Source organism: Lotus japonicus, chromosome 2 (genome assembly GCF_012489685.1).
Source record: "Lotus japonicus ecotype B-129 chromosome 2, LjGifu_v1.2".
In the NCBI taxonomy this organism is placed as follows: Eukaryota; Viridiplantae; Streptophyta; class Magnoliopsida; order Fabales; family Fabaceae; genus Lotus; species Lotus japonicus.
In genome coordinates this window covers 4,950,400-5,022,488 of record NC_080042.1, presented here as the reverse complement: position 1 = coordinate 5,022,488, position 72,089 = coordinate 4,950,400, and the positions used below count along the sequence as shown (strand labels likewise).

Sequence of the window (72,089 nt, the reverse complement as noted above, 5' to 3'; positions counted from 1 at the left end):
TATTACCACGGTTCCGCTTATAACAGTGGCAATTGAGCTTTTGCTACGGTTCCGCCTATAACCGTGACAATTGAGGCGTGGCAAAATGTCATTTCTGTAGTAGTGAGTTAGAAGGAAGTGTGTACGTGAAATATTATAATAGGGTGTATCAAACTTGAAATGAATCATTCATGATATAATATAAATATACTAAGATCTAGGGTTTTGGTCTTTAAAAGCTTCCTTGTGTTGCTTACCAACTTTTGTTGGTTAGGTTATTATACTCAAGTTGAAAGTTGAAAGGGGTTGTTTCTCAACAAGTTATATTTATATATATCTACTATTCCCCTTAAAAAAATAAATATACTAAGATATATATGATAGAGAACGTATATCTAAAAGAATAACAAATCCTTTATGCAATTACGAGATATCACTTTAATTTAAAATATTTATCCTCACTTGCGCAAGACGTTGTTGTTAATATTGAACAAAAGTGCATTGGACCCATCATTTTATTTCGTAAAAAAAAAAATATAACTGGCAATTCATGGTGGGCAGGGAAATGAGGATATAGAGCAACTTGTGTGTGCATGTTGGCAATAAGATATGAAACAAGAGAAGGAGAGATAAGGAGACTGTAAGGCCTACGGGGTCGGTGGCCCCGAACTATCACCCTGCTAAGGACACAGTAGCCTGTGCTGTGCAAGAGCTGCACAATAGTGACACAAATTACCTTCTATTAATTTGTTACTTCACCACACCAAATTATTTTCCATTACAAATTACACAACAAGGATGAGGGAATAAATGCATACAAGTAAAGGAAGTAGCTAAGAGAAACAGACAAAAAAGGGAGAGAAAGGGATATGGGTATGCGTATGGGTGGACAAGTATGCCTAGTATTATTTATGTATAGAAGACATCAAATGATTGAGGAATAAAAGAAGAGGGTGAAGCAAAGTTTTATGCATAAGAAAACAATAGCTATAGCTTGAGAGAAGATGAGTAGGTCTACAGAGTGATTGTTTTCTTCTCTTTTATCTCAGGATTGTTGGTGTCTCCTAATTAGATAAACTCTCCTTGGTGTTTTCTAGATTTAATCAGAAAAGCTTTCAAAGGGACAAGAAAAAGCAGGTAAAATGAAACATATATAGATTTCAGGTCTTTTTATTTCCTTCTTTTTTCTTATGCCTTTTTGTTTCCCTTTTTTATTTTATGGTGTCCAAGAGACAAGAAAGCATGGAATTTAGTTTTTCTATTTGCTAAGGAATTTGATAACATTCTATATAACAGGTTTCAAATTTAAGAAATCCCAGGGTTGCATCTCAAGTTTGCAAAACAACAACATGGCTGCTTCTTCCTCACCATTCTTGGAAATCAGACAAGAAAATCAAAGTCAGAATACACAACAACACCAGTCCTCTTCATCAACTGCTGCTCCACCTGTAGTTCCTCAGAAGAAGAGGAGGAATCATCAACCTGGAACACCATGCAAGTAGCTCTATGCATTCTTCATTATTTGATTACTTAAAAGCATTTATATGTACTTGAAAAATACCCCTCTTGAAATTGTTTGCTGGATTTCTTCTCCAGAAACATACTTGACAAGAAAACCCTATTATTGCTGGATTTCCTCTATGTTTATCTACTGTACTAATAAATTTTTTGTCATTGTTTTTTTTTTTAAATCCTTAATATTTATTAACTCCTCAATGCTCATTGAAGCATAGAATTGTCCAAAATTTTGCTTTAATTAGTGACATATTTTTATTTTTCTTTCAATGGTGACAACAGATCCAGATTCTGAGGTGATAGCACTATCTCCCAAGACACTAATGGCAACAAACAGGTTCATATGTGAGGTATGCAACAAAGGGTTCCAAAGGGAGCAAAATTTACAGCTCCACAGAAGAGGACACAACTTGCCTTGGAAACTAAAGCAGAAGAATACAAAAGAGCAGGCAAAGAGAAAGGTTTATCTCTGTCCTGAACCCACTTGTGTCCACCATGACCCTTCACGGGCTCTTGGAGACCTCACTGGGATCAAGAAGCACTTCTCTCGGAAGCACGGTGAGAAGAAGTGGAAGTGTGAAAAGTGCTCTAAGAAGTATGCTGTTCAATCAGATTGGAAAGCACATTCTAAGACTTGTGGTACAAGAGAGTATAGATGTGACTGTGGCACTCTCTTCTCCAGGTACCAAAATCTATGTCCAACTTAGTTGAGTTTAGTTTTGTTGAATGTTTGGTGTACTTACATGAGTACGTTTTAAGAAAAATTATTTGAGCTTATCTTAAGAATGCTTAATAGCTTATGACATAATTATAAGCTGATTTGATCAGCTTATTTTGATAAACTATTTAACTTAAAAATAAGACCTTATACCTACAAATACGATATTTTGGGTTTATTTCATTAAATTTTTTAAATGAACTTATGAATAACTTTTTATAAAATAAGTTTTAACTTTCATATACACTTAATTATGGTTTTTACTCAAACACACCATAAGAATAAGGCACCGGCAGCTACAGCAAATTTAAAAGTTAAAATGCATTGTAATAATAATGAAAAGGCATTGAGTGCCTGTTTGAAAAACCTACGCCAAAATCAATTACTGGGAAAATCTTCTTTAAATAGTTCTCGTGTGTCATAATTGATTATAAAAAAAGATAAATGAACCAACATTCTATGAAGATTTCATTGAAGTTATTTTAAACATTTAGTTAGTTGAACTAATTAACTATTGTAAGAACTTCTCTGGTGTAACTTAATTATTTATCATATAAAAGTTTCTGAACTAAAAGCACTCGATAGACAGCATTTTGTACCCTTCACCTAACTTAACTAGTGTGAACTAAGACTAGTAGATAGTTGAGTAAGTTTTAAAATGAAAAGAAAAGAATGTTAGCATGGATGGTAGCTGAAGAAAATGCTTCTAACAAAAGATAAACTGGAGCCAAAGCCGTTCTACCTTTTTCTTTTCTTTTGTTCGTTTATGTTTGGGTGTTACTGTGAGACTGTTCTCGCACGTGAGTGAACACACTAACAAATTGAAATGTTTTGAGAAGAAAAAAACAAGCAACTTCAACTTTGTTCTCGGGAACAACGTTCTCTATCGTTATTCCCATTCACGTGTAGTTTTAGCAACAATGTAATGGCCACAGTGATTTTTTATTTCTGGGGTTGTTGTCACATGATGATAAGTTGGTCATATATTTATACGTGGTTCAAATCAAATATGGTACATTCTTGTTCATTAATGTCAGTGGCTCTCTTTCTTATATTTGTTCATTAATTTGGATATCTATAGTTCTTGTTTTCCCACAAGATTTGCCGAGAATTTAGTAACCCTTTGGTTGTACGATCGTTTTCACTAGAATTCACATGGTTCAAAATGGACATGCCTTGCATTTATTGAGGCTGGTCCCATGTTGCGGTATTGATTTTAACTTTCATCAATTTTGTCAATAATTCTTTCGTTTTGGGTGATCAAATAAAGCCCTCAAAGTGGTAGTTAGATAGGGAGTTGTTGGTGTGTTTCGGATTTTGGTATCATAATTTTTGTTTTGGATAGAGGTTTAATTCTAGTTTTCATTTAAGTAGAGGTGGATTTTATTTTTCTATTCTGAAATACCGAAATAGTATATCGAATTTCAACGAAAATATATCTCAAAATTATTGAATGTTTTATCTTGACTTTTTAAATTAGGATAAAACTTATCTACTATTTTTTGGGTGTTGTTTGTGTGTGGTTGAATAATAAAAAATTCAGTTATTCACTAATTTATTTGTCATTATTTCCTGAAAACTTATTTTAATCGTGTATCATACTCTAATTGGTTAATAGTAAAAATTGCACATATAAAATATAAAATTGTAACTAAGTGTAAATTGTGTGACTAGAATTGTACCTAATGCTTTCTATAACATCTTATGCAAATTAATTAATTTGCTAGTAAAATTATTGTTCATGATTTGAAAGTACAGAGGGCTATATATGAGGGTGCGATTTAATTCAGACAAATTCCAACACTCTTATTTATAAAGTATAAACTATTATTATCATTTCATATTATCTAACGTGGGACTATATATCAGTTTAAACACATACAATAGTTAAGCTCATATCTTATACTTGGATGAATTATGTGACTAGAATTGTATTGATAATCCTATCTATACTACCATACTTATCCAAATTAATTAATTCTCTTTGTTGCAGGCGTGACAGTTTTATTACTCATAGAGCCTTTTGTGATGCGTTAGCACATGAGAGTGCAAGGCACCCTTCCAACCTGAACCCTCTGGGAACTCATCTCTATGGCACCAACCACATGAGCTTATTCAAGAAGGGGTCTATATGGTGGAGGGATTTGGGGAAGGTTAGTGAGGGGGGAGGTAATGGGGGATGGTTTGTGAGTGGGGTAAGAAGGAAGATTGGGATGGGTCATGACATAAAATTCTGGAAAGAGTGAAGTAAACACTAATTTCATTCCCCAAGCTTATCAAAATCTTTCATAAAAATAAGGGTTTACTCTTTATTCAAGTGAATAATATGTTTGTTTGATTAGAGAGGAAGAGATTGATTGATTACCTTTTGAATGAGATGGGTAGAACCCTTGCCAACTTGGATCGGAACGGTGTCGTTTAAGACCACACAAGTTTCTCTCTGGCTCAGTTCTCCACACGTTCCACATTTCACCTAAAGAATTCGCAACAGAAAATCAAAACAACACCACCAGATGCAAAAACGAAAGAGAGATTGGAAGGGTTGAAGAGAAGAGAAAGAGAACCTTTCTTCCTGTGCGGCTCGCTCCGTCTCAGAATTCTCCGCACTAAATTCGCTGGTGGGAGAGAGGGATAGGTCGATGAAGAGTGGGAGGGAAGGACAGGGAAACGAGAGAGGGACGGGAACAGATCGGAGCTTCGTCGGCAGGTCGATGGTTTGCGAAGAGTAGGATAGAGCGTGGGAGGGAGAGGGATTGCACAGCTTTAGGGTTTTCTTCTAAACAAAATTGGAGAAAATTTCTATTGTCACGGTCCCTCAAAAAAAAATAATAAAATATTATCTCATATTACCACGGTTCCGCTTATAACAGTGGCAATTGAGCTTTTGCTACGGTTCCGCCTATAACCGTGACAATTGAGGCGTGGCAAAATGTCATTTCTGTAGTAGTGAGTTAGAAGGAAGTGTGTACGTGAAATATTATAATAGGGTGTATCAAACTTGAAATGAATCATTCATGATATAATATAAATATACTAAGATCTAGGGTTTTGGTCTTTAAAAGCTTCCTTGTGTTGCTTACCAACTTTTGTTGGTTAGGTTATTATACTCAAGTTGAAAGTTGAAAGGGGTTGTTTCTCAACAAGTTATATTTATATATATCTACTATTCCCCTTAAAAAAATAAATATACTAAGATATATATGATAGAGAACGTATATCTAAAAGAATAACAAATCCTTTATGCAATTACGAGATATCACTTTAATTTAAAATATTTATCCTCACTTGCGCAAGACGTTGTTGTTAATATTGAACAAAAGTGCATTGGACCCATCATTTTATTTCGTAAAAAAAAAAATATAACTGGCAATTCATGGTGGGCAGGGAAATGAGGATATAGAGCAACTTGTGTGTGCATGTTGGCAATAAGATATGAAACAAGAGAAGGAGAGATAAGGAGACTGTAAGGCCTACGGGGTCGGTGGCCCCGAACTATCACCCTGCTAAGGACACAGTAGCCTGTGCTGTGCAAGAGCTGCACAATAGTGACACAAATTACCTTCTATTAATTTGTTACTTCACCACACCAAATTATTTTCCATTACAAATTACACAACAAGGATGAGGGAATAAATGCATACAAGTAAAGGAAGTAGCTAAGAGAAACAGACAAAAAAGGGAGAGAAAGGGATATGGGTATGCGTATGGGTGGACAAGTATGCCTAGTATTATTTATGTATAGAAGACATCAAATGATTGAGGAATAAAAGAAGAGGGTGAAGCAAAGTTTTATGCATAAGAAAACAATAGCTATAGCTTGAGAGAAGATGAGTAGGTCTACAGAGTGATTGTTTTCTTCTCTTTTATCTCAGGATTGTTGGTGTCTCCTAATTAGATAAACTCTCCTTGGTGTTTTCTAGATTTAATCAGAAAAGCTTTCAAAGGGACAAGAAAAAGCAGGTAAAATGAAACATATATAGATTTCAGGTCTTTTTATTTCCTTCTTTTTTCTTATGCCTTTTTGTTTCCCTTTTTTATTTTATGGTGTCCAAGAGACAAGAAAGCATGGAATTTAGTTTTTCTATTTGCTAAGGAATTTGATAACATTCTATATAACAGGTTTCAAATTTAAGAAATCCCAGGGTTGCATCTCAAGTTTGCAAAACAACAACATGGCTGCTTCTTCCTCACCATTCTTGGAAATCAGACAAGAAAATCAAAGTCAGAATACACAACAACACCAGTCCTCTTCATCAACTGCTGCTCCACCTGTAGTTCCTCAGAAGAAGAGGAGGAATCATCAACCTGGAACACCATGCAAGTAGCTCTATGCATTCTTCATTATTTGATTACTTAAAAGCATTTATATGTACTTGAAAAATACCCCTCTTGAAATTGTTTGCTGGATTTCTTCTCCAGAAACATACTTGACAAGAAAACCCTATTATTGCTGGATTTCCTCTATGTTTATCTACTGTACTAATAAATTTTTTGTCATTGTTTTTTTTTTTAAATCCTTAATATTTATTAACTCCTCAATGCTCATTGAAGCATAGAATTGTCCAAAATTTTGCTTTAATTAGTGACATATTTTTATTTTTCTTTCAATGGTGACAACAGATCCAGATTCTGAGGTGATAGCACTATCTCCCAAGACACTAATGGCAACAAACAGGTTCATATGTGAGGTATGCAACAAAGGGTTCCAAAGGGAGCAAAATTTACAGCTCCACAGAAGAGGACACAACTTGCCTTGGAAACTAAAGCAGAAGAATACAAAAGAGCAGGCAAAGAGAAAGGTTTATCTCTGTCCTGAACCCACTTGTGTCCACCATGACCCTTCACGGGCTCTTGGAGACCTCACTGGGATCAAGAAGCACTTCTCTCGGAAGCACGGTGAGAAGAAGTGGAAGTGTGAAAAGTGCTCTAAGAAGTATGCTGTTCAATCAGATTGGAAAGCACATTCTAAGACTTGTGGTACAAGAGAGTATAGATGTGACTGTGGCACTCTCTTCTCCAGGTACCAAAATCTATGTCCAACTTAGTTGAGTTTAGTTTTGTTGAATGTTTGGTGTACTTACATGAGTACGTTTTAAGAAAAATTATTTGAGCTTATCTTAAGAATGCTTAATAGCTTATGACATAATTATAAGCTGATTTGATCAGCTTATTTTGATAAACTATTTAACTTAAAAATAAGACCTTATACCTACAAATACGATATTTTGGGTTTATTTCATTAAATTTTTTAAATGAACTTATGAATAACTTTTTATAAAATAAGTTTTAACTTTCATATACACTTAATTATGGTTTTTACTCAAACACACCATAAGAATAAGGCACCGGCAGCTACAGCAAATTTAAAAGTTAAAATGCATTGTAATAATAATGAAAAGGCATTGAGTGCCTGTTTGAAAAACCTACGCCAAAATCAATTACTGGGAAAATCTTCTTTAAATAGTTCTCGTGTGTCATAATTGATTATAAAAAAAGATAAATGAACCAACATTCTATGAAGATTTCATTGAAGTTATTTTAAACATTTAGTTAGTTGAACTAATTAACTATTGTAAGAACTTCTCTGGTGTAACTTAATTATTTATCATATAAAAGTTTCTGAACTAAAAGCACTCGATAGACAGCATTTTGTACCCTTCACCTAACTTAACTAGTGTGAACTAAGACTAGTAGATAGTTGAGTAAGTTTTAAAATGAAAAGAAAAGAATGTTAGCATGGATGGTAGCTGAAGAAAATGCTTCTAACAAAAGATAAACTGGAGCCAAAGCCGTTCTACCTTTTTCTTTTCTTTTGTTCGTTTATGTTTGGGTGTTACTGTGAGACTGTTCTCGCACGTGAGTGAACACACTAACAAATTGAAATGTTTTGAGAAGAAAAAAACAAGCAACTTCAACTTTGTTCTCGGGAACAACGTTCTCTATCGTTATTCCCATTCACGTGTAGTTTTAGCAACAATGTAATGGCCACAGTGATTTTTTATTTCTGGGGTTGTTGTCACATGATGATAAGTTGGTCATATATTTATACGTGGTTCAAATCAAATATGGTACATTCTTGTTCATTAATGTCAGTGGCTCTCTTTCTTATATTTGTTCATTAATTTGGATATCTATAGTTCTTGTTTTCCCACAAGATTTGCCGAGAATTTAGTAACCCTTTGGTTGTACGATCGTTTTCACTAGAATTCACATGGTTCAAAATGGACATGCCTTGCATTTATTGAGGCTGGTCCCATGTTGCGGTATTGATTTTAACTTTCATCAATTTTGTCAATAATTCTTTCGTTTTGGGTGATCAAATAAAGCCCTCAAAGTGGTAGTTAGATAGGGAGTTGTTGGTGTGTTTCGGATTTTGGTATCATAATTTTTGTTTTGGATAGAGGTTTAATTCTAGTTTTCATTTAAGTAGAGGTGGATTTTATTTTTCTATTCTGAAATACCGAAATAGTATATCGAATTTCAACGAAAATATATCTCAAAATTATTGAATGTTTTATCTTGACTTTTTAAATTAGGATAAAACTTATCTACTATTTTTTGGGTGTTGTTTGTGTGTGGTTGAATAATAAAAAATTCAGTTATTCACTAATTTATTTGTCATTATTTCCTGAAAACTTATTTTAATCGTGTATCATACTCTAATTGGTTAATAGTAAAAATTGCACATATAAAATATAAAATTGTAACTAAGTGTAAATTGTGTGACTAGAATTGTACCTAATGCTTTCTATAACATCTTATGCAAATTAATTAATTTGCTAGTAAAATTATTGTTCATGATTTGAAAGTACAGAGGGCTATATATGAGGGTGCGATTTAATTCAGACAAATTCCAACACTCTTATTTATAAAGTATAAACTATTATTATCATTTCATATTATCTAACGTGGGACTATATATCAGTTTAAACACATACAATAGTTAAGCTCATATCTTATACTTGGATGAATTATGTGACTAGAATTGTATTGATAATCCTATCTATACTACCATACTTATCCAAATTAATTAATTCTCTTTGTTGCAGGCGTGACAGTTTTATTACTCATAGAGCCTTTTGTGATGCGTTAGCACATGAGAGTGCAAGGCACCCTTCCAACCTGAACCCTCTGGGAACTCATCTCTATGGCACCAACCACATGAGCTTAGGCCTATCCCAAGTGGGTACCCAACTTCAGAACCAAAACAGTATCTTAACCCTAGGCAATGCTGCTGCAGGTGCACCAAAATTTGAGCACTTGATCTCACCTTTCCAACAGTCATCATTTGCGCACTCATCATCACCACAGTCATTGTCTTCCTCATCACCTTTCTTCATGGCTGACCCAAATCAAGGGATTCAAGACCTTCAATCTCATCATCACCAAGGACAATTCTCGAACAAGCAGCTGCATGGTCTTATGCAGCTCCCTGATTTTCAAGGTCCCACCACCAACAACACCAGTACTTCTGCACCATCATCAGTTTCTGCTAATTCAGCTGCAAACTTTTTCAACCTCAGCTTCTTCCCAAATAGTAATAGCAACGACAGCACCATCCCTGATCAGTTCAACAGTATAACTGCAGGTAACTGAAGAACTGTAAAAAAAAAAGAAAAGATGAAGATTATAGAAAATGAGAAAATTAAATGTTATTATATATATTTGCTAGATTGCTACATGATGAGTTGGTCTATTATTTATATTTCTGCAGTAACAAGTACATTTCTAATCAATTTAAGTAATAATTAAGGGTGTTTTTCCGAGTTATATTTTGGAGGAGAGAGTAGGGGAGGCCAGGAGAGGGAAGGGAAGGGAAGGGAAAGACTTTCAAGAAGTCCTCCCATTGTTTGTGACTTTTTAAGAAGGGAGGAAGGCTTTAGGGTATTCAAAGAAACCCTCTAACACCACCCAAACCCTCTCTTAGTTATATTTTTAGTTCACCAAAATGAGGGATTTTGGAGTAGCAAATTCAAGAGCAGAGCTTACCCCCTCTTGCTCTCTCCTTCTCGGTCTTCAAAGTCATCCCTGCTCCTCCTCTATGTTTGTGAGTTTTTAGGGGAGGACAAGGGATACTTCGAAGGGAAGACAAATTGAGAAGGAAATGGGTAAGTCTTTCCCTTGTTTACAAGTTCAGAATTGCACTAAACCCCTCAGTTTGGAGTGACACTATAAAACAACTAAATCTTGTGGGTTTTGAAGGGTTTTAAAAAATTCTCCAAACCTTTCCCCCATCTTAAAAGCTCAAAAATAAGGGGAGGACTTCTTGAAAGTCTTTCCCTTCCCTCAGCTCTCCTCCCGTTCAAAACTCAAATCGCAAACACACTCGAACTTTGTTATTACCACTAACTTTTAGTACATATTATTTGCAGCACAGTCTTTATATATTAACACTAATTTGTAGAAAATTTCTTTTATCTTTTGAACTTGTTTTTCTTGATTCACGGTAAGACAGTACTAAAACTTTATTTTAAACAGGAACAACACTCTACACAAATAGCCCTGGCAGTAGCAATCATCACCAAGTTGGTTCAGCTTTGTCTTCAATCTTTGGCAATTCATCACTGCAACAAGAGAACAACATGCCCCCGCACATGTCTGCAACTGCATTGCTTCAGAAAGCTTCACAAATGGGCTTATCCACAACAACCATTAATAATGGTTCCTCTCTACTAAGACGAATGGAGAGCTCCTCCACCAATGGTTCAGAATCTGAACTCAACAATTTTGCTGCCACTTTTGGAAGTGATCATAGTAAGGGAGAAGGTATAAGATCAAGCATGGAAAATGACCACCAACATCATCTACATGGGATAATGAACTCTCTTGCGAACCGAAACAACAATTCGATGTTTGGCCATGTGAAAGGGAATGAAAACAATAATGTTTCTCATTTTCACATCATGGAGGAGGCTAAAAGATTGTCATCACAAAATCTGGGTGGTGTGTGCTTTGGAGGATCTGATAAGTTGACTTTGGACTTTCTTGGTGTTAATGGAGGAATTGTGAGGAACATGAGCGGTGGGTTTTCACAAAGAGAGCAACTAGACTCCATTTTGGATCCTAAACTTGAATCAACACAAGCAAATCAACAATTTGGAAGCTCATCATTGCAATAATAATTACCTATGTTTGTTTATACATTCAACAACATGGCCACACATTCCAAATCATATATCAAAATATATATATGAAGGGAAGAAATTGTTCTTATTCCTTTTGATTGTGGCTAGACGTTAAATCAAACATACACTTAGCTGGGTAAATTTATCAAGTAGAGATAAACGTTTTTTACCTCTATGTGTTAGTTCTAAACTATAGTTTTCCTTTTCTTTTACAAATTTCCAATTGATATATAGGATATCAATTCTAAAATGGCGAGTTCAATTCTATAGTGGATATTGTTGACATCATCCCCTTTAATCAGGTTTTTACCGCTAACATTTAGTACATTTTCTTTATAATATGCTCTGTAAATTTTTGTTGTTGATAAATCAAGTCAATACATTCAAATATAACATAAGGGTGCTAACCCGAATACAAGAGATCGATGATAGAAAATTGAAACACACATAGAACAACAATAAAAGGATTACAGAAATTCAGAAAAGGGAACTAGCTAGAAAAGGAAAAAGGGGAGCATAGAGCAAGCAACCCAGTCCTAGAATTCCATGAAAAAACTGAGAGGACCAGACCCAATTAATCGTTCATGTAATAAACAGCACATAGAGGCTCCATCATTAACAACCTTCCCGCAGTAGAATCAAAGAAATAGTGCAGTCCCACAGCAATAACACATAGCCCGCACCTACTAGAAAATTCCAAGACAAGCTGACGGGTTGTTCACCCATTCAAACAGAGAAAACTGAAAATCCTTATTCTCTGTGCGTGCTAAATTAATTTGCAGAAAATTCATTCTAACTTGCGAACCATATTTATTTTTAATTTACACAGTAGACATAGCCTTCTAAAATGTGCAATAATATTAATCCATGTCTTTTTCTTGAACATATTAATCAAGGGTAAGGATTTAATCCTTACCCTTTTCCCCCTCCACTCCTTTTTTTGGGAGTGATCGACAAGTAATAAATTTACTGTTGCATTGAATTTCATGTCCCTGAGGTAAACTTACAAACAGTGAAAGCACACATGGAAAAGCCAGGTTCTGTACAATGCCCTCCAAACGAGGAAGCTGGCTCTCACTTTCTGAGAATCATCACATGTTGGCTATATTACAAAGGATGCGACAAAATCTGATTTGAGTGCAGTTTCATGATATTCTTCCTTCATGATATAATATTGACTAAATTAAAGATTTTTATGGCGTATTTGAATTTACAATAATTGCGCAATTTAAAGTATGGTGACTGTAGAATTTGATACTAAGATCTTGAATATTAGAAACTACAACGTGAAAGAACCTGTCCATGAATTAACAATATTGAAAATGATTCTAGTAGAGTATATCGTTTCAGACTTTCTGTGACAATCTTGTGACACGTGCAATTTGTGCTGTTTTCTTTGCGACTCAAATTGTAGAGTATTAAAATGGGCACGTTTAACCTGGACCAGTTTCTTCTGGTTCATGGTTGCACCATTCTCCTTTTTTTAATTGTGAGCACCACTCTCCTTTTGACCTGCTATTACAGATTTCCCGGTTTAAAAAAATAAAATAAAAACACATATTTATTAATCACAATAATTAATTTGTGATAATTTTAATTGAGTTAATTAAAACCTAATTCCCCATAATCTCTCCTCTCTCATCTCTCCTCTTCATCTTCTACCTCCCAATATCAATATCTTAAAAAAAAACAATCTTCATCCAGCTTCTTCTCATCTTCTTCATGTCCAACAAGAAATAAAAATGCAGCAGGGGCACAACGAAACACATGTTTGATTCATTTGAGAAGGTTGAAGATGAAGTAATCCGAAAAAAACCCAGAAAATCCTTCACCGCTCACATCCTCCTCCAACAACACCCCACAAATCCAACAACAAAACCCAGATAGTCACAGAAAAATCGAGAAAAAGAAAAGCTCAAATCACAGTACCCAGAAAATCCGAGATCCAAAATCCCACTGTAAGGAGAAGAAGGACCAGCAGCGCCCCTCACCGTCCTTTATTCATGCTCGAGCTAGCGGGGCGGCGATGGCCTACTCATGGCTCTCATTGCCGATCAAACCCCAGATCCAAACCACCACCCAAAACCCACTCCCAACCCACCACTACCTAGAACCCACTCCCAATCCACGCCACCACCAACCCAAAAACCGCCCACAAACCCCAGATCCAAAATCGAAGGAAAAGAAGGGAAGAAGAAGGTGGGTCGTGATTGAAGTCTCAACCCAGAAATCAGACGCCGCGATAAGCGGAGGTGGCTGGCGCTGGACGAGGAGATGCAGTCGGATCTGGAGAAAATTTTAGAGGCACCAAATCTTGTGGTATCCCTCTACTTGTCTCAACTTTTTTTTGAAATTTTCCGATTTCAACTTCACCCAACCACCTTAGAGAAGATTGACGACCCAAAGCTTTTCTCTTTCGATTTTATGGTGGTGGTGGGGTTTAGGGTTGTGGTGGCGGCGGTCCTGGTTTAGGGTTGTGGGTGGCAGTGGTTGTTGGGTGGGACGAAGAAAAGAAGAAGGTGAACTAACACATGACTATTTAATTTGACCTAATTCAATTAACCTAATAATTAATTAAAGATTAATAAAAATATGTTTTTTGATTTAAAAAAAAAAACTTATTATTGTGGGTCGAAAGGGAGTGGTGCAACTTTGCACCACAAAAAAGTGGTCCATAATAAATTTTGGGCTTAACTGCAATTTTGGTCCCCAACTTATACCAATTGTGCGATTTTGGTCCTTAACAAAAAAAATTAGCAATTTTCGTCCTCCACGTTAACTGTCGTTTGCATTTTTGGTTTTCCGTTATCTTTCTGTTAGAAATCTAACGGTTTTTAGGAAAAAAAAGTTAAAAAATTAAAAGCCCAGAACTATCAAGGGCGATTCTCACGGTTTTAACGGCCACAAATTATAAACTATATTTTATCATCTATTTGTTTTGTCACTGTCTATTTTAATATTATGTAATTTGTGTCGGTTATAAACTACAATAAATCACAATTAGGTGTTGCACTTAATTTCTCACTTTGTTAAAGTGTTTACTATCTCTTTCTTCTCTTAAAGTGTTTACTATCTCTTTCTTCTCTCTAAATTTGTTGCTTACTTTGCATGATAACATGCGCTTCCTTAGATGTTAGGGTTATGTATCACGTAGCATCTCCAATGCAAAGGTAAAGGACTTAAGCAACCCGTGTGGAATTCGCTCGAATCACAGTTGCTTATTTTACTTTTTGTTGGGTCCCATTATACTTCATATACTTATATTATTTCAATGCCATGATATTATTCAAACTGATAAATAAATGAAAAAATATAATTTTTTAAGAAAAAAGCATTTAGAAAGAGAATAAACAACCGTTTCTTAAATAAACAATATTGCTAAAATTTAAGCAATAGAAAGTGTCATGTACTCATGTTGCACCAAAATAAACAATGTTACTTAAATACTCCAACTGGATTAAGCAGTTATTCAACTTCTGTATGATTTTTTGGAAGTTAATGAGGATGCTCTCGTGTTGAGTGTCTTGAAAAAAAAAATAGTATCTGTAATGTTCGTTAAAGTAATTATAGGTAAACCTTATGTCACACATGTGGTACCATGCATCTGTTTCCACATATGAGAATCATTAAGTCTGTGACCACTGAAAGTGAATAGTGCTACATCATGCATGTTTATGGTGTACTTGATTTTCGTGGTCTTTTTGCTGGTTATTGGATAAAGTATATAGTGTTTGGATATACCGATTAGTATTGTTGAAATAAGAAGTCTCACTTGGGGTAGGTTGAACCCTACGTGAGAAAACACTTACATGCATTTTGGACTATACCACACCCACATTCATAACTCGTCACTCTCCTACCTTCGACATCATTTTTGGCCATCGCGCAACTAGCCTAATAAGTGGTATTAGAGTTGAAATGGTTCAATGACGCACAGTAGAAAAAGAAAAAGTAGCCTGAAAGAAAAAGAACAATAAATGAGAATATTTGATCTTAGTAAAAGTCGTAACCGAGGACATAAGAGTTGAGAGGAATGAAAGGTGAAAGGGCCAGGGTTCTGATGACCCTCCGTTTGTCCTAGTTTTTCGGGTCATTTCTTTGTTTCTTTTTGTAAGGCCCTATTTTAGTTTGTTTTGTTTTTGAGAAAGATTGAATAAAATGAGGGTTTTGTTCAAGTTTGGAAATTGGCAGATTACAACTGTCAACTTGTGTGAAATTTTAGAGGGTCTTAACGACCTCATGTGGGAAAACTTCCTTCATGAGGGTTGTAGCCCTTTAAGAGTAGAAAACTCTCGAAGTGGAATCAGGTCATTCCGACCCCTGTAGCTTGAGATATTCGATTTTGACCGAGTGTGGTTCTGGCAGTAAAGGGCCAGCGAATTAATTTGTGCATTTTTATTTTAATTTCGAATTTGGTTAGGTTATTTAATTAAAAAGAGTAAGTTTTTAATTAAATAAGACCTGGTTAGGGTTTTTAATTAATTGGGTCAGAGGTGATGAGATTTGAGCTTGAAAAGGGAAAACCAAACCCTAGCCCACTTGTGGTTTGCATGGGGTTTTAGCCAAGGGGGGAAACCCTATTCTTTCACAATCAGAAAACAGAGATACACTACAGCACCTTCACGTGAAAAACAAAGAGAGAGCAGAAGAGAGAAAAGAGAGAACGTGTGAGAGAAGAGAAGGGAGACGCCGCCCAAGCCACCACCATCGTCGCCGGTCACGCGCGCGAGCAAGGGAGAGAGCGCGAAGAGAGAGGGATTCGCGAGGGAGAGGAAAGATAGAACAGGGGCAGCAGCTTTTGAACCTTCTTTTCATCTCCAAACTTCTGTTTTTCCATCACCAAACAAGGTAAGGGCTGGTCCTAGGTTTGGGTAGTATATTAGGGTCTTGCTATGGAAATTTCATGAAAAAAAGATGTGATCATGAATGTTTTTTTCATGAGTTCTATGAACATGTTTATTGCTGGACTTCCATGCTTGAAATACCATGTCTAATAATCCTTATTGGATGATGTTGATTTGGATCTATGATTTTATGTGAAAATCTTATAAATACATGCTATGTTTGGCTTGTACTTCACATGTTACATCGTGAATGGTGTGGGATGTTGAATCTGAAATTTTTGAGTGATTGTATGGTTGTTTGGGGGCTGGACTAAGGCCTATGAGGTTGAAAAGGAGGGAAGGAAATTGTTTTCAAAACCCTAGAGCCCCATTGAGGTCCGGTCGAACCCTATTTCCAAGGGTTCGGGGCACTTTTTCCTTTCTTTTCATGCATGGGTCGTTAGTCAAGTTTTTTTTAAAGAATTTGTCATGCTATGTCATGCATGATTTTCCATCTTTGCTAATGCAAACTTACTTATAATGACTTGAAATCCTTATGTGATGAGTTCTGAAATTTTGGGATGATCAATGTGTTGTTTGGGGCCGTACAAGGGCTTGGGTGACCAAAGAGAAAGAAAAGAAAAAATTTTGGAAACCCTAAGGGCCTTTTGAGGCTCGGCCGAACCCTACTTTTGGGGGTTCGGTGAATTCTTTTCTTTCGTTTTAATATGCAAGCCTTAGGATACCTTACTTGATAATTTTATCATGATATATTATGCATGAGAGTATGTTTATGCCATACCTCAAGGGAATTGTATTGTTATTGGGGAATTGTTCAAGGGTCGCTCATCCAGCTGTAATTCCCTTGGGCGCTTGGATTGTTGTTTTATTTCTGAGACATGAAATTAAGACTCTAGGTCTGACTTTAGAGCCTTAAGAACAAATAGAAAGAGAATTAATAATGTTGTGACTCGCTTGCAAGTGAAATTAATTAGCAGACATAGGTAAGGTAGACTATGATCCATGAGAACGATGGGCTTGCACGCGAGTGTGTTTTTGTGGATGAGCCGGTTAGGTCTCCACGTGATAACCAGGATTTAGTCATGGGATAGGGATTGATTGTGTGGGTCTTTCTGAGTGATTTGTGGATGAGCCGGTTAGGTCTCCACGTGATTGAGGGTTGTACTGCGATCCCCTCCGAGAATTGTTCATCTGCGGATGATCGAGATTGGTCAAGGAGTTTTGGTGGGTTGTGCGATGTGAGGATCCGTTAGTACTGACTATCTGACTGTATATCCATAAACGACATATAACGTTTATATTGTGATACTGTTGTACTTGTGATTGTTATTTTTCTGTTGGACCTGACCCTGTTTTGTGTTTACTTGTTTATTTGGGGGGGTGGGTAGATGCCGCTCTCGATGGATATGGAGGATATCACGAGGGTGGAGATTGTTCTGGATAGTCCAAATGAAGACCGACTATGGGAGGCCGACAATTCCGGAGTGCGGAGAATTTATGTCGGCGGTGCAGTATTCTAGGCAAGGATTAGGTTTGGGTCGCTAATTGCAAGTCAGGTTCTCAGGGACGGATCAGTCATGTTTCCGCATCCTCCAGCTGGGTTTCAGGAGGCCGAGGAAGAAGATACTTCGGAGGATACAGAAGAAGACCCTTTGGAGGACGCGATAGTAGAGTCACGCTTACAAGAGGAGGAGGCAGTGGAGTCTCCACCACCTGAAGTCAAGCCGGAAGTCCGGGCGCAGCGCATTCCTGGTCGTCCCAAGTGCTTTAGTGTGGGACCTCGAAAAAGTGTGATCATGCTGGAACGGGCCCAGAAGAGGGCGCGTGAAGCCGAAGCTGATATTCCGAAGCAGGATCATGACTAGGAGTTCTTTGCAGTGGGACTGATAGTTTCGCACCGGACTATTATTTATTTTATTTTACTGTCGAGATTTTTTTTTATGTAGGGCTCTAGCCCAAGAATTTATTATTTCACTCTTGGAGTTATGGTTTACTTTCATTAAGAAGTTATTTCTATTTCAGAAGTATATGTTTTAATTATTCCGCATTGAATTTTTCGTAAGGGTTAAGTTTCGCAATTATTGAATCTTTTATCATTAATTAAAGGTTAATTAATTAATCGGCGAAAATTCTTTGTGAAAATACACGTGATTAGTTACTGTGTGACACTCGAGAAATCGGGGCGTTACATTGTGGTATCCGAGCTCCGGTTGAGAAACCAGAGCACTAGGGCTTACGAGTTTCCGAACTCGTTGTGTTTTGTTTTTGAGAAAGGTGTTTTTGAAACTCCGCGGTGAGGATTGGGTAGACTTGTTTGCTAAGATGTTTGCTTGACAGTGGGATTGTCTGAAGTTAGTATCATTGCCGTGATACTTGATATTAGTTATTTATTGCATACTTAGTTATTTCTTTTAATTGTGGGCACTGACATTGGGTTGTGGTTCTATTTCTAAGCGGGATGCCTCCGAGACAGGACCCAACCAATGCTCAGCTTGCTCAAGCAATGGCTCAGCTGGCTCAGGTGATGACCCAGCATGCTGCCACTATTGCTGCCCAAGCCGCAGCACAGCTTCAGCGGGAAGCTGAATAGAACACCAGGAGAGCTGAGGAAGATGCCAGAAGGGCACAACGGGCTGCAAGGGAGCTGGCTCAGGACCAGATCCGTATGAGAACTGACTTCAACCTCCAAGGACCACCCAAGTTCCAAGGCGAGGTTGAACCCGAGAAAGCTGATCTGTGGATTCAGGAAATGGAGAAAATCTTTGAGGCTCTCAACAGTCCTGATGCAGAGAAGGTGAACTTGGCGACCTTTATGCTGAAGGGTGACGCTGAGTACTGCTGGCGGAGCGCCAAACAATTGATGACTGCTAACCATGTGGCCATAACTTGGGAGTCTTTCAAAAGGGCTTTCATGGAGAAGTACTTCCCGGAGACTGCCAGGGAAGACATGGAGAATCAATTCCTCAACCTGAGACAGGGGTTGATGACCGTAAGGGAATATGCTGCAAGACTGGAGACCCTTTCCAAACACTTTCGCTTTTTCCAAGTGCAAGTGGATGAAGCGTACCTAGGCAACCGATTCATGAGGGGTTTGAGGAATGACATTGAGGAGTCTGTGAGGCCATTGGGAATTAGAGTTTTCCAACAACTGGTGGAGAAAGCTCGTGAAGTGGAGTCAATGAAGAATCGCCAGAGGGGCAAGTCTGATGGAGGAGGTCTGATTCGTTCTGGACAAAGGCCGAACGGAAGGTTTGATGGACAGAGACAAGCTGGTAGGTTTGACAGGGGCAAGGCTCCGATGAAGAAGCCTTACCAACGCCCTGCTGACAGGGTACCTTTTGCTGGAAGAGGCGAAGCCCGTGTTCCTCAGGATGATGTCGTCTGCTTCAAGTGCAACCAGAAGGGGCCCTATGCTAATGAGTGTGGGAAGGAGATTATATGCTGGAAGTTCCAGAAGCAAGGGCACATTGAGAGGGATTGTCCTAATGATGCTAAGACCGAGCCAGTACTGAATGCTACTAGGGGAAAGGGACCTTCTGCTCCAGGTCGTGTGTTTGGGATGTCTGGCGAACAAGCTGTTGTGACCGATGATCTTATCCAGGGTACGTGTGTTATCGCTGGAACTTCTTTAATGGTGTTATTTGATTCTGGTGCTACACACTCATTCATAGTTGAGGAATGTGTGGAAAAGTTAGGATTGCTAACTGCTGATTTACCATTCGATTTGGTGGCGACGACCCGTGCCGCCGATCGATTAGTTACGCGCACGGCATGCTTGCAATGTCCGTTGATTTATGAGGATCAGATGTTTCTTGCGAACCTCGTCTGTTTGGGGCTTAAAGAGCTCGATGTGTTCCCGGGAATGGATTGGTTGGCGCAGTATCACGTTCTCTTGGACTGTGCTAACAAGGTCGTAGTCTTCTCGGATCCTGGCATTACGGATTACTTGAATTCGTGCAATTTGGGGAAGGGTTCACCAGCATTCGTGAACTCTATCGTGGCTGAGGCGAAGAACGACGGCGACGTACGCAACATTTTGGTGGTGCTAGACTTTGTGGATGTATTTCCAGATGATGTGCCTGGATTACCGCCAGTAAGAGAAACGGAGTTCTCCATTGACATTATGCCCGGTACAGGACCGATATCAATGGCGCCATATCGGATGGCACTGGCAGAGTTGACGGAGTTAGCAAAGCAGTTGGAGGATCTCTCTTCCAAGGGATTCATCCGACCGAGTGTGTCGCCTTGGGGAGATCCAGTGTTGTTGGTAAAGAAGAAGGACGGAAGATCCAAACTATGCCTGGACTACCGACAGCTCAACAAGGTGACAGTGAAGAATCGTTAACCGATGCCTCGGATAGATGATTTGATGGATCAACTTCGGGGTGCTACTGTGTTCTCGAAGATAAATCTGAAGTCAGGATATCATCAGATCTGTGTCAAGGAGACTGACATCCAGAAGACCGCATTCAGAACTCGATATGGGCATTATGTGTACCTCGTGATGCCGTTTGGAGTTACCAATGCACCCGCAGTATTTATGGACTACATGAACCGTGTGTTCAGACCATTTCTGGACAAGTTCGTGGTGGTGTTCATTGACGATATTCTGATTTACTAGAAGAGTAAAGAAGAACACGAAGAGCATTTGCGTCAAGTGCTAGGAGTATTGCGGGGGAATGAGCTATATGCTAATGGCTCGAAGTGTGAGTTCTGGATGGAAGAGGTGAAGTTCCTAGGTCATGTCATATCAAGTCAGGGTGTGGCTGTTGACCCCAGCAAAATTGAATCGATTATGTCATGGGAACAACCTAAGACAGCAAGCGACATCAGAAGTTTTGTCGGACTCGCTGGCTACTATAGACGCTTCGTGAAGGATTATGCAAAGTTGACTTCACCGTTGACTCAGTTGACAAAGAAGAATCAACCTTTTGCATGGACAGAGAAATGTGAAGAGAGTTTCCAGGAGATGAAGAAGCGACTGACTACTGCATCGATACTAGCCTTACCCAAGGAAGGAGAACCATACGACGTTTATTGTGACGCTTCACATGATGGGTTGGGTTGTGTAATGATGCAGGAGAAGAAAGTGATTGCTTATGCTTCGCGACAACTGAAGATTCACGAGAAGAACTATCCTACGCATGATTTGGAATTGGCTGCTATAGTGTATGCTCTCAAGATTTGGAGGCATTACCTGTATGGCAGCACATTCACGATCTACAGTGATCACAAGAGTCTGAAGTATTTGTTCGATCAGAAGGATCTGAACATGAGGCAACGAAGGTGGATGGAATTCCTGCAGGACTACGAGTTTGACCTACAGTATCATCCGGGGAAAACCAATGTTGTAGCTGACGCTCTTAGTCGAAAGGCTATGCATGTATCCTCGTTGATGGTCAAGGAGTTAGAACTGCTGGAGGCGTTCCGAGATCTGAGTTTGGATGTGAAGATAGCTCAAGGGAAGCTTAGTTTCGGGATGGTGACGGTGTCGAGTGGGCTCTTGGATGAGATCAAATCGAAGCAAGAGACTAATGAAGGATTACTTGAGTGGCACAAACTAGTTACTCAAGGGAAGACGCCAGAATTTTCTGTCGGAAGCGATAACATCCTGCGTTGTAAAGGGCGAGTTTGTGTACCCAATGACGCAACTATGAGAAGGTTGATCTTGGATGAAGGTCACAAGAGCAGGTTGAGCATTCATCCGGGAATGAACAAGATGTATCAAGACCTGAAACTTCATTTCTGGTGGCCTGGGATGAAGAAACAAGTAGCTGAGTATGTGTCGACATGCTTGACTTGTCAGAAGGCTAAGGTGGAACATCAGAAGCCAGCAGGAAAACTACAGTCGTTGGATGTTCCGGAGTGGAAATGGGATAGCATCTCTATGGACTTCGTGACGGCGTTACCCTTAACACGAAGAAGATTTGATGCAATTTGGGTAGTGGTTGATCGATTGACGAAGACTGCTCACTTCGTGTCGATCAGTCTGAATTACAAGGTGGAGAAACTTGAAGAGATCTACATTGCAGAGATTGTTCATCTGCATGGGGTACCATCTAGCATTGTGTCGGACAGAGACCTGAGGTTTACCTCACATTTCTGGGGAGCTTTGAAACAAGCTTTGGGAACCAAGCTAAGATTGAGTTTCGCTTATCATCCACAGACGAATAGGTAAACCGAAAGGACTATTCAATCCTTGGAGGATTTGCTAAGAGCTTGTGTGCTAGATCATAAAGGAAGCCGGGATGAGTTGTTGCCGCTGATTGAGTTCACCTACAACAACAGCTTTCATGCGAGCATCGGGATGGCACCTTATGAAGCTTTGTATGGTCGGAGGTGTCGGACGCCTTTGTGCTGGCATCAAGATGGGGAGAACTTAGTGATTGGACCCGAGCTGGTTCAGCAAACCACCGAAGAAGTAAAGCGAATTCAAGAAAAGATGAGGATCTCGCAGAGTCGTCAGAAGAGTTACGCTGACAATCGAAGGAAAGAGCTGGAATTTCAAGCTGGAGATCATGTCTTCTTAAGGGTTACCCCGATGACAGGTGTTGGGAGGGCGATCAAGTCTAAGAAGCTTACTCCAAAGTTCATTGGACCGTACCAGATTACGGAGCGAGTTGGGCCAGTGGCATATAGGATTGCGTTGCCGCCTTTCCTATCCAATATCCATGATGTGCTTCATGTGTCGCAATTGCGAAAGTATATGGCTGATGATTCTTATGTTCTTGAACCATATGACATTCAGCTAAAGGATGATCTGACGATGGTGATGCCACCCATCAAGATCGTCGACAGGAGCACGAAGCGCTTGAGAAACAAGGAAGTATCCTTAGTGAAGGTTGTATGGAATCAACCTACGGGCGAGGCGACTTGGGTGACCAAAGAGAAAGAAAAGAAATTTTTTTGGAAACCCTAAGGGCCTTTTGAGGCTCGGCCGAACCCTACTTTTGGGGGTTCGGTGAATTCTTTTCTTTCGTTTTAATATGAAAGCCTTAGGATACCTTACTTGATAATTTTATCATGATATATTATGCATGAGAGTATGTTTATGCCATACCTCAAGGGAATTGTATTGTTATTGGAGAATTGTTCAAGGGTCGCTCATCCAGCTGTAATTCCCTTGGGCGCTTAGATTGTTGTTTTATTTCTGCGACATGAAATTAAGACTCTAGGTTTGACTTTAGAGCCTTAAGAACAAAGAGAAAGAGAATTAATAATGTTGTGACTCGCTTGCAAGTGAAATTAATTAGCAGACATAGGTCAGGTAGACTATGGTCCATGAGAACAATGGGCTTGCACGCGAGGGTGTTTTTGTGGATGAGCCGGTTAGGTCTCCACGTGATAACCATGATTTAGTCGTGGGATAGGGACTGATTGTGTGGGTCTCCCTGAGTGATTTCTGGATGAGCCGGTTAGGTCTCCACGTGATTGAGGGTTGTACTGCGGTCCCCTCCGAGAATTGTTCATCTGCGGATGATCGAGATTGGCCAAGGAGTTTTGGTGGGTTGTGCGATGTGAGGATCCGTTAGTACTGACTAACTGACTGTATATCCATAAACGACATATAACGTTTATATTGTGATACTGTTGTACTTGTGATTGTTATTTTTCTGTTGGACCTGACCCTGTTTTGTGTTTACTTGTTTATTTGGGGGGGTGGGTAGATGCCGCTCTCGATGGATATGGAGGATATCACGAGGGTGGAGATTGTTCTGGATAGTGCAAATGAAGACCGACTATGGGAGGCCGACAATTCCGGAGTGCGGAGAATTTATGTCGGCGGTGCAGTATTCTAGGCAAGGATTAGGGTTGGGTCGCTCATTGCAAGTTAGGTTCTCAGGGACGGATCAGTCATGTTTCCGCATCCTCCAGCTAGGTTTCAGGAGGCTGAGGAAGAAGATACTTCGGAGGAAAAGAAGAAGACCCTTCGGAGGACACGACAGTAGAGTCACACTTACAAGAGGAGGAAGCAGTGGAATCTCCGCCACCTGAAGTCAAGCCGGAAGTCCGGGCTGCGCGTTCCTGGTCGTCCCAAGTGCTTCAGGGTGGGACCTCGAAAAAGTGTGATCATGCTGGAACGGGCCAAGAAGAGGGCGCGTGAAGCAGAAGCTGATATTCCGAAGCAGGATCTGGACTAGGAGTTCTTTGTAGTGGGACTGAGAGTTTTGCACCGGACTATTATTTATTTTATTTTACTGTCGAGGTTTTTTTTGATGTAGGGCTCTAGCCCAAGAATTTATTGTTGCACTCTTGGAGTTATGGTTTACTTTCATTAAGAAGTTATTTCTATTTCAGAAGTATATGTTTTAATTATTCTGCATTGAATTTTTTGTAAAGGTTAAGTTTCGCATTAATTGAATCTTTTATCATTAATTAAAGGTTAATTAATTAATCGGCGAAAATTCTTTGTGAAATTCACGTGATTAGTTACTGTGTGACACTCGAGAAATCGGGGCGTTACACTTTCGAGTGTCTTTTTCTTTGTCTCATGTAGTGTTTGATACTTTTCATGCATTTTTCCTTTTATTTGTGCATTTTCATTAGTTTAGTAATTTTGTTGTTTTATAGGGACTTTTGTTGCATTTTTGTAAAGTTTATGGGTCTTAGGGAATTTCCACTTATTTTGGGACCTCTATGTGATTAAACCTTTGAGTTTCCTGATATTTTCTTAAGCTTGTTGACTAAGCAATCAGGTCTGAAATTGATAAAGAGGGAAGACCAAAGAGCTTGGAGGTTTGAGTTTGCATTGAAGAGGAATAAAGTGGAATTTTCAAAGGCTTTCTAGCGTGCAATTGGCGCCTGAGCGCCACCTTCAACAGTGGATGAAGTCTGGCGCCCAAGCGCCAGGTGGGGCAATAGGTTGGATATCGAGGAGCTGGCGATCGAGCATGGCACCTGGGTGCTGGAGCGCCCAGGCTTGCCAGTTTTGTCTATAAATAAGATTTTGTTGTTTTCTTTCAAGGGACCTTTTGCCATTTTATATTTTGCCTATGTTTAGAAGTTGAGGAGCATTCTTAGGGCTTGTGAGAGGTCTCCACCTTTGTAATCTCAGGTTTCTTTACATTTTTGAATGGACTCTCTAGCCATGCTTGACTTGTTTTCTTTTTGCTTTTGGTTTAAGTGATACTATGAAGTTTTAGTTTTAATTCTTATCTCTATGTAAATGTCTTTGGGTCAATCTTTGAATCTCATTTTTGTATTTATCTTTAAGCTTGAGTGCACGCTTGCTTTATGCTAATCTATAATCAAAACGGAAGTTGTATTGTAGTTTAGGGACTTGTTTTGGGATTACCCCTTCTATACTTGCTGCTAGGAATAGAGGAAGGATTTGGTTTTTTGGCTTGAACATTGTACGCTTTATGCTTCAAACAATTGTTTAAGAACGCAAGGAATTGAACTTATATTTTAGTTTGAAAGAATTATCTTTGCGAGGCATCGATAGGTAGTTGCTTAGGCTATAACATCAAGGAGAAACTCATGAATACATATGCATAGGATAGGTTTACTAAAATAAATTAGTTGAATGAAAACCCAAAACGATTTAATCATTGTTATTTCTCGCGTTTTTAACATTGCTACTTCGACATTGCTTTGTCACCAAACAACCAAATCAAAATTGAGTTTTATTCGCTTTTTAAACTTTCAAACTTTAGGCTTAAACCAAGGTGTATCGCTCACAATTTCTATGGATTCGATAATTAAAACCGGGTGAACTATGTGCACTTGCAGATTATCCATCAAGTTTTTGACACTGTTGCCGAGGATTGTTTGTGATTTTTGGTTTAAAATTAAAAGTTGGTATTGTGTTGAAAATTACATTGAATTGGTATTACTAACCTTTTCTTTATTTTTGTGTTTGTAGTTTATGCAAGGTGGGTTCAACTCGGAGTCATTACTATTTGATCTGGAGCCCGAGCGTACCCTTCGTCGTCGGGCAAGAGGTGGGCTCGTCTTAACTCACAAAGGCTTGCTGAGATTGCCTCCATGGCTGCAATAATGACAGAGGAAGAAATGCAAGACCACATTGATGCTAGAGTGCAAGAGGGCATTTCCCAAAGAATTCAGGAGCAAGAAGCTGAGAATGCTAATTGATTTCTTCGGGACCGTACCTCGGCTGCCATGAGCTATGAATATCCCGGTAGCATAGTTTCTCCCGACGTCGTGGGGAACTTGGAGCTGAGACCGACATAAAGGTATAAAAAACGATAGAAAGGGGGTGGGGGGGGGGGGCAGGTTTGAATAATGTTTTCAATCTAAAACTTTTGTAAGATCAAGTTTTGATCTAGTAGTACAACTCTATGTTTTGATGATTACAAGTTAACCTTTTGATATGAACAATTATGGTACTCTAACGTGTTTTCTGAGTGTGCTCTTAGCAGGTTCTGACCTAGTCACAATTTCACACAAATCAGATGCACTGTGCTTAAAGAGTGACCCTAGCAACGTTTTCGCAATCACTATGTTTGTAACACCCCGATTTCGGTGGCGTCACTTTAGTAACCAAAAATAAACTTAATGCGGAAAAACGTGAATATTTTTTTTTTCGATAATAACTAAGACAAGACTGAATTAAGTAAAACCCAAAAGCGTAAACAACAGAACTAATATACAATATATATAACAGCCCCCGCTGTAAGTAGCAACCTCGTCACGAGTGAACCTCCAGTGACGGGTAAGAAAGTGTAACGCCCGCAGGCAATATATACAAACCAAATATATAAAGGTAAGTGTCCGCAACACTATCCCTCAAAACTGAGAATAAGCTGACCCAATGGCCTGAAAATAAGACCTCCTAAGTCCAACCAACTCTCTGTGATTCCCATAAGGAAAACACACAAAAAGCCTACCAACCCTATCCGTCCTCCCCTCGCAACCGCAGTACGCTCCGATGCTGGACTCACGGGCTTAGGGCCCGAATCCTGATCATCAATGATCGCAACGCTGGGTGTGCTGGACTCTGATGAATGCACTCCCACAGGCTCCTCCTCGGAGGGGTCCTCCTCATACGAAGACGAAGGTGGCGGCGGTGCTCCTCCAAATCCTGGTCCACAGTGAACGCCCGGTGGCAAGTTGAAGCTGACAGAGCATCTCCGTAGCACTCCTGACGTCAAGAGTCCTTCACTATCTACATGGTCCTCCATGATCCTCCCGGAGTACGTCGCGCGGTGGCTAGCGGGGTCTACCACCCACGAACCGGGGTCATCCTGGTCAATCATCTCATATCTGATCCCCCCCGAAGGGTGGACCATTGTGAACCAGTCCGCAATGGACATCTGACAAAAGGCGTTGTCCGCCAAAACACACACAGAAGACGCGAGGGTCAACTCCAAAGAACTATGTAGATAATAAACCCAATAGGTACATATGATAGATAGCCACTTAGGCTTATAGCTAGAGATAACATCCTAGGGTTACATATTCCATAATGAACATAACAGCAATAATAACAATTAACATGTTCCAAATAGGATTAACAAATAACAATCACATTCGACAACTAAATTAGTTATGCATGTTGCATGATATGCAATGCAAGTTAACCCAGTCAACCAATATGCAATCCGGAACGGATGGACATCAACGGATCAGCCCTAGCACCAGCCACGGTGGGACCATTTCGGCCCGCGTGCCTCTTACACCACACAAAGGTAGTCAGATCAGCCGTAACCCGTAGGTCTGCCATTTCGGTCTGCTACAAGAGACGTCTACAAACGCTCTTACACGGCATTCCGGGTCTTATGACCATTTTGGAAACCGACGAGGTCCAGAGTACGTCCTGTGTTAATACCTCATTAATGTTGCATGAATGCAGGATGATTAGTCAAACAACGTCTCCGAATCTCACTCGACACGTCGCCACGTGTTCTAGCTAAATTAAAGTCTCTAAAAGCTTACCCTAAGGTAACAGTCGATTCTGCGACAAAAGACACATCCTCACAACAAACACATAACTCATGATGATCTCCAAATCATCCGACTCATCTCAATCCGATGGTCAAAACTGCTCAACGAGCAAGAGTATCAACATACTCGGAAACTATCAATTTCCCGGACTTATCCCCAGGATAGCCCAACAACATAGCTGCTCCAACAGCACAACAACAACAGCTGCTCCAACAGCACAATAACGACAGCTGCTCCAACTGCACAACAACATCTACATACTCAAGCCTCTCAACTTTCTCAACACTGGGATCCGACGACACTTCTCGTTTTCCAAAACTAAGATTTGCATCCGAAGCTTCCTTTCGAGTTTATTATCATTAATTGAAGATTTAGAGGTTGTTTAATGTCTTATGAGTTTTCTTTTCAAAATAATATCCTTTTAGTCTTATCGCAAATCTTATAAGTTCTCGGGATCTCTTAATCCCCAAATGATACCAGAGAATGTCTCGATCCATGAAACACCATAACAAGGTCCGAATCTCATTCGTCCTATCAAACTTTCTCGAAACTCTCAAAATAAAATCGGCATGACCTGCCCGCTATTCTCACTTTTCAGAAACTCAGATTTCGTTGCAAAAGCATAATTACATCATCACAGTCAATCAACATGTCATATATCAACATATTAAGCAATAACCACATAGCACTTAACATATAAGGCATGCACCACACATCCTAGATTACCCACATAGCACATAGCATGTAAGTCAATCTCAAAAACAGTCAGTAGATGAACCATCTACATTGTCAGCCGAAGCCTCAGAAAACATTTTTCCAATCAAACACAACCAAGTGCATAAACAGTAAACAATGTCGAAAGCATCGACCCTAAGCATTAACTAGAGATTCAGTGAGTAGCCCTCACCTGAAGATTCTCCAGGATTATCTTCTTTCACTCCTTCACAATCAAAGCCTTGCTCCTCTGGGAATTCCTCAAAATCACCTTTAGAGCAAAACCACAGAAATACTATCAGAATCTATCGGAAACTAAGCTATCCATATTCACTAAGGCTACACGAAGTAATACATACTCTGAGGTACGATAATCTAGCGCGAAAGGACAAGTTTTCGAAAAAGGAATTTTCCTCCTCCTCCCCTATAGGGCTCGGCCACTTTTTACAATTGTGGGATTCGATTTTTCTTCGATCAAACTTGGTTCCTATGCTATCATTAGCCGTAACTAAGGGTATTCTAAACTCGGAAAAATTATCGGATCAAAAACTGCCGCAGGGGTATTTTGGTCATGATTTTTAACTTAGAATTTCAAAACTGAAATCCCAAAAAGCAAATTCGACAGGGACGTTACTAACGACGTTTATGACGACTAATCCTACTAGCACTAAGCTAAGGCGATAGTTTTCAGCCTAAAGGTTGAAGCTTTACCCCAAAAATGGGTATTTAAGGCTAAAATTGATTCCGGCGGAAATCCGGCGGCATAACGGAAAATCTAATCCGGCAGAAGTGATCTTGGGCACATAAGGAAGAGGTTTAGAATCAGAAATGATATATTCAGGATAGTTTTGCAAAAACCTCAAAACTATCAGCTCAGAAAAGTCTACAGAAAAGCTATGGAAAAAGCGATCAGAGGTAAGGATTAGCGACTAATCCTCGAAACCTTGAAGCAGCAACTGATTAATCAACGATCAAGCAAGGATTGAACAAAAACTCTTCTTCCTTCCTCCTTGGATGAACTCGCGGGTTTGTGGAGAGAAAATGGTGGAAATTTTGTGTTTTTCTTCCTTTCTTGGCTATATATAGAGGTTGGCAAAACGCGGTAAAATGAAAGTTTCGCGAATATGATTTTTCCGGCTTCATTCTCCATGAATTCTAAGATAGGTTTTGGCGAAAGAATTCCAAAACTAAAATGAGGTCTCCTTGTATTTTTGGCGACTAATGCATAATCGCTATAAAACTATTTTACCCGATAAGTTGCTTTTTGCATCGGATGTCGGAATAGAAAACTTCCTTCTGAAGAAAGATTGAAATCATCAAGAGAAATGGGTGTACGCGTGTAGAATCTTCATTTGAAGCTCTGAATAGAAAAAGTCTTCATTGTCGAGTGATTCTAGTGTTTTGAAATACCAGGATTTCAGTTTCGGCAAACTTCCGATGATTGGAATCGGACGTTCGTAGATTCTATAGTTTCGCCTCGAAACGATTGTGATATATGAAAAAAGAGGAATTCTAACATTTCTCTGAAGATTTTTGGAATTAACTTCCATCGTGCCTATAAGTGAAAACTAGCTATATTCTAGGGTTTTTGACCTAGGTTTAAGCGTATAACGATCGTGCTATAACTTTTATCGACTTCAATACGATCCTCAGACTTTTCCTGAACTTTCTCCTTCATAATTTATTTCATTTGGTAAACTCTAGTTCAGGTTTCCCTTCACGATACATCAACCCTAATCGTGAATAGGATTCTATTTACTTGGCATAAGTTTAAAAACTTGGGCCTTACAATGTTCAGTCTGAACAGTAGAAAAGCTTTAGAAGATCTGAAGTATATTAAGCTCTGATAAGGACTCAGCTCACTTGAAGCTCTGATGATCCAGACGTTCTGACAACCCAGAAGATCTGAAGGCTCAGAAACTCTGATGGTGTAGAAGACTCTGAAGATCCAGAAGCTGAAGAGTGAAGACTCTGAAGTCCAGAAGCAACTAGCTCTGAAGACCATGTACTGATCCTCTGAAGTGAAGATCAGAAGGTACAGCGATCAGAGGATCCAAGCTTCCCTCTGACTCTGATCAATCAGCTTCACAAGTTCCAATGCGAAGCGCTCCTCTGATCAGAAGTCTAACGAGGTTAAAGGTCAAGTCACTATCCAAAGTACAAAAGCAAAGTGTACTATCCTGACGACCTAACCTACATTCTCAGCCACAACAGAAGCTGGAATTTCCAGAACTGCCCTCCAACGGTAGCATTTCCATGCAACGTTCAACCCTAATCCTTGGAGTATAAATAGAGGCTGAAGATTGAAAGAAGCGGCTAGAAGAATCTCACACGCGCAAGCTATATTCAAACCTTCTAAGCTTTCTTTCATCTTGAATTTCATTGTGTTTAATATAAGCTTTTGAGAAGCAATTTCTATGTAAACAAGAACTTCATATACAGTTGTATAGTTTCCCTTTAGGAGATCAAGGTTGATCGGATCCTAAAGTAGACTAAGAGAGTGAATCTTAGTGTGAGCTAAGTCAGTGTATTGTTAGTCACTTGTAGGTTTCAAGTGCAGTTGTAACACATACCTGATTAGTGGATTGCCTTCATTCTAAGAAGGAAGAAATCACCTTAACGGGTGGACTGGATTAGCTTGAGTGATTTATCAAGTGAACCAGGATAAAATCCTTGTGTGCTTTTCTATCTCTTATCTTAAGCACCTTTGAGTTTCGAAAAGATTTGTTAAAATCTTGAGGTGGAAGTTTTATCTTGAAAACGTTATTCAAACCCCCCCCCTTTCTACCGTTTTTCATACCTTCAATTGGTATCAGAGCGCAAGTTCTGATTACCACACCTAACAGTGTTCAGTGATCCGGGCCGGTGTGAAAAACAATGGCTACCACCAGTGAAACACAGAAAGATGGATACAATGCAAAGCCTCCCATGTTCGACGGTCAAAGGTTTGAATACTGGAAAGATAGACTTGAAAGTTTCTTTCTGGGTTTCGATGCAAATCTCTGGGATACTATTATGGATGGCTATGAGTGTCCCGTTGATGCAGATGGCAAAAAGATCCCAAGGTCAGAGATGACTGCAGATCAAAAGAAGCTGTACTCACAACATCACAAGGCAAGAGCAATTCTTCTAAGTTCTATTTCTTATGAAGAGTACCAGAAGATTACAGATCGTGAGTTTGCAAAAGGCATTTTTGAATCCCTGAAGATGTCTCATGAAGGAAACAAGAAAGTCAAAGAATCAAAGGAATTGTCTTTGATCCAAAAGTATGAATCCTTCATCATGGAGCCAAACGAGTCCATTAAAGAAATGTTCTCCAGATTTCAGTTGCTTGTAGCTGGAATACGACCTCTCAACAAGAGCTACACAACAAAAGATCATGTCATAAGGGTCATCAAGAGTCTTCCTGAAAGCTGGATGCCCTTAGTGACATCAATAGAGCTCACGAGAGATGTTGAGCGTATGAGTTTATAAGAACTCATCAGCATACTGAAGTGTCATGAGCTGAAGCGATCTGAGATGCAAGATCTGAGGAAAAAGTCTATAGCCTTGAAATCCAAATCTGAGAAGGCTAAGTCTGAGAAATCAAAGGCTCTCCAAGCTGAAGCAGAAGAATCTGAAGAAGCATCAGAAGATTCTGATGAAGATGAGCTGACTCTGATCTCTAAAAGACTCAACCGCATCTGGAAGCACAAACAGAGCAAGTACAGAGGCTCTGGAAAGGCCAAAGGAAAGTATGAATCCTCAGGCCAGAAGAAGTCTTCAATCAAGGAAGTCACATGTTTCGAGTGCAAGGAATCAGGGCACTACAAAAGTGACTGTCCAAAGTTGAAGAAGGACAAGAGGCCAAAGAAGCACTTCAAGACGAAGAAAAGTCTGATGGTGACTTTTGATGAATCAGAGTCAGAGGATGTTGACTCTGATGGTGAAGTCCAAGGACTCATGGCGATTGTCAAAGACAAAGGAGCAGAGTCAAAGGATGTTGTTGACTCTGACTCAGAATTAGAAGGAGATCCTAACTCAGACGATGAAAATGAGGTATTCGCTTCTTTCTCAACCTCTGAACTGAAACATGCTTTGTCTGATATCATGGATAAGTATAACTCTTTATTGTCTAAGCATAAAAAGTTGAAAAAGGACTCATCTGCTGCTTCTAAGACTCCTTCTGAACATGAGAAAATTATTTCTGAGTTGAAAAATGATAATCATGCTTTGGTAAATTCTAACTCAGTGCTTAAGAACCAGATTGCTAAGTTAGAAGAAGTAATTGCTTGTGATGCCTCTGATTGTAAAAATGAATCCAAGTATGAAAAGTCTTTTCAAAGATTCCTAGCTAAGAGCGTAGATAGAAGTTTAATGGCTTCAATGATCTATGGCGTAAGCAGAAATGGAATGCATGGCATTGGCTATTCTAAACCTGATAGAAATGAGCCTACTGTGTCTAAAGCTAAATCCTTATATGAATGCTTTGTTCCCTCTGGTACCATATTGCCTGAATCTGTACCTACTAAAGTTGTTAAAACCCCTCTCAAAAAGGGAACTTTCTCCATGTCTAAATATCATGCAAAAATTCCTTTACAATATCATGTTGAGAAACCCAAGGTGATCAGAACCTCTGGGGTAACTAATAAGAAAGGACCCAGAAAGTGGGTACCTAAGGACAAGATTATCTATGTTGCAGATGTCCTTTGTAACACCCCAATTCTAAACAGTATATGTATTGCAAATATCAGAGTGATAAAAAGTTTAACACTCATGAGGCATTACATAATCACTTAAAACATTATCATAATGCTCCTGTAACAGATACATAGCACATAAACTTTGAGATGAACTCATAAATAAACTTTAATGCTCTTGTGACAGTTAATTAGTCATTGAACTAGTTCACTTTGACAAATAGTTATGCAGCGAATCCAATGTCTTTAAAACTTAAAGAAAACATAGTATCTTGCCCACAACTTAAAACAGAAACAACTTCTCAAATAACAACTTAATTCAAATTATAACAGAAAGGAAAACAAGCGTCCATTTCCCCCCCGAGTGCTACGTATCAGAGCAAGGACTCCAACTCGAACTAAAAGCTATAGACTACTCCTCCTGGTTACCTGCACGTTACCGACAAGGGTAACATTCAAACAGAAGGGGTGAGATATCGAGTAACATAAATAGGAGAATGAAAATTAATATGCTAGATTAAGGCCACACCATTTCCTTTTACATTTACATAGCTCAGTTACTAAAAACAGTCACAAATAACATCATCAACTCGGATACAATTCGAACACAACAATGACTATGCATATGTATGTGGTACCAACAGGGCTTCAGCCCTCATCACTAATTGCCAATTATTGGAGGCACAAGGCATAAGCCTTCATCACAAATCGCCAATACAGGCCATCACAGAGTATGCAGATGCTATGCGACTCAAAAGGACGTATACATCTCATAATCATCACTTCAACATGAGGCATTGCGCCTATATCACTACATCACTAACATCGCTTAAAACAACACAATTCAGCACACATGCATTTTTATCAACTATACAATTACCCTGACATCTTAGGCAATTTTGGCAACAAATCAATGAAACAACTCACTTAAGCATGCAATCATGGAAGAAGCTATCACATATGGTAAATAAATTATGGATTTCATGCTAAAGGTGTTCAGCCACATGCATAATCCTCATAGCTAATACATGGCACATAAAGACATTAACTTTCATACAACATGTAAGCTAAATCTAATTATATTTTCAAAACAATAAGAATTTCCGTAATCTGGAAAAACAGCAGGAACACCAGCCACTAAAAGCGGTCTCATGAATTCGTTACTGAACCAAAAATCATGTATTTTATATGCCTAGAAAGCTAACTTAAAGTCCTACAATTTCTTAGTTGATCACATCTTCATTTGAGCACTCTAACTGGGCGAAAACAGGTCTCGAAGTGTACTGTCCAGCCCTCAAAACAATCAGAATTTCCGTAATCTGGAAAAACAGCAGGAACACCAGCCACTAAAAGCGGTCTCATGAATTCGTTACTGAACCAAAAATCATGTATTTTATATGCCTAGAAAGCTAACTTAAAGTCCTACAATTTCTTAGTTGATCACATCTTCATTTGAGCACTCTAACTGGGCGAAAAAAGGTCTCGAAGTGTACTGTGCAGCCCAGAAAATTTTGGACAGCAGCACAGCATCATCAAATCTGTGCATAAATCATATAGTACCTAGCCATTTAGCAAAGTTTCCTATGAATCATTGCATACATTGATAGCATCACAGAATCCATGTATCATGAATCCCATCAACCAGACCACAGGTACAACAATCGTAAATTCAAGACAGAAACTCAAAACAGAAATTCAAAACAGAAAACCATGGCAAACCAGAAATTAAAACCAGAAATTTAGTCCAGGATTTCAATCCAGAATCTGTGAACCCCAATTCCAGATTTTTCCTCCCCCATTCAATCACCCAGAATCCCCAAAATCATTGGATTCAATTTCAGATTTCCAGAGCATCATTAACAACAACAATTATACATCCCCAAATCCACATATCATTCACCAAAATCCCATTAGAAACTCAAAACCCCACCCTTACCTTTGGATTGAGTGCAGCTCCGAGTTCCCTGATCAAAATCTTTGAAACGGAACCGTTCTCCCTCCCTTTCTGAGGTTTCACGCACACACTACTCTTTCTCTCCTTCTCCTCCTGCTACCTCTCACACGCACGGCCTTCTTTCTTTCCTTTTTTCCCAAACCCTTTTTTTTTCCTTTTTAAATCTCCATCCTACCCTTTTTCCAATATATTATAATTCCATTAATACTATTACCATCACAAAACTAAACCCTCTTAATTAATTACATACTATTAAAATTAATACTATTCTAATATTAATTTCTCCTGACTAAAATTTATAATTTACCCGATTATTAATTAATCGAATACAGGTGTTACAACTCTCCCCCACTTAGAGTATTATCGTCCTCGAAAATAAAAGTTTACCTGGTGCAAACAACTCGGGATAGGAGTCTCGCATCTTACTCTCTAACTCCCAGGTCATGCTTTCTCCAGCAGCTCCTAACCAGACGACTTTCACCAATGCAATTTCCCTTCCTCGCAGATTCTTCAACTCACGATTTGCAATACGTACAGGCATCGTCTCCACTGTGAGATTGTCCCGCACTTGCACATCATCCATCCGAATCACATGTGATGGATCGGGTATATATTTCCGGAGTTGTGATACATGAAACACATCGTGCAAGTTAGCAAGATTTGGCGGTAACGCCACTCGGTAAGCAACTTTTCCAACTCTATCCGATATCTGATACGGACCAATAAAACGAGGAGTGAGCTTCTTAGACTTCAGAGCTCGGCCAACACCTGTCACAGGTGTGACTCTCAAAAACACATGGTCACCGGCTTGGAATTCCAAATCTTTCCGCCTTTTGTCATGGTAACTTTTCTGTCGACTTTGAGCAGCTTTCATCTTTTCTCGAACTAACCTTACCTTCTCAGTAGTCTCTCGAACAATCTCAGGTCCAAGTACTACACTTTCACCTGATTCATGCCAACACAACGGAGTCCTACACCTCCGACCATACAACGCCTCAAAAGGGGCCATCCCGATACTAGAATGGTAACTATTGTTATAAGTGAACTCAATCAACGGAAGATAAGTATCCCACGAACCTCCCTGCTCAAGAACACATGCTCTTAACAAATCCTCTAGAGACTGGATCGTCCTCTCGGTCTGACCATCTGTCTGCGGATGATACGCCGAACTCAACCTCAACTTAGATCCCAACGCTTCTTGCAAACTCTTCCAAAAATCAGAAGTAAACCTCGGATCTCTATCTGACACAATACACAAAGGAACACCATGTAATTTCACAATTACCTTAGTATAGATTTCCGCCAACTTGGGAACTGGATATGTGATGTTAATAGGAATAAAGTGTGCCGACTTTGTAAGCCTATCAACAATCACCCAAATCGAATCATGTCCTCTCGAGGTATTCGGTAATCCCGTCACGAAGTCCATCGAAATGCTATCCCATTTCCATTCTGGGACTTCTAACGGTTGCATCAACCCTGCAGGTTTCTGATGCTCAATCTTCGACTCCTGGCAAGTCAAACAAGCATAGACAAACTGTGCCACATCACGTTTCATACCAGGCCACCAAAACAAGCCTTTCAAGTCCTGATACATCTTAGTAGCTCCCGGATGTATGCTCAAACGACTTCTATGACTTTCTTCAAGAATCATTTTCTTAATTTCTTCATCCTCGGGAACGCAAATCCGACCTCGGAATCTCAACACGCCTTGCGTATCTAACTTGAATTCATCATTCTCCGACTGATTAACTCCCATCATCCTATCTACCAACTTCACATACAACTTCTTATCTTTCAAAACTTGCAACACAACCCTTAGGTGGTCTTCATGTTCATTTTCCGATTTAGAGAAAATCAGAATGTCATCAATGAATACTACCACAAACTGATCCAAATATGTATGAAAAATACGGTTCATGTACTCCATGAATACTCCTGGCGCATTAGTAACACCAAAAGGCATCACCGAATACTCGTAATGCCCATACCGAGTTCTGAACGCGGTCTTCTGAATATCATCTCCTTTCACTCTAATCTGATGATATCCTGACCTCAAATCAATCTTAGAAAACACTCTTGCACCCACTAATTGATCCATCAAGTCATCAATTCTCGGAAGCGGATACTTGTTCTTAATCGTCACTTTATTCAGCTGTCTGTAATCAACACAAAGTCTCATACTTCCGTCTTTCTTCTTTACTAACAATACTGGAGCTCCCCACGGTGATACACTTGGTCTTATAAACTTTTTCTCAAGCAACTCCTCTAATTGCTTCTTCAGTTCGGACAATTCAGATGCAGACATCCTGTACGGTGCCATGGATACAGGTCTGGTACCAGGTACAAGATCAATTGTAAACTCAACTTCTCTTTCTGGCGGTATATCAGGAATTTCATCAGGAAATACCTCAGGAAATTCTCGCACCACTTGCAACTCATCAATTATAGCTTGATTCTCGATAGATAACGACGCCAACAACGAGAACATCTGCGCTTCGTCTTGCATCAATTGCCTTAGCTGTTTACCAGTCATCAAGCCATCTTCTTCCTCTTCCGCAGTAGAAAACCTCAAGGATTTGTTATAACAATTGATATGAACGTAGTTATACTCTAACCAATTCATACCCAAGATCACATCTAGACCGCTTAACGGTAAACAAATCAAATCAACAACAAAGTCTCTGTCGAAGATCGACAAGGGACAACTCAAACACACACGAGAAGTAGTCACCGATCCCTTAGCTGGGACCTCGACGACCATTTCCCCTTTCATAGAAGACAACCCCAGACCCAATCTTTCAACACAAGCAGCGGCAATAAAACAATGAGTAGCACCGGTATCAATAATAGTGATTAATGGCGTACTATTAATGAAACATGTACCTCTGATAAGTCGGTCCTCACTAGGTGTCTGAGTCCCAGCCAAAGCGAACACCTTGCTACCAAGCGCTTTCTTTGGTTTCTCACACTGAGTACTTATATGTCCTTCTTCACCACAATTGAAAAAGACAGCTTCCTTATGCCTGCACTCAGAAACTGCATGTCCCGCCTTACCACAACGGAAACACCTCTTCACCTCAGCAGTAGTGCACGCATTGCTCCTGTGACCAGGCTGCCCACATTTGAAACACACAATCTTAGCAGGAGCGTCTCCCCCACTAGTCCTCTGACCTGGAGAAATTCTCTGTTTACCCTTTCCCGCATCATAAGGCTTGCCGCGGTTCTGTTGACTCTTGCCTCTCTTATCGGTAACAACTTTGTGATGAGCATTGCTATCTTCTTCAAAGATTCTGCAACTATCAACCAAATCAGAGAAGACACGAATCTTCTGATATCCAACAGCCTTCTTGATGTCAGAGCGCAATCCATTCTCAAACTTGATGCACTTAGAAAATTCAGCACCTTCTCCATTGAAATGTGGGTAGAACTTAGCCAACTCAACGAACTTCGCAGCATATTCTGTCACGGACCGATTCCCTTGTTTCAGCTCGAGGAACTCAATCTCTTTCTTACCCCGAACATCTTCAGGATAGTACTTCCTCAGGAACTCCCTACGAAACACATCCCAAGTAATTCCCTCGCCTGCAGCTTCCAATTTGTCGCGCATTTCCAGCCACCAGTCATCAGCTTCGACTGCTAGCATATGAGTGCCATACCGAACCTTTTGAGCTGGGGTGCAATCCATCACATGGAAAATCCTCTCAATCTCCTTCAACCACTCCAATGCTCCATCTGGATCATGCTTACCCTTGAACACCGGTGGATTCTCTCTTTGGAAGGTCGCCAAACTACGAGATCCAGCATTCTCGTCAGCATTCGGCTGGTTCTGCATAGCCTGAGCCATCGCTTGCAAAGCAGCAGCAATCGCAGCATCATTCCTTCCAGCCATCTTATCACTACAATACAAAAATCAGTTAAAATGAAATAACAATACTCGATTGTTAGACAACTACGACTCGTTAACTTGGCCGGACGGACCGACCTGCTCTGATACCACTAATGTAACACCCCAATTCTAAACAGTATATGTATTGCAAATATCAGAGTGATAAAAAGTTTAACACTCATGAGGCATTACATAATCACTTAAAACATTATCATAATGCTCCTGTAACAGATACATAGCACATAAACTTTGAGATGAACTCATAAATAAACTTTAATGCTCTTGTGACAGTTAATTAGTCATTGAACTAGTTCACTTTGACAAATAGTTATGCAGCGAATCCAATGTCTTTAAAACTTAAAGAAAACATAGTATCTTGCCCACAACTTAAAACAGAAACAACTTCTCAAATAACAACTTAATTCAAATTATAACAGAAAGGAAAACAAGCGTCCATTTCCCCCCCGAGTGCTACGTATCAGAGCAAGGACTCCAACTCGAACTAAAAGCTATAGACTACTCCTCCTGGTTACCTGCACGTTACCGACAAGGGTAACATTCAAACAGAAGGGGTGAGATATCGAGTAACATAAATAGGAGAATGAAAATTAATATGCTAGATTAAGGCCACACCATTTCCTTTTACATTTACATAGCTCAATTACTAAAAACAGTCCCAAATAACATCATCAACTCGGATACAATTCGAACACAACAATGACTATGCATATGTATGTGGTACCAACAGGGCTTCAGCCCTCATCACTAATTGCCAATTATTGGAGGCACAAGGCATAAGCCTTCATCACAAATCGCCAATACAGGCCATCACAGAGTATGCAGATGCAATCATGGAAGAAGCTATCACATATGGTAAATAAATTATGGATTTCATGCTAAAGGTGTTCAGCCACATGCATAATCCTCATAGCTAATACATGGCACATAAAGACATTAACTTTCATACAACATGTAAGCTAAATCTAATTATATTTTCAAAACAATCAGAATTTCCGTAATCTGGAAAAACAGCAGGAACACCAGCCACTAAAAGCGGTCTCATGAATTCGTTACTGAACCAAAAATCATGTATTTTATATGCCTAGAAAGCTAACTTAAAGTCCTACAATTTCTTAGTTGATCACATCTTCATTTGAGCACTCTAACTGGGCGAAAACAGGTCTCGAAGTGTACTGTCCAGCCCTCAAAACAATCAGAATTTCCGTAATCTGGAAAAACAGCAGGAACACCAGCCACTAAAAGCGGTCTCATGAATTCGTTACTGAACCAAAAATCATGTATTTTATATGCCTAGAAAGCTAACTTAAAGTCCTACAATTTCTTAGTTGATCACATCTTCATTTGAGCACTCTAACTGGGCGAAAACAGGTCTCGAAGTGTACTGTGCAGCCCAGAAAATTTTGGACAGCAGCACAGCATCATCAAATCTGTGCATAAATCATATAGTACCTAGCCATTTAGCAAAGTTTCCTATGAATCATTGCATACATTGATAGCATCACAGAATCCATGTATCATGAATCCCATCAACCAGACCACAGGTACAACAATCGTAAATTCAAGACAGAAACTCAAAACAGAAATTCAAAACAGAAAACCATGGCAAACCAGAAATTAAAACCAGAAATTTAGTCCAGGATTTCAATCCAGAATCTGTGAACCCCAATTCCAGATTTTTCCTCCCCCATTCAATCACCCAGAATCCCCAAAATCATTGGATTCAATTTCAGATTTCCAGAGCATCATTAACAACAACAATTATACATCCCCAAATCCACATATCATTCACCAAAATCCCATTAGAAACTCAAAACCCCACCCTTACCTTTGGATTGAGTGCAGCTCCGAGTTCCCTGATCAAAATCTTTGAAACGGAACCGTTCTCCCTCCCTTTCTGAGGTTTCACGCACACACTACTCTTTCTCTCCTTCTCCTCCTGCTACCTCTCACACGCACGGCCTTCTTTCTTTCCTTTTTTCCCAAACCCTTTTTTTTTCCTTTTTAAATCTCCATCCTACCCTTTTTCCAATATATTATAATTCCATTAATACTATTACCATCACAAAACTAAACCCTCTTAATTAATTACATACTATTAAAATTAATACTATTCTAATATTAATTTCTCCTGACTAAAATTTATAATTTACCCGATTATTAATTAATCGAATACAGGTGTTACATCCTTGATAGCTCCACTGAAACACCAATCATGGTATCTGGACAGTGGGTGCTCGCGTCACATGACGGGAGAAAGGCGTATGTTCCAAGAGCTAAAACTTAAGCCTGGGGGCGAAGTTGGCTTTGGTGGGAACGAAAAGGGTAAAATTGTTGGTACTGGTACTATTTGTGTAGATAGTAGTCCATGCATTGATAATGTTTTATTGGTAGACGGCTTAACTCATAACTTATTGTCTATAAGTCAATTAGCTGACAAGGGTTATGATGTTATTTTCAATCAAAAGTCATGCAGGGCTGTAAGTCAGATCGATGGCTCTGTTCTGTTTAACAACAAGAGGAAGAACAACATTTACAAGATCAGATTATCTGAGTTGGAAGCTCAGAATGTGAAGTGTCTTCTTTCTGTTAATGAGGAGCAGTGGGTATGACATAGACGGTTAGGGCATGCCAGCATGAGAAAGATTTCTCAGCTGAGTAAGCTAAACCTTGTCAGGGGCTTACCCACTCTGAAGTTCTCTTCAGACGCTCTTTGTGAAGCATGTCAGAAAGGCAAATTCACTAAAATACCTTTCAAGGCAAAGAATGTTGTCTCAACCTCAAGGCCGTTAGAACTTCTGCATATCGACCTGTTTGGACCAGTGAAAACTGAGTCTATAGGTGGCAAGAGATATGGGATGGTCATCGTTGACGACTATAGTCGCTGGACATGGGTAAAATTTCTATCCCGCAAGGATGAGTCTCATGCTGTGTTCTCTACCTTCATTGCTCAAGTGCAAAATGAGAAGGCTTGTAGGATTGTGCGTGTCAGAAGTGACCATGGTGGAGAGTTTGAGAATGACAAGTTTGAGAGTTTGTTTGATTCCTATGGAATTGCACATGATTTCTCTTGTCCCAGAACTCCTCAAAAAAATGGCGTTGTTGAGAGGAAGAATAGAACTCTTCAGGAGATGGCTAGAACCATGCTCCAAGAAACTGGCATGGCTAAGCACTTTTGGGCAGAGGCAGTAAACACAGCGTGTTACATTCAGAACAGAATCTCTGTGAGACCAATTATGAATAAGACTCCTTATGAATTGTGGAAGAACAATTCATAAGAGCATGGTATGAGAGACTCAGCTCATTCCTTCTGGAGAACGAGTTTGTAAGGGGTAAAGTAGATACAACTCTCTTTTGCAAAACTTACAAGGATGATATTTTAATTGTGCAAATCTATGTTTATGATATTATATTTGGTTCTGCTAATCAATCTCTATGCAAAGAATTCTCTAAGATGATGCAGGCTGAATTTGAAATGAGTATGATGGGAGAACTCAAATACTTTCTGGGTATACAAGTAGATCAAACACCAGAAGGAATTTATATCCATCAGAGCAAGTACACTAAAGAACTTCTGAAGAAGTTCAATATGACAGAATCAACAATTGCCAAGACTCCAATGCATCCTACATGAATTCTGGAAAAGGAAGATGCAAGTGGTAAAGTTTGTCAGAAGCTCTATCGTGGTATGATAGGATCACTTCTATACTTAACTGCATCTAGGCCAGATATTCTGTTTAGTGTTCACTTATGTGCTCGTTTCCAATCAGATCCAAGGGAAACCCACTTAACTGCTGTTAAGAGGATCCTAAGGTATCTGAAAGGCACCACTAACCTTGGCTTGATGTATAAGAAAACATCAGAGTATAAGCTTTCAGGTTATTGTGATGCTGATTATGCTGGAGATAGAACAGAGAGAAAAAGTACTTCTGGAAATTGTCAATTTCTAGGAAGCAACTTAGTTTCATGGGCAAGCAAAAGGCAATCAACCATTGCACTATCCACTGCAGAGGCAGAATATATCTCAGCAGCAATTTGCAGCACTCAGATGCTCTGGATGAAACATCAGCTGGAGGATTATCAGATCCTTGAGAGCAATATCGCAATCTATTGTGATAACACTGCTGCAATCTCATTGAGTAAGAATCCAATCTTACATTCAAGGACAAAACATATTGAGGTAAAGTATCACTTTATTAGAGATTATGTTCAAAAGGGCGTACTTCTTCTAAAGTTTGTTGATACTGACCATCAATGGGCAGATATCTTTACAAAGCCCTTAGCAGAGGATAGATTTAATTTTATTCTGAAAAATCTGAATATGGACTTTTGTCCAGCATGAAGATGGATCAGAACCTCTGACTATGATACTTCTTTATCAGAAGATGTCTAGTCCAGAAGGTAACTCCATCAGAGTATAAGTACCCATTGGTGCTCACTCTGAAGCGGAGAAAGTAAACGTGTGTCAGTAACCCTGATGCATAGTTCCTTGTGCCCGTGTGACAGTCTGTTGTAATGAGTGTTGATGTGCTTCTCTCCTGTGTGTGATTGGTGTATTAACTGCTGATATGATGTCTTTAATTTTCAACCGTTGATTTTACTTTTTCCTTTAAATCAACAACGGTTATTTTCAAAACCCACTATACACACACGTTCTCCATCACTTTCGGTTTCACACTCTCTCTCTTCGTTTTTCAAAACCCTTATCCCCACGATCTCTCTCTCTCTATTCATCCTCTTCCTTTCTACCCAAAACCTCCATCCGCTCAAAAATGGTGAGAGTAAACAGAGGTGAAGCAACCCAAGGTACTCGGTTTCCAGTGATGGTAGTTGGTCAAGCTACAGGACAGGAAGGTCCTGAAGTTCAGAGAACTCAAACTTCGGCTCAAGGGCAGATGATCCCTATTGCAGAACGGGGCTGTGCCGTTCACTGTGTTTTTGCTCCTGAAGAACTGCTGGTTCTTGCTGAGTGGAGATTTGACCTAGACAACATCGCTGCTAATGAGTATGATCTTCGTCCTGAAGTCCGTGTTCAAGGCTGGGAAAATTACTTCAACAGGCTTCGAGGATCGGTGTATGACAAATTGGTCAAGGAATTCTGGAAACACGCTGAGTGTGATGTGTAACACCCCGATTTCGGTGGCGTCACTTTAGTAACCAACAAGAAACTTAAAGCGGAAAACGTGAATTATGTTTTTTTTTGATAATGGAACCAAAGACTGAAAGAAATAAACTCCCAACAAAAGATAACAAAACTAGTATATAACATAAATACAGCCCCCGCTGTAAGTAGCAACCTCGTCACGAGTAACCTCAAGTGACGGAAAGTAGAAAAGTGTAACGCCCGTAGGCAAAATGTACAATCCCAAAAGGATAGGTCAAGTGTCAGCAACACAAGCCCTCAAAAATAAGAATAAGTCAGAGCTAGGACACTAACACCCAACCTTAGTAGACTCTAAACACCCATCCCCTATACTTCCATCATCGACTCTCATCTGGTCATGCCTGAAGTCCGGGTCCACGCCGAAGGCTCAGTAGTAGTCATTTCGCTCCGGGTCTTCCCCGAACGATGAAGAATCACGAAAGAATTCATCAACGACATCTGATAAAAAGGGCATACATAGCCCCCCAAACACAGGTAGCACGTGCAAGGGTCAACTTACAGAATATAGTATAGAGAATACAAGACAACAGGTAAAGTATAAGGGGTATATATATATATATTGCTTGTATACATATAAGTTCTGCATTGTCTACCCTAAGGTTTAAACATAGCATGTTATCAAATCTCTAGTACAATTCAATCATCAAAGCACGTGACGACATTTATCAATATCTACTCATCAAAACACTTAACGATATTTATCAGCATCTATTCATCAAAACACTTAACGATATTTATCAACATCTATTCATCAAAACACTTAACGATGTTTATCAACATCTATTCATCAAAACACTTAACGATGTTTATCAACATCAACTCATCCAAATCTCAGCGAATACAATTAGAGTGCATGATATGTCAATGCAACGTCACTCTCGACGGTTCCAGAAAGAGTAGGCTGGGCACGATCGAGTCGGTCCTAACACTGACATTGTGTCGACCATAACCCTCGAGTGTCACTTACCACCTTGACATAGCCGGATCAGTCCTAACCCTGCGGGTCGACTTTTCCCTCCGCTATGCCCGACAATCAACAGGTCGATCCTAACCTCACGGTCGATCATATCCCCCGTCGATGGCCGAATTACCCGAAGGTATAAACTGTACCCGAAGGCATAAACTGTACCCGAAGGCATAACTGTACCCGAAGGCATAACTGTACCCGAAGGCATAAACTGTACCCGAAGGCATAAACTGTACCCTGTACCCGAAGGCATAAACTGTACCCGAAGGCATAAACTGTACCCGAAGGCATAAACTGTACCCGAAGGCATAACTGTACCCGAAGGCATAAACTGTACCCGAAGGTATAAACTGTACCCGAAGGCATAACTGTACCCGAAGGCATAAACTGTACCCGAAGGCATAAACTGTACCCGAAGGCATAAACTGTACCCGAAGGTATAAACTGTACCCGAAGGCATAACTGTATCTCATGATGATCTCCAAATCATCCGACTCATCTCCATCCGATGGTCAAAAACTGCTCAGCGAGCAAAGAGTATCGACATACTCGGAAACTATCAATTTCCCGGCTTATCCCTCGGATAGCCCAACGACATAACTGCTCCCACAGCACAAGAGTATCAACATACTCAAAACTTCTCAACATTCTCAACACTTGGATCCGACGACACTTCTCGTTTTCCAAAACTAAGATCTTCATCCTAAGCTTCCTTCCGAGTTTATTATCATTATTTGAAGATTTAGAGGTTGTTTAATGTCTTATGAGTTTTCTTTACAAAATAATATCCTTTTAATCTTATTGCGAATCTTATAAGTTCCCGGGATCTCCAAATCCCAAATGACTCCAGAGAATGTCTCGATCCATGAAAAACCATAACAAGGCCTGAATCTCATTCGTCCTATCAAACTTTCTCAAAACTCTCAAAATAAAATCGGCATGACCTGCCCGCTATTCTCACTACTCAGAAACTCAGCTTTCATTGCAAACGCATAATTAACTCATCACAATCAACCAACATGTCATATATCAACATATTATGCAATAACCACGTAGCACTTAGCATATAAAGCATGCACTACACATCCTAAATTACCCACTTAGCACTTAGCATGAAATTCACTCTCAAAAACATTTCAGTAGATGAATCATCTACATTGTCAGCCGAAGCCTCAGAAAACATTTTACCAGTCAAACACAAACAAGTGCATAAACAATAAATCAAGTCGAATTCATCGACACCTAAAGCATTAACTAGCAAGGTAAGTTGCCCTTACCTATAGTTATTCCAGCGTTCTCCTCAAACGTTCCTTCACACTCTATGCCTTGCTCTTCAGGAAATTCCTCAAAAGCACCTTTAGAGCAAAACCACAGAAATACTATCAGAATCTATCGGAAACTAAGCTATCAATACATCACTAAAGTTACACGAAGTAGTACATACTCCGAGGTACGATAATCTAGCGCGAAAGGATAAGTTTTCGGAAAAGAAAATTTTCCTCCTCCCCCCTATAGGGCTCGGCCACTTTAGGTAATTGTAGGACTCGATTTTTCTTCGATCAAACTTGGTTCCTATGCTATCTTTAGCCGTAACTAAGGGTATTCTGAACTCGGAAAAATTATCGGATCAAAAACTGTCGCAGGGGTATTTTGGTCATGATTTTTAACTTAGAATTTCAAAACTGAAATCCCAAAAAGAAAATTTGACAGGGACGTCACCAACGCCGTTTATGACAACTAATCCTACTAGCACTAAGCTAAGGCGATAGTTTTCAGCCTAAAGGTTGAAGCTTTACTCCAAAAATGGGTATTTAAGGCTAAAATTGATTCCGGCGGAAATCCGGCGACATTACGGAAAATCTAATCCGGCAGAAGTGATCTTGGGCATGTAAGGAAGATGTTTAGAATCAAAAATGAAATATTCGGGATAGTTTTGCAAAAACCTCAAAACTATCCGCTCAGAAAAGTCTATAGAAAGGCTATGGAAAAAGTGATCAGAGGTAAGGATTAGCGACTATACCTCGACACCTTGAAGTAGCAACTGATTAATCGATGATCAAGCAAGTAATGAAGAAAAGCTCTTCTTCCTCTTCCTTTTATGGAGCTCGCGGCCTTGGAGAGAAAATGGAGGAGTTTTTGTAATTTTTCTCACCTTTCTTGCTATATATAGAGGTTGGCAAAACGCGGTAAAATGAAAGTTTCGCGAATCTGATTTTTCCGGCTTCATTCTCCATGAATTCTAAGATAGGTTTTGGCGAAATAATTCCAAAACTAAAATGAGGTCTCCTTGTATTTTTGACAACTAATGCATAGTCGGTGTAAAACTATTTTACCCGATAAGTTGCTTTTTGCATCGGATGTCGGAATAGAAAACTTCCTTCTGAAGAAAGATTGAAATCATCGAGAGAAATGGGTGTACGCGTGTAGAATATTCATTTGATGTTCCAAATAGAAAAAGTCTTCATTGTCGGTTGATTCTAGGGTTTTGAAATACCAGGGATTCGGTTTCAGCAAACTTCCGATGATTGGAATCGGACGTTCGTAGATCCTAGAGTTTCGCCTCGAAACGATTGTGATATATGGAAAAAGAGAAGTTCTAACATTTCTCTGAAGATTTTTGGAATTAGCTCCCATCGTGACTTTAAGTGAAAACTAGCTATTTACTAGGGTTTCTGACCTATGTAAGATCAAGTTTTGATCTAGTAGTACAACTCATGTTTTGATGATTACAAGTTAACCTTTTGATATGAACAATTGTGGTACTCTAACGTGTTTTTCTGAGTGTGCTATTTACAAGCTCTGACCTCAATTCAATCTCACACAAATCAGAAGCACTGTGTATAAAGGGTAACCCAAGCAACGCTTTCGCATTCACCATGTTCAGTATGAACAGTGGAAAAGCTTCAGAAGTTCTGAAGCTATACAAACTCTGATGTGGACTCAGTCGCTAGAAGCTCTGAAGATCCAGAAGTTCTGATAGCCAAGAAACACTGAAGGTTCAGATATTCTGATGGTGTAGAAGACTCTGAAGATCCAGAAGCTGAATAGTGGAAACTCTGAAGTCCAGAAGCAAGAAACTCTGAAGGCCATGTTCTTCCCTCTGAGTTCAGAATCAGAAGATACAATGGTCAGAGGATCTGTGCTTTCCCTCTGACTCTGATCAACCGGCTTCACAAGTTCCAATATGAAGTATTCCCCTGATCAGAAGTCTCCTAGGTTAAAAGGTCAAGTCGCTATCCAAGTACAAAAGCAAGTGTACCTTCCTGACGACCTACCTAACGTTCTCAGCCACAGCAGAAGCTGGATTTTCCAGAACTGCCCTCCAACGGTAGCATTTCCCATGCAACGCTCAACCCTAATCCTTGGAGTATATATAGAGGCTGAAGATTGAAAGAAGCGGCAAGAAAAGAGAGAATACAAGAAGCAACACACGCGCAAGATATTCAAAATATTCTAAGCTTTCTTTCATCTGAAATTCATAGTGTTTACTATCAGCTTTTTAGAAGCAAATCTCGTGTAAACATTTCTTTGATAAACAGTTTGTTTAGTTCCTTTAGGAGATCAAGTTTGATCGGATCCTAGAGAAGACTAAGAGAGTGAATCTTAGTGTGAGCTAAGTCACTGTAATTGATAGTCACTTGTAGGTTTCAAGTGCAGTTGTAACTCTTACCTGATTAGTGGATTGCCTTCATTCTAAGAAGGAAGAAATCACCTTAACGGGTGGACTGGAGTAGCTTGAGTGATTTATCAAGTGAACCAGGATAAAATCCTTGTGTGCTTTTCTATCTCTTATCTTTAGCACTTAGATTCTCGAAAGATTTGTCAAAATCTTTAAGGTGGTAGTTTTGTACTGAAAACGTTATTCAAACCCCCCCTTTCTACCGTTTTTCATACCTTCAATTGGTATCAGAGTGCAAGTTCTGATTACCACACCTAACAGTGTTCAGTGATCCGGGCCGGTGTGAAAAACAATGGCTGCCACCACCAGTGAAACTCAAAGAGATGGTTACAATGCAAAGCCTCCTATGTTCGACGGTCAAAGGTTCGAATATTGGAAAGATAGACTGGAAAGTTTCTTTCTGGGTTTCGATGCAGATCTCTGGGATATTATTGTGGATGGCTACGAGCGTCCAGTTGATGCAGATGGCAAGAAGATCCCAAGGTCAGAGATGACTGCAGATCAAAAGAAGCTGTACTCACAACATCACAAAGCAAGAGCAATTCTTCTAAGTGCTATTTCCTATGAGGAGTACCAGAAGATTACAGATCGTGAGTTTGCTAAAGGCATTTTTGATTCTCTGAAGATGTCTCATGAAGGAAACAAGAAAGTCAAAGAATCAAAGGCATTATCTTTGATCCAAAAGTATGAATCCTTCATCATGGAGCCAAATGAGTCCATTGAAGAAATGTTCTCCAGATTCCAACTGCTTGTAGCTGGCATACGTCCTCTCAACAAGAGCTACACAACAAAAGATCATGTCATAAGGGTCATCAGGTGTCTTCCTGAAAGTTGGATGCCTTTGGTGACTTCAATAGAGCTCACGAGAGACGTTGAGAATATGAGTTTAGAAGAACTCATCAGCATTTTGAAATGCCATGAGCTGAAGCGCTCAGAGATGCAAGATCTGAGAAAAAAATCCATAGCCTTGAAATCCAAATCTGAAAAGGCTAAAGTTGAGAAGTCAAAGGCTCTTCAAGCTGAAGAAGAAGAATCTGAAGAAGCATCAGAAGATTCTGATGAAGATGAGCTGACTCTGATCTCCAAGAGACTCAACCGCATCTGGAAGCACAGGCAGAGCAAGTTCAAAGGCTCTGGAAAGGCAAGAGGAAAGTCTGAATCCTCAGGTCAGAAGAAGTCATCAATCAAGGAAGTCACTTGCTTTGAGTGCAAAGAATCAGGGCACTACAAAAGTGACTGTCCAAAATTGAAGAAGGACAAGAAGCCAAAGAAGCACTTCAAGACCAAGAAGAGTCTGATGGTGACATTCGATGAATCAGAGTCAGAGGATGTTGACTCTGATGGTGAAGTCCAAGGACTCATGGCCATTGTCAAAGACAAAGGAGCAGAGTCAGAAGGAGATCCAGACTCTGACGATGAAAATGAGGTATTTGCTTCCTTCTCTACCTCTGAACTGAAACATGCTTTGTCTGATATCATGGATAAGTATAACTCCTTGTTGTCTAAGCATAAGAAGCTGAAAAAGAACTTATCTGCTGTTTCTAAAACTCCTTCTGAACATGAGAAAATCATATCTGATTTGAAAAATGATAATCATGCTTTAGTTAACTCTAACTCTGTGCTTAAGAATCAAATTGCTAAGTTAGAAGAAGTTATTGCCTGCGATGCCTCTGATAGTAAGCATGAATCTAAGTATGAAAAATCTTTTCAAAGATTCCTGGCTAAATGCGTAGATAGAAGCTTAATGGCTTCAATGATCTATGGTGTAAGCAGAAATGGAATGCATGGCATTGGCTATTCTAAACCAATTAGAAATGAGCCTTCTGTGTCTAAAGCTAAATCTTTATATGAATGCTTTGTTCCCTCTGGTACCATATTGCCTGATCCTGTACCTGCTAAAGTTGCTAAAAACCCTCTTAAAAAGGGATCTTTCTCTATGACTAAATATCATGCAAATATTCCTTTAAAATATTATGTTGAGACACCCAAGGTGATCAGAACCTCTGGGGTAACTAACAAAAGAGGACCCAGAAAGTGGGTACCTAAGGACAAGATTATCTATGTTGCAGATATCCTTGATAGCTCCACTGAAACACCAATCATGGTATCTGGACAGTGGATGCTCGCGTCACATGACGGGAGAAAAGCGTATGTTCCGAGAGCTGAAACTTAAGCCTGGAGGCGAAGTTGGCTTCGGAGGAAATGAAAAGGGTAAAATTATTGGTACTGGTACTATTTGTGTAGATAGTAGTCCATGCATTGATAATGTTTTATTGGTAGACGGCTTAACACATAACTTATTGTCTATAAGTCAATTAGCTGACAAGGGTTATGATGTTATATTCAATCAAAAGTCCTGCCGGGCTGTAAGTCAGATCGATGGCTCTGTTCTGTTTAACAGCAAGAGGAAGAACAACATTTATAAGATCAGATTATCTGAGTTGGAGGCTCAGAATGTGAAGTGCCTTCTGTCTGTTAATGAAGAGCAGTGGGTATGGCATAGACGGTTAGGGCATGCCAGTATGAGAAAGATTTCTCAGCTGAGCAAGCTAAACCTTGTCAGGGGCTTACCCAATCTGAAGTTCGCTTCAGACGCTCTTTGTGAAGCATGTCAGAAAGGAAAATTCACAAAAGTCCCTTTCAAGGCAAAGAATGTTGTCTCAACCTCAAGGCCGTTAGAACTTCTGCATATCGACCTGTTTGGACCAGTGAAAACTGAGTCTATAGGTGGCAAGAGATATGGGATGGTTATCGTTGATGACTATAGCCGCTGGACATGGGTAAAGTTTCTAACCCGCAAGGATGAGTCTCATGCTGTGTTCTCTACCTTCATTGCTCAAGTGCAAAACGAGAAGGCTTGTAGAATTGTGCGTGTCAGAAGTGACCATGGTGGAGAGTTTGAGAATGACAAGTTTGAGAGTCTGTTTGATTCCTATGGAATTGCACATGATTTCTCTTGTCCCAGAACTCCTCAACAAAATGGTGTTGTTGAGAGGAAGAACAGAACTCTTCAGGAGATGGCTAGAACCATGCTCCAAGAAACTGGCATGGCTAAGCACTTTTGGGCAGAGGCAGTAAATACAGCATGTTACATTCAGAATAGAATCTCTGTGAGACCAATTCTGAATAAGACTCCTTATGAATTGTGGAAGAACATAAAACCCAACATTTCTTATTTTCATCCTTTTGGCTGTGTTTGTTATGTTCTCAATACTAAGGATAGATTGCATAAATTTGATGCTAAGTCTTCTAAGTGTCTATTACTTGGTTATTCTGATAGATCTAAAGGTTTTAGATTTTATAATACTGATGCTAAGACTATTGAAGAATCTATTCATGTTAGATTTGATCATAAGCTTGACTCTGACCAGTCAAAGCTAGTTGAAAAGTTTGCAGATTTAAGCATTAATGTTTCTGACAAAGGCAAAGCTCCAGAGGAAGTTGAACCAGAGGAAGATGAACCAGAGGAAGAAGCTGGTCCCTCTAACTCACAAACTCTGAAGAAGAGCAGAATCACTGCAGCTCATCCCAAGGAATTGATTCTGGGCAACAAAGATGAACCAGTCAGAACCAGATCTGCCTTCAGACCCTCTGAAGAGACCTTGCTGAGTCTGAAAGGATTGGTGTCCTTAATTGAACCCAAGTCCATAGATGAAGCTCTTCAGGACAAGGATTGGATTCTGGCCATGGAAGAAGAATTGAATCAATTCTCCAAGAACGATGTTTGGAGCTTAGTGAAGAAGCCTGAGAATGTCCATGTTATTGGAACGAAATGGGTATTCAGAAACAAGCTAAATGAGAAAGGAGATGTAGTCAGAAACAAGGCAAGGCTAGTTGCTCAAGGCTACAGCCAGCAGGAAGGAATAGACTACACTGAAACATTTGCTCCAGTAGCAAGACTGGAGGCAATCAGACTATTGATTTCTTTCTCAGTAAATCACAACATAATCCTACATCAGATGGACGTAAAGAGTGCCTTCCTAAATGGCTATATCTCAGAGGAAGTCTATGTTCATCAACCCCCAGGTTTTGAAGATGAAAAGAAACCATACCATGTGTTCAAATTGAAGAAATCACTCTACGGTCTGAAGCAAGCTCCCAGAGCATGGTATGAGAGACTTAGCTCATTCCTTCTGGAGAATGAGTTTGTAAGGGGTAAAGTAGATACAACTCTTTTTTGCAAGACTTATAAAGATGATATCTTAATTGTGCAAATTTATGTTGATGATATTATATTTGGTTCTGCTAATCAATCTCTATGCAAAGAATTTTCTGAGATGATGCAGGCTGAATTTGAGATGAGTATGATGGGAGAATTAAAGTACTTTCTGGGAATACAAGTTGATCAAACACCAGAAGGAACATATATCCATCAGAGCAAGTACACTAAAGAACTTCTGAAGAAGTTCAATATGCTGGAATCTACAGTGGCCAAGACTCCAATGCATCCAACATGCATTATGGAAAAAGAAGATAAAAGTGGTAAAGTATGTCAGAAGCTCTATCGTGGCATGATAGGTTCACTTCTATACTTAACTGCATCTAGGCCAGACATATTATTTAGTGTTCATTTATGTGCTCGTTTCCAATCAGATCCAAGGGAAACCCACTTAACTGCTGTTAAGAGGATCCTAAGGTATCTGAAAGGCACCACTAACCTTGGCTTGATGTATAAGAAAACATCAGAGTATAAGCTTTCAGGTTATTGTGATGCTGATTATGCTGGAGATAGAACAGAGAGAAAAAGTACTTCTGGAAATTGTCAATTTCTGGGAAGCAATCTAGTCTCATGGGCAAGCAAGAGGCAATCAACCATTGCACTATCAACTGCAGAGGCAGAATATATCTCAGCAGCAATATGCAGCACTCAGATGCTCTGGATGAAACATCAGCTGGAGGATTATCAGATCCTTGAGAGCAATATCCCAATCTATTGTGATAACACTGCTGCAATCTCATTGAGTAAGAATCCTATCTTGCATTCAAGGGCAAAGCACATTGAGGTAAAGTATCATTTCATTAGAGATTATGTACAGAAGGGCGTACTTCTTCTGAAGTTTGTTGATACTGACCATCAATGGGCAGATATCTTTACAAAGCCCTTAGCTGAAGATAGATTTAATTTTATTCTGAAAAATCTAAACATGGACTTTTGTCCAGAGTGAAGATGGATCAGAACCTCTGACTATGATACTTCTTGATCAGAAGATGTCTAGTCCAGAAGGTAACTCAATCAGAGTGTGTGTGCCCACTGGTACTGACTCTGAAGCTGAGACAACAACACGTGCGTCAGAATTTCTGATGCATAGTTCCTTGTGCCCGTGTGACAGTCTGTCATGATTGCGTGTAGATATGCTTATCTTCTGTGTGTGATTGTGTATTTTACTGTACTATCTATCTTTAATTTTCAACCGTTGATCTTTAAGTGCTTTTTGAATCAACAACGGTTATTTTATAAAACCCACTATACACACACGTTCTTCCTCACTTCCGGTTTTCACTCTCGCATTCTCTGATTTTCAAAACCGCCTCCTTCTCAATTTCTCTCTCGATCTCACCTCATCCTTCAAACTTCATCTTCTACCTCAAACCTTCAACCTCTTCAAAATGGTGAGACAAACCAGAAGATCTACTGCAGATGCACCTCAGTTCCCTCACATGGTAGTCGGTTTGGCAACGGGTCAACAAGGCTCTGGGAACCCAGCACAAGAACAAGCTCAAGCTCAAGAGGAGATTGTTCCTATTGAAGAACGGGGCTGTGCCGTTCACTGTGTATTTCCTCCTGAGGAACTCCAAGTCCTTGCAGAATGGAGATTCAACCTCGACAACTTGGCTGCAAATGGGTTTGATCTTCGTCCTGAAGTCCAAGCTCAAGGTTGGGGAAACTACTTCAATCGACTTCGAGGACCGGTGTATGAGAAGTTAGTAAAGGAATTCTGGAAGCACGCTGATTGTGATGACACTCAGGTGGTCTCTTACATACTGGGTAGGAAGATCATCATCACGGAGAAGTCATTCGTGAATCTGCTAGGTGCAGAAACTGCTCATGGGTATCGGTTCTCACTGACGGAATCGAAGCTGAAACCCAGAACCAAGGACATAGTCAACAAGGCCCTATACACCACTTTCAAACCGGGCAAGACAAGTTATAAGGTGATGGATCTTCACCCCAAACTAAGAATCTGGCACAAGATCCTGCTCAACTGCATCAATCAGCGACCAAAGGGCAGTTCTCCAGACTACATCAACTTCAACCAGAAGGCGATGCTGTTCTTCATTCAAGACAAGGAGAAGATCTGCCTTCCCTACTTCCTGTTCTCCTATTTGAAGGAATGCATCCGGAAGTCTCGCACCACCTCCTCCATCAAGTCTGCAATCAAATATATCCCTTTTGGAAGGCTGCTCTCAGACTTTCTCATTGAAAGCAACTTGGTGCAAGATTTGATCGATGCTGGTTGCACAGAGGACTTGAGCACAATTGTCAGCGATGTCTTCACTGCCAACTCTCTGAAGAAGATGGGTTTGGTCCAGAAGAAGATTGCTCCTGCTCATGAGGACACATCTTCTGAGATCAGAGGAAGAAGAATGCCTCTGAATGACTACCCTCTGTGGACTCAAGCAGACCATCCTGAAGCCATCAGATGCTATGTTGAAGACCTCAGGGCTCAAGGATTCGAGATTGACCTTGATGATTTCGTCAGCAGACTTCCACCAGCTCCAGAGTTTTCTTCTCCTCCCAAGAAGAAAACCAAGAGGAAGATGGTTCTGGACGAATCCTCAGAGGAATCTGATGTCCCTCTGGTCAAGAAGGCGAAGAGCAAGCCTGATGATGATGATGGTGATGATAGTGAGGATGGTCCTCCAAAGAAGAAGCAGAAGAAGGTCAGAATTGTGGTGAAGCCTACTCGGGTGGAACCAGCTGCTGAAGTGGTCAGAAGGACTGAACCTCCTGCCAGAGTGACTCGATCATCAGCACATACAAGTAAGCCTGCACTTGCCTCTGATGATGATTTGAATTTATTTGATGCACTTCCTATTTCTGCCCTACTCCAACACTCTTCAAATCCCCTCACTCCTATTCCTGAAACCCAACCAGCCGCACAAACCACCTCTCCACCACATTCCCCAAGATCTTCCTTCTTTCAACCTTCTCCTACTGAAGCACCTCTCTGGAATTTGCTTCAGAACCAACCCTCTAGGTCAGAAGATCCAACCTCTCTCCTTACCATTCCATACGACCCATTACCTTCTGAACCCATCATCCAAGACCAACCCGAGCCCAACCAAACAGAACCACAACCCAGAACGTCTGATCACTCTACTCCCAGAGCATCAGCACGTCCTGTCGCCAGAACCACAGATACAGACTCTTCATCCGCCTTCACACCTGTATCCTTCCCCATCAATGTCATTGACTCTCCTCCCTCCAATACCTCTGAATCACTTAGAAAATTCATGGAGGTTAGGAAAGAAAAGGTATCTGCCTTGGAAGACTATTATCTTACCTGTCCAAGCCCTAGGCAATATCCTGGCCCTAGACCTGAACGTCTAGTTGACCCAGATGAACCTATCTTGGCCAATCCTATCCAAGAGGCAGATCCCCTAGTTCATCAAGCTCACCCTGTCCCAGACCAACAAGAGCCAATTCAACCAGACTCTGAACTAGAACGCTCAGTGTCTAACCAATCCTCGGTTAGATCACCTCACCCTCTGGTTGACACCTCAGACCCTCACCGTGGAACCTCTGAACCCAATGCTCCCATAATTAACATTGGTTCTCCACAAGGGGCCTCTGAAGCTCATAGCAGCAATCACCCAGCCTCTCCTGAAACCAACCTCTCCATAATTCCCTATACTCACCTTCAACCCACATCTCTCTCTGAGTGCATCAATATCTTCAATCATGAAGCCTCCTTGAGGCTCCGCAATGTGCACGGTCAGACTGACCTCAGTGAGAATGCTGAACATGTGGCTGATGAGTGGAACAATTTGAGCACTTGGTTGGTGGCTCAGTTTCCCGTTATGCTGCAGCTCCTGCATGCAGAGGGAAGTCAGAGCATTGAGGCTGCAAGGCAAAGGTTTGCTAGGAGGGTGGCTCTTCACGAACTAGAACAGAGAAACAAGCTTCTTGAAGCCATTGAAGAAGCCAAGAGAAAGAAAGAACAAGAAGAAGAAGCTGCACGTCTAGCAGCAGCTAAGGCTGAACAAGCCAGACTTGAGGCAGAACGTCTTGAAGCTGAGGCTGAGGCAGAGCGACTTGCACCAGTTATGTTTACTCCTGCTGCTTCTGCTTCCATTCCAGAACCTCAAGCTGCTCAGAATGTTCCTTCCAGTTCAACTCAGACAAGCTCATCCAGACTCGACATCATGGAACAACGTCTTGACACTCATGAATCCATGCTGATTGAGATGAAGCAAATGATGATGGAACTTCTGCGCCGCACCGACAAACCTTAGTCTTAGGATCTCTTCTTTTTCTTCTTTCGTTTACTTTGTTTTTCTTTTGATAAACTCTATTCTTTTTTATTTTACTTATTTTCATTTGTTCGTTTGTGATTCTATATGCATATATCTATTTATATTTATGTCAAATATGTTTGCTAAACTCGTTTTATTTATAACTTGTTCTATGTTTACATCATAATTCTTTTCATCATACATTATTCCCTATATCTAGAATGGAGGATCCTTCCTCATTCTTCTGCATTCTTGGCGCTGCTCCACTCTTTCCTTCTCCAGACGATCCAGTGTATACTCTATGTTGCCGAGTTTGATGCTCAGCTCATCTCTCTTTAGACTATCTTCTGTCGTCTTAAGTCTCTTTTCCACAGTCTCCCTCTCTTCCAGCAGATTCAGCTCCCGCTGGCAAAGTTCCTGAATCTCCTCCACGAAGCAGAGGAACTCTTTCAAATCTTTCTCCATCTCTGGATCAAGATCTTCTTCCAGCAGTGTCTTCGTCAGCTCTTGTATGGTCTTTGTACCATCGGGATGCCTAATATTGAGGAACATATCTTCCTCAAAAGCCTTCCTTCTGAGCTCTTCTAATGCCATTCTGTATGATGCCATCGTTTTCTTACTAAAAATTATTCGAGGTGTGAAGCTTACCTTTTCTCCAACGCTTTTTATAGGCTTCACTTTCTCTCTGAAAGTTAATGCTCCTACAGTTTCTCGAGGTTAAGTTCTTGGTAACTGACCCTTCTATTTACTCACTTGGCCGGTGGTAAACGCTCATCCCTTGTATTAACTCTTCTACTTATTATCGCCTAACTCTGATTCTTACATCGTCTTCAGTTCCTTTAAACTTAGACCTTCTCTAAGGGGGAGTACCTTGTACTTCAAGCTAAGTTTTTCACACCCCAAGCTTTTTGCTTATGACAAAAAGGGGGAGTACACCCAGTTTTTGATGTGTAAGATGTGTTAGTGTGATTTATTTTTCTTTTGGAGATTTTAAGAGTTCCACCTTCATGACCATAGATGTGTCACTGGGCAAATACAAGGAATACATTTCACTTCGTCTGAAGTGATTCTAAGTTGTCTCTGATACCCAAGACTCTGATACCCTGTCCATGACTCAGATCACTTATGCGCTCTGATTATTCGTTTTTCATCTATGTCATAAGCTTTTCACTCTGAACTCTTATATGTTTTAGCTCAGAATCTAGACTTTACTAACGTTTTCATCAAGTATTAGATTCAGGGGGAGCTAAGCTCAGAATCAAGCAGTAACTTGAATTCAGAATGAGCAAGATAAACTATTCACATCAGGATAAGTCTTATTCTATATCTCTAAACTCTGAGTGAATTCAGTTTATTGTTTAAGAATTGTTCATCAAAAATCTTAGTTTTGTCATCATCAAAAAGGGGGAGATTGTAAGATCAAGTTTTGATCTAGTAGTACAACTCATGTTTTGATGATTACAAGTTAACCTTTTGATATGAACAATTGTGGTACTCTAACGTGTTTTTCTGAGTGTGCTATTTACAGGCTCTGACCTCAATTCAATCTCACACAAATCAGAAGCACTGTGTATAAAGGGTAACCCAAGCAACGCTTTCGCATTCACCATGTTCAGTATGAACAGTGGAAAAGCTTCAGAAGTTCTGAAGCTATACAAACTCTGATGTGGACTCAGTCGCTAGAAGCTCTGAAGATCCAGAAGTTCTGATAGCCAAGAAACACTGAAGGTTCAGATATTCTGATGGTGTAGAAGACTCTGAAGATCCAGAAGCTGAATAGTGGAAACTCTGAAGTCCAGAAGCAAGAAACTCTGAAGGCCATGTTCTTCCCTCTGAGTTCAGAATCAGAAGATACAATGGTCAGAGGATCTGTGCTTTCCCTCTGACTCTGATCAACCGGCTTCACAAGTTCCAATATGAAGTATTCCCTGATCAGAAGTCTCCTAGGTTAAAAGGTCAAGTCGCTATCCAAGTACAAAAGCAAGTGTACCTTCCTGACGACCTACCTAACGTTCTCAGCCACAGCAGAAGCTGGATTTTCTAGAACTGCCCTCCAACGGTAGCATTTCCCATGCAACGCTCAACCCTAATCCTTGGAGTATATATAGAGGCTGAAGATTGAAAGAAGCGGCAAGAAAAGAGAGAATACAAGAAGCAACACACGCGCAAGATATTCAAAATATTCTAAGCTTTCTTTCATCTGAAATTCATAGTGTTTACTATCAGCTTTTTAGAAGCAAATCTCGTGTAAACATTTCTTTGATAAACAGTTTGTTTAGTTCCTTTAGGAGATCAAGTTTGATCGGATCCTAGAGAAGACTAAGAGAGTGAATCTTAGTGTGAGCTAAGTCAGTGTAATTGTTAGTCACTTGTAGGTTTCAAGTGCAGTTGTAACTCTTACCTGATTAGTGGATTGCCTTCATTCTAAGAAGGAAGAAATCACCTTAACGGGTGGACTGGAGTAGCTTGAGTGATTTATCAAGTGAACCAGGATAAAATCCTTGTGTGCTTTTCTATCTCTTATCTTTAGCACTTAGATTCTCGAAAGATTTGTCAAAATCTTTAAGGTGGTAGTTTTGTACTGAAAACGTTATTCAAACCCCCCCTTTCTACCGTTTTTCATACCTTCAACCTAGGTTTAAGCGTGTAACAATCGTGCTATAACTTTTATCGATCATGATGCAATCCTTAGACTTTTCCTGAACTTTCTCCTTCATAATTTTATTTCATTTAATAAACTCTTGTTCAGGTTTCCCTTCACAATACATCAACCCTAATCGTGAATAAGATTTTATTCACTTAGCATAAGCTTAAAAACTTGGGTCTTACATGATGATACTCAGGTAGTTTCGTACATTGCTGGCAGAAGGATCATCATCACTGAAAAGTTGATTGTTGATCTTCTGGGTGAGCACACTGGCAGAGGTTACAGATTCCAACTGACGGAATCCAAAGTGAAACCAAGAACGAAAGACGAGACCAACAAAGCTCTTTACACCACCTACAAACCTGGCAAGAGTTACTACAAGGTCGTTGATCTTCATCCAAAGCTGAGAATCTGGCACAAGATTCTACTTCACTGCATAAATCAAAGACCAAAGGGCAGCTCTCCTGATTACATCAATTTTTGCCAGAAAGCAATGCTCTTCTTTATCCATGATCATCAGAAGATTTGTCTTCCCTTCTTCCTGTTCTCCTACCTCAAGGAGTGTATCAGGAAATCAAGAACAACAACGTCCAAGAAGTCTGCCATCAAATACATTCCCTTTGGAAGACTGCTCTCAGATCTTTTCATTGAGAGTAAGTGATAAGTGTCAATTCTACGTGTTTTAAATATCATTTTAAGCACTTATTTGACCTATATGCTTGCATTGTTGATTATTTTATCCCCATAAGTAGTTGATTTAGTAAATACTTAATTATAGTATAGAAATAGAGTAAATATTATATTTTTCACATTTAATCTTTTGTTTTCAATGATAGGTGAAAATCTATGAAGATCTATGCCACAAGATGTCAAAAGGCCAAGAAATGAAGAATTTCGCTTAAGCCAAATGTTTACTCGCTTAAGCGAAATTATATGGCAGAGGGTATCAATTCTGGAAGACAATCTCGCTTAAGCCGAATTCTTTCTCGCTTAAGCGAACCATTCAGTGGCATAGAAGGAAAGTGAACCCTCGCTTAAGCGAGACTTGTGCTCGCTTAAGCGAGAAGAGTACTTCAGATTTAAGAAAAGGCTCTCGCTTAAGCGAATCTGAGGCTCGCTTAAGCGAGATAAACCGCCTTGGACCCTTATAAAAGGCCAGAACACGATTTTTCTCGAGATCTCTTCCATTCTTCACCATTTTTCCTCCCTAAAACATTCAGAGGAGGCTGGGCTTCATGGAGGAAGGGTCCCTGAGCTAGGAATTGATAGAGTGGAGCTTTGGAGCATGGTGACAACCTCTTGGTGGCTATGGAAAGCTTGAGAAAGTTTCCATCGCCATGGATTCGTCTCCGTTCTTCGGGTTTCATCTCTTCCTTTCTTATCTCTTGTATATGTTCTTTTCTATTTTTGTATCTAGAATGTTATAGCTTAGTTCTTTGATTCTTGTAAACTCAATTATTGATGTAAATGGAAATCTTTCATGTATGGTGTATCTCTTTGTACTTCATGCTTCTAACCAATCAATTGATAATCAAAAGAGCTTCACTAATTTATAAATAGATCGAGAGGTTGATATGAGTTAGTGTATGCTTAGATCAATGAAAGTAGAATGCCTATGTCTTAGGTCACGCCGTGTGTTAAAGTTTTGCTTTCTACACTTCAAGTATCATTGATTTGTGTTAGATTTTTATGGACTAGCATGAGATCGGGAGATAATTGCGGGTCCGGTTCAAGAGAGAAACCACTCAATGAAATAGTTGTCTTATGGTGAGATTATCTTAGGTAGGAACAATAGTAGGCTTCCACGTGACAGGTGGGGTTTTGAGTTCTAACAGGAGTTTCCGGGGTGACAACGGAGATTCGCAAGCCTAGGGTACCTTGTCTTTGGATAAATTTGTTATTGGGGATGTCTTTGAGAGATAATTTGAGTTTTAATGTTCCTTTTGGTTTTCTAGATGGTAAGGGATTACGTCTAGGAATTCCAACTGATAGATTCACCTAGGCTAGGGATCGTTATGTGGATAGCTCTCGACATCATAAATGAAATGTACCTTTACATAAGTGATTGAGTGGAAACAATTAGAGGATTAGGTGAATGCATTCTAAATATGTTTTCTTCTTCGTTGTCTCTGTAAACTTTCTTTTACCGCTTTCTTTATATTGAAAATCACAAAAACAATTTATCAAACATCTTTGTATCCGCTCAAATCAATGTTTAACTGGTGGAACTGATGTTCACACAATCCCTGAGGACGATAAACCTGTATCTGCTTTGCTATGATTGAATCATAAAGGTTTAGCCAAAAGCAGTACAAAAAAATGAGGAAAAAACCTTTATCAAATTTGGCGCCGTTGCCGGGGATTGTGTTTTGAAATGTTGGTGAAACTAGTGGAATGTTGTTTTGAGTTGTATATAGTGTACATATTCTATGTTTCATTATTATGTGTCAATTTCATTGATTTGTTCTTGTTCTTAATGCTTGTTGTAGCTTGATCACCTATAACATGATATGAGATTTAGAACTCTGTAAATCATACCTAGAATGAATCAACTATTGAATCTAATCCCATTTAGGTCCATTAGTCATGAAATGACGATTTTGATGCATAGGTTTGTTGTATATATGTCAATTGTGCATAGTTGTTGTTTTCTTATTCTTGTTTTCTTGTTTTTGTTTTTAAATTCCCTAAGGATTCCTCACTTTTGGTTCTTGAGCGATCTTTTACAAGTTTTCATGATGAATATCCTCTTTTGAGTTATTTGAATCGCTATATAACCATAAGTTTTGGAAACCATGAGTTTTTGTGTGTTTTAGAACCAGGGTAGTGATTCTGTGAAGTTATGCTGAAATCTGAGTTTTTATGAGCTTCACAAGTTTTATTTATCATATTGAGATTGTTCAATGAGTTTGGAAGAAAGAAATATGATAAAATCAAAATTTGGGGGTGTGACTTGTTGAATTTGCATGTAGAATGGAATGTGAATTGGATTATGTGCTTTTGATGCTAACAATCTGCAATTGAGACTTGAGACAGGTCCAAAGAGTGTTTTTCATGCATATGGAATGATGAAAAGAATGGATGCTAAGTTTAGCTCATTTTGAGGTATGAGGTTGTATGAATTTTGTGAAGAAGTAAGTCCCTTTTGTAAACTTCTGCATAATTATGCAGGTTGCTTCCCATAACTCTTGAATTTTAACTTGTTTATTTAATATAAGTGTTGGTTGATGTAATTGTGTCTTTGAATTATGTATGTGTAGTTTGGTATGCTAGTGTTTAGGTTTGTTGTGTTTCAAGTTCATGTCCTTACAGTTTTAGTACTTAGGAATTGATATTTTGATATTGTAGATTGAGCGCTTGAATTTGTGATTTTAAGTTCTCCACATGTTTCCCTTGATGTACATAGAAGGTTTGCTCATCTATAAGGCCTAGAAAGTGAAAGGATTAAAATTTGGGTATGTCACTTGTGAAAATTGCATGCAAATTAACTTGAATTGAATCTTATGTTCTTAATGACAACATGTTTAATATGAAGCTTCTCTCAAGTTTAGATTGATGTTTCACATGCAATTGAATGAATTTGAAGGTTGAATTATGATGGAAATGGAAATTGGGGGATGAGGTTGTAAAAAATATGGAAATTTTCCCTGTTATGTACTGTCAAAATTATGCAGAAATTTAGTGAGTCTCGCTTAAGCGAAGACTTATCTAGCTTAAGCGAGACCTGTGTAAGAAAGATCAGTGATTCTGTCAAAGAATTTCGCTTAAGCGAGATTCTGTTGGCTTAAGCGAAATTGACTATGTTTGGCTCTGTGAAGATTTTGGCTTAAGCAAAAATGACCATGGCTTAAGCGAGAACTACCCCATAAAATTTTTCACCTCTTTGTGACTAATTTGATTTTAAGTGACTGTTAGCAGGAATCTTTTGTTGCTGGTATTGTTTGACCTGAGGACAGTCCAATTTTCTTGGAGGGTGTGAGAAGTTTGATGAGCAATCCTGAACTGAAAGCAAAGTATCACGAGGGAGTACTTTTTGTCCTTCTTTCATTTGTTTTTAATTTCTTTTTAGTACATTAGTATGTGAATAATTAACACTTTGTGATAGATTTCATTGATATCTGACTGATTTCATATGGCATGGTTGATGAAATATCAATTGAATTGCATGAATGTGTTAAAATGCGATTTGAACTGTTGATTCCAGGGTTTATCAGATGTTTTCACTCAAAGATAGCATAATTTGATATGATTGTATAATTCACATGTAGTTCATAGGCATAACATGAAACTTTTGAAATTCAGGGACTGCTTTGAACCTAAGCCATGTGAGGGAGTGAAGCCTATACACTTGTGAGCTGAGAGAATCCTCACTGTGTTACATGATTGGTTTTGTTTGAGTCTCCAAATTATCATTGTTGTATGGAATTTCTTGGAAATGATCAAGGCATTTTTTTTGTTCTGCATATATATATCTACTTAGCCAAATAACCTACATTTTTCATTTAAATTCCATTGGTACCCCTTTGAGCCTAAAAATGTGATTTCTTCTTGTTTATAACCTTGAGCTTAAAAAGAAAGACAATGATCTCACCTAAGCTGAATAGGTTAAGAGAGCATTTTTTCATGATATGGTTGTATTCAAGTTGGGGGGAGAAGGATAATAGTGTTATTTTTGTGTGGTTTGTGTATCAATCTTTTTGTACATACTTGAAAGTGAAAACAAAAAGATGAAAAAGAAGCAAAGAAAAAAAAGAGAAAGAAAAAAAGAAAAGAAAGTAAGAGAGATTGACAAAGAAAGAAAAGAAAGGGTGAGCATAATTGAAAAAGGTGAATGAGAGAGTTGGTAAGAGCATGAAAGTGATTTATTATTTGTGAATGGTTTGAACTGTGATTGCTCTCTTAGCTTGTTGAGTATCTTGCATATCCAGAAAAACCAAATTTCTTTGAAGCCTAACCACATTACAACCCTCAAAGACCTTAGAGATCCTTGATTGAACATGCAGCCTTGATAACTGCAGACACGGGTAACAAAATTGATTTATGTGATTCAGAGAGTGAAATGAGTGAAACACTCACCTTACTTTGAACATAATGAAATGCTGAGTGAATGAGTATCCCTGGTTGGAAAGGAATGAATTGTATGTTTATTGATTTTCATAGTGGATGTGCATTTGTATCACTGTTATGCTTTCTTTTGTGGGCATCACATCTCTGACTTGGATCACTTATTTGAAAAATAGAGAAATCATGCAGTTTGAGCTTTATTGATTCAGATACCATGTCTGCTTGAATGAAAGTCATTACCTTTTGTTTCAGGACAAACAAAGTGTTAAGTTGGGGGGAGTTGATTGAAGGTATGAAAAACGGTAGAAAGGGGGGGTTTGAATAACGTTTTCAGTATAAAACTTCCACCTTAAAGATTTGACAAATCTTTCGAGAACTTAAGTGCTAAAGATAAGAGATAGAAAAGCACACAAGGATTTTATCCTGGTTCACTTGATAAATCACTCAAGCTACTCCAGTCCACCCGTTAAGGTGATTTCTTCCTTCTTAGAATGAAGGCAATCCACTAATCAGGTAAGAGTTACAACTGCACTTGAAACCTACAAGTGACTAACAATTACACTGACTTAGCTCACACTAAGATTCACTCTCTTAGTCTTCTCTAGGATCCGATCAACCTTGATCTCCTAAAGGAACTAAACAAACTGTTTATCAAAGAATTGTTTACAAGAGATTTGCTTCTAAAAAGCTAATAGTAAACTCAATGAATTTCAGATGAAAGAAAGCTTAGAATAATTTGAATATGTCTTGCGCGTATGTATTGCTTCTAGCCGCTTCTTTCAATCTTCAGCCTCTATATATACTCCAAGGATTAGGGTTGAGCGATGCATGGGAAATGCTACCGTTGGAGGGCAGTTCTGGAAAATCCAGCTTCTGCTGTGGCTGAGAACGTTAGGTAGGTCGTCAGGAAGGTACAGTTGCTTTTGTACTTGGATAGCGACGCGACCTTTAAACCTAGGAGACTCTTGATCAGGGGAATGCTTCATATTGGAACTTGTGAAGCCGGTTGATCAGAGTCAGAGGGAAAGCACAGATCCTCTGACCATTGTATCTTCTGATTCTGAACTCAGAGGGAAGAACATGGCCTTCAGAGTTTCTTGCTTCTGGACTTCAGAGTTTCCACTATTCAGCTTCTGGATCTTCAGAGTCTTCAACACCATCAGAACATCTGAGCCTTCAGTGTTTCTTGGTTATCAGACTTTCTGGATCTTCAGAGCTTCTAGTGACTGAGTCCTCATCAGAGTTTGTATAACTTCAGAACTTCTGAAGCTTTTCCACTGTTCATACTGAACATGGTGAATGCGAAAGCGTTGCTTGGGTTACCCTTTATACACAGTGCTTCTGATTTGTGTGAGATTGAATTGAGGTCAGAGCCTGTAAATAGCACACTCAGAAAAACACGTTAGAGTACCACAATTGTTCATATCAAAAGGTTAACTTGTAATCATCAAAACATGAGTTGTACTACTAGATCAAAACTTGATCTTACAATCTTCCCCTTTTTGATGATGACAAAACTAAGATTTTTGATGAACAATTCTTAAACATTAAACTGAATTCACTTAGAGTTTAGAGATATATAATAATACTTATCCTGATGTGAATAGTTTATCTTGCTCATTCTGAATTCAAGTCACTGCTTGATTCTGAGCTTAGCTCCCCCTGAATCTAATACTTGATGAAAACGTTAGTAAAGTCTAGATTCTGAGCTAAATGATATAAGAGTTCAGAGTGAAAAACTTATGACATAGATGAAAATCGAGTAATCAGAGCGCATAAGTAATCAGAGTCACGGACAAGGTATCAGAGTCTTGGGTATCAGAGTCAACTAGAATCACTTCAGAAGAAGTGAAATGTATTCCTTGTATTTGCCCAGTGACACATCTATGGTCATGAAGGTGGAACTCTTAAATTCTCCAAAAGAAAAATAAATCACACTAACACATCGTACACATCAAAAACTGGGTTTACTCCCCCTTTTTGTCATAAGCAAAAAGCTTGGGGTGTGAAAAACTTAGCTTGAAGTACAAGGTACTCCCCCTTAGAGAAGGTCTAAGTTTAAATAAGATGAAAATGATGCAAGAATTAGAGTTAGGCGAAATAAATAGAAGAGTTAATGCAAGAGAAGAACGTTTACCACCGGTCAAGTGAGTAAAGAGAAGGGTCAGTTACCAAGAACTTAACCTCGAGAAACCGTAGGAGCATTAACTTTCAGAGAGAAAGTGAAGCCTATAAAAAGCGTTGGAGAGAAAGGTAAGCTTCACACCTCGAACAATTTTCAGTAAAGAAAATGGCATCATACATCGTAGCACTAGAAGAGCTGAGGAAGAAGGCCTTTGAGGAGGACTTGTTCCTGAACATCAGGCATCCAGAGGGTACGACGACCATCGCAGAGCTGACACGGACACTGCTGGAAGAGGACCTGCGTCCAGAGTTGGAGAGAGACCTGAAGGAATTTCTTGCCTTCGTGGAGGAGGTGCAAGAACTCAGCCGGCTTGAACTCAAGCTGCTGGAAGAAAAAGAAGGTTTGGAAGAGAAGCTCAAGACTGCAGAAGAGATTCTGGAGAGGGATGAGCTAAAGGACAGGCTCAGCAACATCCAGCATGTACTGGAGCGTCTGGAGAAGGATAGGTCAGAGCAGCGCCAGGAGTGCAGAAGAATGAGGAGAGATCATCCATTCTAGACTTTAGGGAAAGAATGTATGATGTAAACATAAAAATATGATGAATAAAAAGATTTTTGCAAACATATGTGACACAAATATATATATAGAGATGCATATATAATCACAAACGAACAACGAGAATAAATAAGTAAAAAGAAACAGAGTTTAACAAGAATAAAACAAAGTTAAAGAAAAAGAAAGAAAATGAAGAGATCCTAAAATTAAGGTTTGTCAGTTCGTCGCAGAAGTTCCATCATCATGTGCTTCATCTCAATGAGCATGGATTCATGAATGTCGAGACGCTGTTCCATGATGTCGAGTCTGGATGAGCTTGACTGAGCAGAACCGGAAGGAACATTCTGAGCAGCTTGAGGATCTGGAATGGAAGCAAAAGCATCAGGAGTAAACACTACTGGTGCAAGTGCTTGGCATCTAAGAGCTTCAGCCTCAGCTTCAAGTCGTTCTGCCTCTAGTCTGGCTTGTTCAGCTTGAGCTGCTGCTAGACGTGCAGCTTCTTCTGCTTGAGCTTTCTTTCTCTTGGCTTCTTCAATAGCTTCAAGAAGCTTATTCCTCTGTTCTTGTTCATGAAGAGCCACTCTTCGAGCAAACCTTTGCTTTGCAGCCTCAATGCTCTGACTTCCCTCTGCATGCAGGAGCTGCATCATGATTGGAACTTGAGCCACTAGCCAAGTGCCCAGATTGTTCCACTCATCAGCCACACATTCAACATTCTCACTGAGGTCAGTCTGACCGTGCACATTGCGGAGCCTCAAAGAGGCTTCATGATAGAAAATATTGATGCACTCAGAGAGAGATGTGGGTTGGAGGTGAGTATAGGGAATTATGGAGAGGTTGGTTTCAGGAGAGGCTGGGTGATTGCTGCTATGAGCTTCAGAGGCACCTTGTGGAGAACCAATGTTAATCAGTTGAGCATTGGGTTCAGAGTTTCCAAGGTGAGGGTCTGAAGTTTCAACCAGAGGATGGGGTGATCTAACCGAGGATTGGTTAGACACTGAATGTTCGGGTTCAGGTTCTGGTTGAATAGGCTCTTGTTGGTCAGGGGCAGGGTGAGCTTGTTGAGCCAAAGGGTCTGCCTCTTGTAAAGGATTGGCCAAGATAGGTTCATCTGGGTCAACTAGACGTTCAGGTCTAGGGCCAGGATATCTCCTAGGGCTTGGACAGGTGAGGTAATATTCCTCTAAGGTAGACACCTTTTCTTTTCTAACCTCCATGAATTCTCTAATGGATTCAGAGTTATTGGAGGGAGAAGAATCAGCAACATTGGTTGGGAAGGATACAGGTGTATAGGCCGTGGAAGAGTCTGTATCCGTGGTTCTGGCAGCAGGACGTGCTGATGCTTTGGGAACAGAGTGATCAGACGTTCTGGGTTGTGGTTCTGTTTGGTTGGGCTCTGGTTGTTCATGGATGATGGGTTCATAAGATAATGGGTCGTACGGGATGGTAATGAGAGAGGTTGGTTCTTCTGACCTAGAGGGTTGGTTCTGAAGCAAATTCCAGAGAGGTGCTTCAGTAGGGGAAGGTTGAAAGAATGAAGATCTTGGGGAATGTGGTGGAGTGGTGGTTTGTGCAGCTGGTTGGGATTCAGGAATAGGAGTGAGGGGATTTGAGGAATGTTTGAGCATGGCAGATATAGGGAGTGCATCAAATAAATTCAAATCATCATCAGAAGCAAGTGCAGGCTTACTTGAATGTGCTGATGATCTAGTCACTCTGGCAGGAGGTTCAGTCCTTCTGACCACTTCAGCAGCTGGTTCCACCCGAGTAGGCTTCACCACGATTCTGACCTTCTTCTTCTTCTTCTTGGGAGGACCATCCTCATTATCACTATCATCACCATCATCAGGCTTTCTCTTTGTCTTTTTGACCAGAGGGACATCGGATTCCTCAGAAGATTCGTCCATTATCATCTTCCTCTGAGCTTTCTTCTTGGGAGGAGAAGGAAACTCTGGAGCTGGCGGCAGTCTGCTGACGAAATCATCAAGATCAATTTTGAATCCTTGAGCCCTTAGGTCTTCAACATAGCACCGGATGGCGTCAGGATTGTCTGCCTGTGTCCACAGAGGGTAGTCATTCAGAGGCATCCTTCTGCTTCTGATCTCAGAAGATGTGTCTTCATGAGCAGGAGCAATCTTCTTCTGGACCAAACCCATCTTCTTCAGAGAATTTGCAGTGAAGACATCACTGACAATGGTGCTCAAATCCTCTACACATCCAGCATTGACCAGATCTTGCACCAGTTTGCTTTCAATGAGAAAGTCTGAGAGCAGTCTCCCAAAGGGGATATATTTGATTGCTGACTTGATGGAGGCAGTGGTGCGAGACTTCCGGATGCATTCCTTCAAGTAGGAGAACAGGAAGTAGGGAAGGCAGATCTTCTTCTGGTCTTTGATGAAGAATAACATCACCTTCTGGTTGAAGTTGATGTAGTCTGGAGAACTGCCCTTCGGTCTCTGGTTTATGCAATGGAGCAGGATTTTGTGCCAGATCCTGAGCTTGGGATGAAGGTCCATCACCTTGTAACTCGTCTTGCCCGGTTTGTAAGTGGTGTACAAGGCCTGGTTGATCATATCCTTGGTGCTGGGTTTCAGCTTCGATTCCGTGAGTTGGAAACGAAACCCATAAGCAGTGTCTGCACCCAGCAAGTTCACGAAGGACTTCTCCGTGATGATGATCTTTCTTCCGAGAATGTACGATACCACCTGAGTATCGTCGCAGTCGGCATGCTTCCAGAATTCCTTTACCAATCTATCATACACCGGTCCTCGAAGTCTGTTGAAGTAATTTCCCCAAACTTGAGCTTGGACTTCAGGACGAAGATCATACCCATTTGTAGCCAGGTTGTCGAGGTTGAATCTCCATTCTGCCAGGACTTGGAGTTCCTCAGGAGGATATACGCAGTGAACGGCACAGCCCCGTTCTGCAATTGGAACACTCTGTTCTTGAGCTTGAACTTGTTCTTGTGTCGGATTCTCAGGGCCCCTTTGACCCGTTGCTAGACCAACTACCATGTGAGGGAACTGAGGTGCATCTGCAGTAGATCTTCTGGTTTGTCTCACCATTTTTGAAGTGGTTGAAGGTTTGAGGTAGAAGATGAAGGTTGAAAGATGAAGAGAGATCAAGAGAGAAATCGAGAACAAGCGGTTTCGAAAAAGCAGAGAGAGCGAGAGTAAAAACCGGAAGTGAAAGAGATCGTGTGTGTATAGTGGGTTTTGGCAAATAACCGTTGTTGATTCAAAAAGCACTTTAAGATCAACGGTTGAAAATTAAAGATAGATAGTAACAGTAAAATACACAAATCACACACAGGAGAGAAGCATATCTACACGCAATCATAACAGACTGTCACACGGGCACAAGGAACTATGCATCAGAAATACTGACACACGTGTTGTTGTCTCAGCTTCAGAGTCAGTACCAGTGGGTACACACACTCTGATTGAGTTACCTTCTGGACTAGACATCTTCTGATCAAGAAGTATCATAGTCAGAGGTTCTGATCCATCTTCACTCTGGACAAAAGTCCATGTTCAGATTTTTCAGAATAAAATTAAATCTATCCTCTGCTAAGGGCTTTGTAAAGATATCTGCCCATTGATGGTCAGTATCAACAAACTTCAGAAGAAGTACGCCCTTCTGTACATAATCTCTAATAAAGTGATACTTTACCTCAATGTGCTTTGCCCTTGAATGCAAGATAGGATTCTTACTCAATGAGATTGCAGCAGTGTTATCACAATAGATTGGGATATTGCTCTCAAGGATCTGATAATCCTCCAGCTGATGTTTCATCCAGAGCATCTGAGTGCTGCATATTGCTGCTGAGATATATTCTGCCTCTGCAGTTGATAGTGCAATGGTTGATTGCCTCTTGCTTGCCCATGAGACTAGATTGCTTCCCAGAAATTGACAATTTCCGGAAGTACTTTTTCTCTCTGTTCTATCTCCAGCATAATCAGCATCACAGTAACCTGAAAACTTATACTCTGATGTTTTCTTATACATCAAGCCAAGGTTAGTGGTGCCTTTCAAATACCTTAGGATCCTCTTAACAGCAGTTAAGTGGGTTTCCCTTGGATCTGATTG

The 72,089-nt window shown here is 39.8% G+C and overlaps 4 protein-coding genes across 7 annotated transcripts in view; 3 read left to right on the top strand and 1 right to left on the bottom strand.

Moving 5' to 3' along the window:
* LOC130737447 (protein indeterminate-domain 5, chloroplastic-like) overlaps positions 1–11,506 on the top strand; it is a 12,098-nt gene extending 592 nt beyond the window's left edge. The window contains exons 1-8 of one of the 2 annotated variants that reach the window (XM_057589210.1): positions 1–1,116; positions 1,276–1,477; positions 1,777–2,176; positions 4,206–6,172; positions 6,332–6,529; positions 6,833–7,232; positions 9,262–9,800; positions 10,691–11,506. The exon at positions 1–1,116 is cut by the window's left edge and continues 592 nt beyond it. In XM_057589210.1, coding sequence (XP_057445193.1) covers positions 6,385–6,529; positions 6,833–7,232; positions 9,262–9,800; positions 10,691–11,331 — 1,725 coding nt within the window. In that variant the 5' untranslated portion in view covers positions 1–1,116; positions 1,276–1,477; positions 1,777–2,176; positions 4,206–6,172; positions 6,332–6,384 and the 3' untranslated portion in view covers positions 11,332–11,506. Of the gene's footprint in view, positions 1,117–1,275; positions 1,478–1,776; positions 2,177–4,205; positions 6,173–6,331; positions 6,534–6,832; positions 7,233–9,261; positions 9,801–10,690 lie in introns of those variants that run through there. The other variant, XM_057589211.1, reaches the window with a different exon arrangement.
* LOC130735950 (protein indeterminate-domain 5, chloroplastic-like) lies at positions 1,764–4,458 on the top strand. The gene is made up of 2 exons (XM_057587818.1): positions 1,764–2,176; positions 4,206–4,458. The coding sequence occupies exons 1-2, from the start codon at positions 1,764–1,766 to the stop codon at positions 4,456–4,458; spliced, it is 666 nt and encodes a 221-aa protein (XP_057443801.1).
* Positions 11,507–18,846: 7,340 nt separating the features above from the next.
* LOC130735949 (uncharacterized) lies at positions 18,847–20,526 on the top strand. Its single transcript, XM_057587817.1, has one exon. The coding sequence runs from the start codon at positions 18,847–18,849 to the stop codon at positions 20,524–20,526; it is 1,680 nt and encodes a 559-aa protein (XP_057443800.1).
* Positions 20,527–33,615: 13,089 nt separating this feature from the next.
* On the bottom strand, positions 33,616–41,364 carry LOC130737446 (uncharacterized). 3 transcript variants are annotated; one of them, XM_057589209.1, is made up of 3 exons: positions 41,171–41,364; positions 38,322–39,334; positions 33,616–33,910 (listed from the first exon to the last, which is right to left on the bottom strand). In XM_057589209.1, the coding sequence occupies exons 2-3, from the start codon at positions 39,325–39,327 to the stop codon at positions 33,894–33,896; spliced, it is 1,023 nt and encodes a 340-aa protein (XP_057445192.1). In that variant the 5' UTR covers positions 39,328–39,334; positions 41,171–41,364; the 3' UTR covers positions 33,616–33,893. The 3 variants fall into 3 exon arrangements, 1 of the variants encoding a protein (XP_057445192.1); XR_009018693.1 differs by lacking the exons at positions 38,322–39,334; positions 41,171–41,364 and adding an exon at positions 35,418–35,611; XR_009018694.1 differs by lacking the exons at positions 33,616–33,910; positions 38,322–39,334 and adding an exon at positions 39,563–39,857.
* Positions 41,365–72,089: the final 30,725 nt, after the last annotated feature.

Bases quoted from the DNA above. Each gene is read 5' to 3' on its own strand.
- LOC130735950 (XM_057587818.1), top strand. From the start codon at position 1,764: ATGGTGACAACAGATCCAGATTCTGAGGTGATAGCACTATCTCCCAAG. The intron at 2,177-4,205 runs GTACCAAAATCT...TCTTTGTTGCAG, and splicing joins TGTGGCACTCTCTTCTCCAG to GCGTGACAGTTTTATTACTC.
- LOC130735949 (XM_057587817.1), top strand. From the start codon at position 18,847: ATGAGAACTGACTTCAACCTCCAAGGACCACCCAAGTTCCAAGGCGAG.
- LOC130737446 (XM_057589209.1), bottom strand. From the start codon at position 39,327: ATGGCTGGAAGGAATGATGCTGCGATTGCTGCTGCTTTGCAAGCGATG.